Source organism: Camelus dromedarius, chromosome 14, assembly GCF_036321535.1.
Source record: "Camelus dromedarius isolate mCamDro1 chromosome 14, mCamDro1.pat, whole genome shotgun sequence".
Classification (NCBI taxonomy): Eukaryota; Metazoa; Chordata; class Mammalia; order Artiodactyla; family Camelidae; genus Camelus; species Camelus dromedarius.
In genome coordinates, this window is record NC_087449.1 from 54512695 (window position 1) to 54583569 (window position 70875).

Consider the following 70875-nt stretch of genomic DNA (forward strand, 5'->3'; position numbering starts at 1 on the left):
CCGGAAGCCTGAGAAACTAGGACAGTGAAGAAAGTCTGGCTTCCCCTCCTCTCCTGCCTGTGCCATGCCCCCACACACGTGACCGTGGCTGGGCGAGGGCTGGTGGGCAACTGCTGGTGGGGGGGGTTGTAGAAATGAGAAGAAACCTACTTCCATTTTAGCCAGTGACAACTTCTAAGCACTAAAGACTCTTATTTTTAAGTCGCACCCCTTCCATGTCTTCATGACGTCTGGGTGCCCAGCCTAACTGTTTTCATTTTCAGAAGAGTCAGATCAGAGATACTGAGTGTCTTCCCCAAGGCACCTGTCAGTTGGGGGAAGAATTCAGATCAGAATTCCCAGCAGCTGAGAAAACCACCCCTAATCTGTTTTCCATACAAGCAGGCCTGAGCTGTGACCTTCTTTCCACTTTAACGAGGGGCTCGAGCTGGGCAGAAGGGACAGGGCTGAGGGGAGGAGCTGTCTGGGGAGGTGGGGTCGGGGTGGGGACAGCTCCACCTGCTGCTGCCGCCTCAGCTATGCTGGACCCAGGGACCGGCCCCTCCTATCCTCCACCCCCCTCCCCATAGTTCTCATCCATTGTCATCACACTGTCTCAGCGCTGCTATATTTAAGGCCCGTGCAGGCTCCAAGATCACATTCTTCTCCCAGTCTCTGCTGAGCCCAGGGCAAGAAGAAAACTAGGACCCTCTTATCCTCCGGAATCTTCTCCCCAGAGACACCTCAGTGGGCACGGCTGCTTCTGTGAGTCACTTCCAGGGATCAGGGTTGGGGAGGGAGACCTCCGGACAGTGAGACCCTCGGCTTTCCATTGGGAAATAGTGTGTTTGTGTGTCTGTGTGTGTGTGTGTGGGTGTGCGCATGCCCACATATTGGGAAAGGATCCTAAAAAATTTGGAAAGAAGTAGACGTGCTTCGGCATCACCCCAAGTGGAAATGGGAGAGGGTTCTAGGAAAAAATCCCTGCCCCATCTCACTGTTCTCTGTGGCCCAGCGTCTTCTGAGCTGAGCCTTCTGAGATATGAAAGCTACAAAAAACCCAAACCATTTAGGGATGTCCTAGGAAGTAGAGGCTTTCCTGCAGTCGAGCAGGAATCAGCAGGGAACAGAGGGGCTGGCAGGTCCAGCAAACCTAGAGCAGTGCTGGCAGAGCCCCGCTTGGCTGGCCCAGCAGGCAGGGGACAAGAGCAAACCTACAGGGTCCGCATCACAGGACAGGGAGGGCACTTATCCAGGCTGAGCTCACCGGCACGAAACCGAGGCCCAGGAGGGAAGGAGCTGCCTCACCTCCTCAGTGGTGGGTTCAGAACTCCGGCCTCAGAATCTGGTGGGGCACTTAGAGCCTGTCCTGGCCTACTCGGACCCACACACACGGCGTTCTGGAAAGAGGACAGGGGAAGCTGCGATCTCCTCACTGCTTAATCCCAAGCTTCAGTCAGTGCTTTAAAAAGAATCGATGGCTCATCCACTAAAGACAGGGTTCTGGTTGCGGGAGGCCCAGGAGGTCAGGGATGAGCGCCAGGCCCATCGCTGTGCTAATCAGGAACAGAGCATCCACAGAAGGGAGCCAGCAGCTGACGCCAGAGAACGTTAACCCTCAGCTGCTGGGGCCAGGGCCATGGCGTCCCGGGACAGCTGGAGGGCCTCCCCACCTAGGGTGGTACCCAGCAGCTCTCTTCTCGGGCTGCGAGGAGGAAGGAGCAGAATGAGCCGGCCAGTCATTCCCTGGGTGCAGGCAGACCCTCTTCCTCAGGAGGGACCAGATGGGAAGCCCAAGTAGTGACAGTCCCGTTACATTCTGCCCAGGTCATCTCTCAGGAAGTCAAGGGAGCCTCAGGGGCAGCCCTGGGTCCTGGCTAGTACTCTGCGGTAACCCTTGGGTATCCTTTGTGGACACTCAAAGAGGGCAAACTTTTTGGAACCTGAAGGAACAAATTCCCACTAAGATTGACCCTTGAGATCCTGAGCCCCCAACACCCCAAAACAGGCCCTTCTGGGCCACGGATCTCCAACGAGGCCAGCGGGCCTACCTCCCACGTCATGGACTTAGAGAAATGGTCCCCCATGTGCATGTTCACACCCAGGTCAGAACACAGTCCACACACACACACACTTTGCCCAGCCAGCAGGCGCCTGGGCAGAGCTGGACCTCACAGAAGCAGACAGGACAGTGCTCAGGCGGTGGTCTCCTCTTCTGCCTCCTTCTTCATGCCCAGGGTCTACGTCAGGGCCAAGTCCGGCAAGGACCCTCCCAGGTCAGGGCCATTCCAGGGGTTCCACCCAGCATCCCAGAGCTTCAGCATCAGGGGGCCTCAGAGGCCTGGTGGTGACACCAAGCCCCAGATCTGGGAAAGGACTTAGTGAAGAACACAAAGCCGGCTGGCTTGAGGGCCCCTACTCTCCTCACCTCCCTCCCCACGTCCACGGTTTCGCTCCTGCTCCAGACCCATTTGATCCAACCTTACTGGGCACCACCTGGGGGGCCCAGACCTGAGCTTCAGGAATATGAGGGAGGGTCCCATCGCTGTGAAGAAAGTGTTGTGCACTGTGTCCCCGGCCTCAGCCATGGCCTGGCCAGGAGTGGATGCGAAACAGAGGTCAAGAGACCTGGGTGCCAGTCATAACCCCACCGCCAGCCAGCTTTGGTGACCTTGGGCCAGCACTCCTCCTCCTCATGAGTAAAATGGGATAATAATGACACTGTGTCAGATGGGTCATTGTAGGAACCAGGGTCAATGCATTTGAAAACTCCTAACACGGGACCTGGCCCACAGCAAACACTCACTGTTGGGACTTTTAATTCACTCATGCTTTTATTCAAGAGTCAAGATACACAGATACGACATAATTAAATAATAAAAGGAGGCATTTTCTGAATCAGAGCTAAATTGTGGGGTGCAGGTAGAAAATATAGAAGGAATTAAAAAAAGGGAGAATTTTAGGTGACCTGTAGTTTCTCAGCAGAGCTTAGAAAAATAACGTTAATGTCTAATGCTTATATAATACTTACTAAATGCCAGGCACTCATCTACTCTTTATGACCACCCTAGGGGTCTGCAGGCCCATTTTATAGATGAGGAAACCAAGGCCTAGAGTCTTGCCCAAGATCATACACTTGTAAACTGGAATGAGAAGTTGGGCTCACCCCCACGGATGGGACCCAGAGTCTCCAGTCTCAACCGTGGCACTAACTTAGGCATCTCAGCTCGGGCTTTGAAGCATGAAGAGCATTAAGCAGGCCAGGAGGAGGAGACGGGGTCTCCAGATGAGGAAAGCAGCCCAGGCACAGGCTCAGAGGTAGGACTGAGTGTGGCATGTGCAGGCAGAGTGAGGACGCGGGCCCGTCTGGAGCCACAGAATATCCCTGGACATCACAATGTTCAATCACCCACAGTCTGGGAAGCTGAGGCACATAAAAGGGAAGGCCTCACCTGGGTCACGCGGAGGGACACGGGTAGGGTGAGCCCGCAGCCAGGGGCTGCTCCCCACTGCAGAAATCTGCACACTCAGGGGCAGCGCGTGGGGTGGTGGACAAGCCAGGCTGAGAGTGTGAAGCCCGCCCCGTCACCTGGGGCAGGTCCCTCTCTCCCTTGAGCCTGAGTGACCCTGTCTGCCCACTGGAGAGAGAACCCCCGACCGGCAAACCTCCCAGAGATGCTGGAGGACCACACAGGGAAGGGATAGGCAGACGCCTGGTGGAGTGACCGTGCACCTTGGCTTGGCAGGTTGTTGCTCTCGCAGCCATGACTCTGCCTCGCAGCCCGGGAAGCGTAGGGGAGCCCCAGCCGGCGCAGGCCATGGAGGTGCACAGGCTGGAGCGCCGCCAGGAGGAAGAGCAGAAGGAGGAGCGGCAGCACAGCCTGCACATGGGCTCCTCCACGCGGAAACGGACCTTCCGCAGCAGGTGGGGCGTCAGGGCCCCACCCCGGCCACTGCCCTACCCCCAGGGCCCCCAGACTGAAGGGGGAGGCCTGGCCCTGCTTTCTGAGACCCCAGTGTGAGGAGGGAGGCACGGCCATGCGGGCTAGTACCCCAAGGTGGGTTGATGCAGCCCTGATCTCTGGGAGCCCCCAGCCAGATCCCCCAGCCAAACCTGCAGGAGCCGTTCTCTCTCTTTCTCTGGGGCCAGTGAGGAAGAGTATCAGTTCAGCGACGCAGACTACGCGCTGGCTGCAGCCCTGGCTCTGACGGCCTCCTCAGAGACATCGTGGTAAGTCAGCTGACCTTTCCAGAGAACCCTGGGTCATTCTGTCCAGTCCCCTGCCTCCCTGTTGGGCTCCCACACTCAGCTGAAAGAACCTGCCCAAAGTTACACACCTGGAGTGAGGGGCTCCTTGGAGGTTCAAGCCTGGGGCTGTCTGACCACAAAGCCCACTCACTGCACCACCCTCTGGATGGGCCCACAGGCAGCAGTGAGGCCCTGGCCCCAAGGGAGAGGGTGGGGGTCTGCACATCACCACCCGGCTTCACATGGTCTGGGAGGAGGCAGGGGGTGGGGAAAGGAAGAACAAGTAAACCAGCCCAAGTTTTGGACGTGAGTCCCGAGGTGGGAAGGCCTCTGAGCTCGAGAGCATCCGGAAGCCGCGTAGGGGGCTAGGAGCCGGGGTTCTGGTCCTGGCTGGCCTGGAGCCAGTCACGCAACCTCAAGTCCCTACCCAGTAAAATGGGGGAGACTAAGGCCTGTCCACTTGGTTATAGTGAAAATAAGAGGAACAAGGGTTTGTGAGAGAGCCTTATGAGCTATATCGATAATATTTACTACGCATCCTCTAAAAGCCAGACCCATTCAGGGTGTTTTGGACGCAAGAGAGGGTTAAGGTTGCTCTTGTCCTCAAGAAGCTTAAGGTGCAGCTGGCATTGCTGGGTGCAGGGAAGGCACGGCTGGGATGTCCCCCATGACACCACCCCCATGCTCTCCACCTGTGATGGCCTCTGTTACCGCAGGGAGGCCCAGCTGAGGCGCCAGACCCACACCGTGGAGCTGGAGGAGCGAGGGCAGAAGCGGGTGGGCTTCGGTAACGAGTGGGAGAGGACAGAGATCGCCTTCCTACGGACCCAGTGGCTGCTGCGCCAGAGACGAGATCGGAAGGCGCTAAGACGGCGGGTGAGGGGGGTGGAATGGGGCTCCCTGGGCCCTGGAGCCAGGGACCCTTCACATGCCGCCCACCTCACCCTACCCTTGGCTCAAAAAGAGCTGGGCATCCCAGGGCCCCCACCCTCTAGTTGTGTGACCTTGGGCAAGCAACTGATTCTGAGCCTCAGTCTTCTCATCCGTAAAATGGGTAGATGTGGCATCGATTCTCATGATTGAGGTGGGAAGTAAATGAGACTGGGCTTGTCAAGTCACTTTCCCAGTGCTTAGAACACAGATGCCCTTTAGGAAATGCTATTCCTGACAAATGTCAGGGATCTAAGCCACTTCCATAACCCCTCCCTGGGCAGGACAGCAATAGCTACAATATTTACCTGGGCTTTATCAGCACCCACGTTTTCACATGTAACTCATTTAGTCCTCACTGCAACCCCACAGGAGGGGGAAATGTTATTACCATCCCCATTTTACAGAGAAGGAAGTGGAGGACTCGCCTTTGGTCTCACAGCTCGTAAGTGACAGAATTTGGCTTTGACCCCAGGCCAGCCAGTTCCAAAGCCCACACCCTGCCCTCTGGGCCACGTCACACTGCCTCTCAGCCACCAGTGAGGGGGCCCCAACCCACATGGGTCCAACTCCAGAGCCTGGGTGTCAGGGGAAAGGCTACAGCAAAGATGGGGAAGATGTGGTGCCCTGGCCCAAGGGAGTCATAGACCCCCTCCCGCTTCCAGACAGAGGAGAAGGTCCGGGAGGCCAAGGAGCTGAGGGAGCTGTGCGCCGGCCGGGGGCCCTGGTTCTGGATCCCGCTGCGCTCCCACGCTGTCTGGGAACATACCACGGTCCTGCTGACCTGCACTGTCAAGGCCTCGCCTCCACCCCAGGTCACCTGGTAAGCCACTGCGGCAGGAGAGGAGGGCCTCCAGGATTCCGTGAGTGCCCAACAGCTCCCTTCCGGGGGCCCAGTCCCTCCCCTAGAAGTTTCTCTGACTTAGAAGAGCTGCAGACCCACAGACCCTGAGCTCTGCCCACCCCCAAACAGAGCAGCAGCTGCTGGGAAGCTCAGGAGGGGCTATTCTCAGCTGCCTCCCAGCCAGCCTGGGGCTGGAGGACTGGGCCCCGGGGAGCCAGCACTTGTGAAAATATGATTCTGATGTCATGAGAAGGCAGCTGCTCTGAGCTGGGCACCCCCGGGGTTGCGGGATGGTAGTGGGAGAAAGGTCAGGGCAGGTGTGCAGGAGAGGAGACAGAGAGGCAGGGGCCCTACAGCGCGAAGGAGCTCAGGCCTGCAGTGGGAGCCCCGCACCCCAGGCCTAGCTCGCACGCTCTCTACTAACTCAGTGTATGGTGTCAACTACATCTCTTAACCTCTCTGATCCTGCCTCAGTTTCCTGTTCTGTAAAATGAGTTGAAGATCTCCTGTCCAACTTGCATGCGTTGAGGATTTAATACCTCAAAAATACAGAAGCCCTCAGAGCTTGAAAGGCGCTGGAACAGTAGGAGGTGCTTTTCCTGGGAGTTTGCCCATAACAGAGCCACGGAGTTGAGGCCTTGCTGGCTGAGGGGCGGGGAGGCAGGTGTCTCCTGAGCTGGTGTGGAGGAAATAGGGGTGGGCACCGCCAAGTCTGGGTCTCAGTTCTACCACAGACGGACGGCTGTCATTCACACAGCTGAGTCCACTGTTCACTGAGTTCCCTGAGGTCTAAGGCCCATTGCCAGGCACGTGGGGAGATGAGGAAGAGATTTCAACAAATATTTACCAGGAGTGTAATCTGTCCCAGGCCTCGACTCAGGCACTGAGGCATAGAAATGACCCAGACACAACCTGGCCTCAAGGAACCCTCAGCCCAGAAGAGAAACGTTAACATACAGAGAAGTACCTTCACTGGGCGGTATTTGAGATTAAAGAGTGAAAGTGAAGAGGAAGCAGTACCTGCCTCTTCCTGGAGGATCCAGGAAGGCTTCTTGGAGGAGGTGACATGTACGCCTGCTCTTGAGAGTGAACAGACCATGGTCTGGTAGCAGAGAGAAGATAAGCACACAAATAACTGAGGCCACACAGAAAAGCAACATCTTATACTTGAACCCCCTTTACACTGACCCAGCACTTTCCTCTTATTTGAGCCTCAGGGCCATTCATGAGGTTGGGACTATATCCCATTTCACAGGTGAGGCTATCAAGGCTCAGAGAGGTGATGTGACTTGTCTAAGGTCACACAGCCAGCGTGAGCCAGGATTCAAACTCATGCTTCTTGCCTCCCAGCCCAGAGCTCCTTTTACTGGCCGAGAGAGTAGGAAGATAATCATTAGCTGTTCTTTTCCTTAAAGCATATGTAATGACTAAAAAGGCAGAGAAAGAGAAAGAGTTCAGGTGAGGAGCACTCAGGAAAAGTGTCCTGGGGGAGGTGGCTTTGGGGCTGGTCATTGCCAGATGGCATTCATTCAAATTCCATGGGGACCAGGGCAGTTCTTTCCTGCAAATTGCTGGTCTGGTAAGAGGGCCGCTCCCACCAGCCAGCCTGGGTGAAGTGGGGGTCACCGCCTCAGCTGTCCCGGCCTGGTAGCCAAGCCCTGCCCTGCACTGGCGCTGAGGCCCACATCTCAGGCATTCCATGGAAGCCTCCGGGGAAGGAGGCTTGTTTCCACCCCTGCCAGCAAGGTTTCCACAACAAGGAGCTGAGCATTCCTTGTAAGTGGCAGAAGCCAAGGCCAGGCCCGCCTCCAGCCGGAGGGACTCAGGTAGCCCCTGGGGATCGGGTTTTCCATCATTAATCACCACACGGAGGGCCACATATCATCCTAGGATTGGCCTCCAGAGCTCTGCCCAGGCCCTGGTAGACACCCAGCCCCCAGGTCAGGAGGAAGATCCTGGCTCACTTGGCTGAGGAGTCGATTCATTCAGCAGTTATTGAGCACTTGCTGAATGCAGGGGCAACAACAGGGCAAGTTCAGCAAGGCCCAGTCTGGCTAAGTTCACACTGCAGAGTGGGCCCTGGCCATGATTCATCGATGTCAGAATCAATCTCCCAGGCCAAGCAGCCTTAAAAAGTAAAATCTAACACCACAATATGTAAGGGGAAAATTAATTTAGGTAAATAACAATAATCTCACTCTTTAATATGGGTGTCTCTGAGCCAGGCTCTGGGCTGGGCATTTCGCCTCAGCTGTCTCATTTAATGCTGCTTTCTGATTGGCTGCCTCTTAGCTGCATCCACACCGCCCATGCCTTCAAAGGTCCGGTACAGGCAGGAGACTGAAACCCAGAGGGGACAAGATGAGAGGCTGCCCAGGTTGTGCCCAGAGCTGCAGCTGCTGCTTTTTCTGGGAAAGGCAGAGGCCGGCCAGGCTGAGGTGTCTGGAATGTTCCTGACAGCTGGGAGGTGGGGGTGGGTTTTGACCTTGGCCCCCAGGCCTGGGAGAGGTGGAAAGATTGGGCGCCCAGATTAGGTACCACCCTCCCCACAGGAGACTTTCAGAAGAGGGCTCAGCACTGTTTGGTTGCCATGGAGACAAACCGGGCATGAGGGGTGGGTCCAAGGAAGGTGATGAACTGAAGCTGGGGTGCCCTTTCTTGGCTAAGGCCTCCTCTTCAATCTCAGCCACCGCTGAGGCTGACTGTCCATGCAAAGGCCTCATGGACACGGAGGCTCAGAGAGGGGCACTGACTTGCTCAATGTCACACAGCAGGCTGTGTCAAGAACTCAGACCTAGCTTTCACAGACATTCAGTTGCCAGCCCTGACTCCTTAAGCCTCCAGAACATCCCTCAGTGGGCAAGGCCACCTCACTGCCCAGTGCCTGTGGCAGAGAGATCAAGAACCCAGGGTTCACAGAGAACAGAAGGAAATCTCCAGGGTGCAGTGGGGCAGGGAAAACTGATGGGCCATCCCTGGGAAGTTTTAACAACACTGATACCCAGGTCCCACACCCGGAAACTCTGATTTCATTGATCTGGGCTGCAGCCTGGGCATGGAGATTTTGTCTAATGGCTTAACTAAAATAGAAGGTTTTTTTCTTTCATGTAAATGTCTGATGTAGACAGCTGCTAAGGCAACTCCACCCCGCAGGTTCCTCAGGCCTCTTCCCACTTCCAGATGGCAGCCGTTGTGGTCATATTCTTGCCATAGGATGGAGGGAAAGAGGATGTAAACAAGGGCAAAAGGTGTTATCAGAAGCAGCCACATGATGCTTGTACTTACTTTCTGCTGACGAGACTTAGATCAGTCACATGGCCACACCTCGCAGAGAGAGCGGCTAGGAAGCATGCTCTATGTCAGGTGGCTTAGTGACAAATTCTATTACCTTAGCATCAGAGGGAGAATGGTTATTAGAGAACAATTAGCAGTTTCCGATGCAAATTCCCAAAGGCTTATGTTCAAAATCTGGACATAGAGATTTTTAATGCTTCCCCACTAGTGATTTTAACAGGAGCCAAGATAAAGAACTTCTGTCCCGGGGGTTGACAAAGGAGGTAGGGATGGGGAATCCTCCTCGGCAATCGCCCTCAGAGAGGAGGAAAAATTTGGGACCTGGTGGTTGGAGGAGGGGCAGCTACTGCAAATTCCGGGCTCCCTCTGCTCTGTTCCTCAGAAGGGAATGAACCCTTGAGCATCTACAGCATTCAGGCTTTACATACCTTCTCCCATTTGATTATCACAGCAACCCTTAGAGAACAGTGCAATTATTACTCCCATTTCACAGATGAGGAAAACTGAGGTTCAGAGCAGTGAAAGTGCCGCCCTGGGTCACCTAAGTGAGGGTCCAGATCCTTCCTACTCGGAACCACACTGCCTGCCACAGACTACTTGTCTCCTCAGGTACAAAAATGACATGCGAATTGATCCCCGCCTCTTTCCCGCCGGGAAGTACAAAATCACCAACAACTACGGGCTGCTGACGCTGGAGATTAGGAGGTAAGACCATGAGCCTCAGAGGGACCCACGGCCTCCAGGCCCCAGCACGACTGAGGCCAGAGCAGGATTCCAAACCCTTCCTCAGAGCTGTTAACCCAGGCAGCTCATCTTCAGAAGTCTCTAGGGTGCTTGTGAAAATACTGATTCGTGGACTGGACCCTCCTCTCACCCCTAGAGAGGCTGATTAAATAGGTCTGAAGTGGGGCCCAGGAACGGCTATTTAACAGACACTCCCATGTGGTTCCAATGCCTTGGAACACACAGTGAGGAACTGGGACTCAGAGGCTAGAAGCCAAGACTGAATGCACGCTGAGCTAGGCATATTGGGAGAACTCCTTGCTGGGGGAGAGAAAACACACTTACACACACACATGTACACACACACACAAACACACAAACACACATGCCAGGAGAAGCCGTTGGAAGAGAGAGAGTGAGAAAGGCCTTTCAGGAGGTGGTGAGTCTTAAGCATGGGGGCTGTGCAGTCAGGGAAGGCAGCCTGGAGGGGCAGGTGCGGTAGGCCTTTGAAACAAGAGGGATTCCTGCCCCAGCATCCAGGGGAGGAGAGGGGGCACCAAGGGGCCTCTCTGCTTGCTGATGGGACCAAATGTGCCACGTGCTACCATCTACCCTCTTTGCTACCACACTGTCCCTGGATGGAGCTGGCCCAGGCCTCTACTGGGAACAAGACAGGGTTGGCCAGGCTGGTGGTGAGACCTGGGCCTGAGGTTGAGATGACCTGGGCATCTGGCCGAGCGCTGGCACAGACTGGCCGCGTGCCTTGGGCAACTCCTGCTTCAGGATTCTGCCCTGGAGGTGCTGACAGGGTGGGAGGCCATGCCTGGGAGAGGGCTTGTCACCTTGAAGCTGGGTAGAATTCCAGCTGCTCTGTGACTCTGGTCAAGTCACCTAAGCTCTCTGATCCTGCAGGGGCAGTAACAACAATACTTGCAAAGGCCTTTCCCTTGAGGTGGGTTAGGCTCGTTATATCCTGAGCTTTTCAGAGGAGGACATGGAGGCATGGAGAGGGACAGTGGCAGTCCAAAGGCACCCAGCTTTGTGGAGGCAGGCCCTGGCCTAGAACCTAAAGTCTTCCCCCAGGCTTTCCTCTGTGTCTACACAGAGACTTGCGTTTCCCTGGAGCCCAGCAGTCTCTGGGGGAACGTCTCCCTCTCTCCTTTTCAGATGCACCATTGAGGATGCAGCCACCTACACCGTGGTGGTCAAGAACGCCTTCGGCCAGGCCTCCGCCTTCGCCAAAGTCCTTGTCCGCAGTGAGTCCCCCTGCCCCCAGCAGGCCAGGCTGCCCACAGCAAACCCAGGATGAGCAGATGAGGACATGGGTCTGCCATCAGACTTGGGGAGGGGCTCCCAGACCGGGGGTATTTGGCCTGGGATCCAGTGACCAGGGCAGCCTTGGGGACTCCCTCCTCCCTGGGACCTTCCGCTCTCAGACTGTACAACCCACACTCCTGTTCAAGGGGACCCCACCTCCCTATCCCCAAAGAGAATGCTCATCCCATCGTGTTGGGCTTGGGTCCAAATCCAGCTCAGGGCCTCTGGGAGGGCAACCTGGCCACCACGGGTCCCCAGGGGCAAAGGCTGAGTCCCACCAACTCCCCTCCTGACCCCACAGCCCCATTTGGCTTCTGGTGAGTGTTTCCCAGCTGGTTCAGGCGCCTCCTGGAGGTTCCCCGGGGGCATCTGAAATCACAGCCTAGTGCACAGAAGATGTGCAGGAGTCAGCCAGACCAAGTCTGCACACTGGCTCTGCTACCCACTGGCTGTATGAGCTTGGGGGCCACCCACTTCCCAGAGCCTCCCACCTGCAAAGCGGGAATCCCACTCCTGCCCTCTGACACTCCTGCTGATTTAATGAGATGATTTAGCTAAAGCTTGGCTGGAGCAGGCTCTTGGGGAAGGATAACTTTCCCTCCCCCACCCCATGACCAGGGCAGATCCCAGCCCAGGAGGCCTCACTTCTGAGCCCTGGAGAATGAGGGTCTTGCCCTCAGGGCCCTGAGAGAGACGCTGTGTGTGTGAGGGTTCATGCACACACACACACACACACACGTGTGTGCACACACTGGGCTGCTAACAGGCTGGAGTCCAACCCTCTTCCCACCTCTCATCAGACCTTGTTAAAATGTCTTTCACAGCCTCTCCACCCCTCTGCCCTCTTCCCCAAATAGCTCTTGAGAGGCAGCTGTCCTGCTGCCAGGCCAGGCTCTCTGCAGAATTTGAGCTGTCCCTATAGGCGGTGCCCAGAGTCAGAAGCAAGGTCAGGCATGGGGGCCTGCCTCCCTCTGTCCATCGTCCTTCCCATCCTTTCATCCACGTCCCCATGCCTCCTTCCATCAAGGTCTTTCCAGGGACCGGTGTCATGTCATGGCTTCAGGCTACTAGGGTGCATGCTAGGTGATCAGGCCTCAGTTTCCTCATCTGTTCATGAGAGGATAATAATGGCAGCAACAGACAGGGCTGCTGTGAGGTTTAAATGTGTTAATAAGCAGCACACGGTGTGCGCTTTGTGAACGAAAGCAATTCTCTTTCTTCCCTGGTGGTCTGTGTCCACGCCACCTTGGATCTCACACTGAAGCCTCCAGGAGGCCCTCTTGCACTGCCCTGGCCCTGCCAGCTCTCCCCGACCCCACCAGAAATCCCAGTCTAACTAGGCTCGACCTCTAGGACTGTGGGATCTGGCGATGGGTTTGGGTAAAGGAAGGAAACCACTCTTTATTGAGCACTGACTGTCAGGCTCCAGCTGAGGACTTTGTTCACGTGAACTTACTTATTGAAACCCTGCCACCACCATCAGGTAGGAATCACTGTCCTCATTTTACCCATGAAGAAACCAAGGCACAGAGAGGTGAGGGAACTTTCTCCAAGCCAAAGGGAGAGCCACTAATAGACCAGGACTCAAACCCACATCCAAAGGTCATGCCTCCCAAATTTAATAGGAATGTAGGGGCTGAACCTTTTCAAACTCCATTTGCTCTGTGTTTTTCAGCTTACCTGGGGAAGGATGCTGGCTTTGATTCGGAGATGTTTAAAAGTAAGGAGGCTGGAGGAGGGACGGGCCTTTGGGGAGGAGAGTGTCTGGGACTCCTCGTCGGGCACCCACATAGCCCCCTTTGTAATACAGCCACCCATTGTGCACAAAGGGATGTCCACATGGGGTTTGCCTGTAAGCTGGTAATACTTGTAGGCTGGCTCCTGGGGGTCTGTAGGAACCCCAGAGCTGCCACCAGATACTGAGCTGTCCAGTGGCCGGAACAATAAGAAAGGCAAAGCCAAAAAGACAAACAGACATGGCCCTTTGGATATTTGCCATTTTGGCTCATCTGGTCCCACCTAGATAAATCTCCCCAGCCCCAGCCCCAGGATCAGGCCCTCTTCCCCTTGTTAAGATCACCTCAGGCACTGTGAATCCTGACCCAGAGGAGTGGGGCTGCCCCATAAGGGTCCTCGCTCCCATCCAAACCCCAGGCTAGGCTGGAGGCCTCAGAATACTTCTGCCCTAAATTTCTGTTCCCACCTAGGATTGATGTTTGGCCGCAGCGTGGAATTCACATCAGTGCTGAAGCCAGTCTTTGCCCGTGAGAAGGAACCCTTCTCCCTGTCCTGCCTATTTTCGGAAGATGTGTTAGACGCCGAGCAGAACATCCAGTGGTTCCGAGACGGTGAGGACCCCTAGTCCTGGCCCCCAGCCTTCAGAGGCAGAGGTGGAAGCCAGAGAGGGGCTAGAACCCTGGCTCCACCCCAACCCCGGGACCTCCACTGGAGAGAGGAACTCAGATATGCCTCTCCCCCAACCACTGCGAGCTGAGTCCCAGGTGCTGAGGAGACAGAAGGAAGCTACACAGCCAGGTGGGGTCAGATCAAGTCACCTGCAAAGGGTCACTGAGCACCCACAGTGCCAGGCCCTGTGCCAGGGCGGGGTGGGCACAGACACGCAGGAGCTCATGGGGTTCTCCGTCTGGAACTGCAGCCACTGCCCCCTGAGAGCCTGCAGTTGGTCAGGCGTTGTCCCAGCCCTTTATATCTGTGGATCCCCTCAGCACCCTAGGGTAAGAGATGACATTTGAAGCAATGAGAACAGAGGCCGGGAGGCAGGTCAGCCCAGGAGTGTCAGGGCAGGTGGTGACAGTCGCCTAAAGGCTTTTCAGAGTCAGGGTTGTGGGTGCAAATAAATAATTGCTCCTCATGAGCCGGAAGACCGCTGGGGGATCACAGGCCTGGGCCGGGGCAGCTAACACAGGAAGAGGTGGCCCAGGCAGGGCAGAGAAGGACGGCCGGACCCCCTGCCCCATTCATGACCAGGCCTGCAGCCAAAGGACAAGAAGTACAGCCCCCCCCCCCCCGGGGACCCTCCTGCCTGAGCCTGGGGAGGCTGCTCGGGCCGGGCCTGGGGACGGAGGAGGGGGAAGCCATGAGCCCTGAGGAACAGCTGCAATTACAGACCGAGATGTTTGCCCAAACCTGTAGATCTTCCAGAACAGAGGTGCTGACAGGAGGGAGGGGCCTTTGCTTGGGGCAAAGAGCAGGATGGTCCCACAGCATGGCCTCGGGGGGAGGCCTAGAGCCCCAGAGCCCCTTCACTGAGCCCCATCCCTCCCACTAAGGTCCCACCTACTGAGTCCCCACTGTCCTCACCGACCTCGACCCCTCAACAAGCCCTCTACCCTCCCTGACACCCCATTTCAATGAGCCCCCCTGGCCCTTTCCTGCATCCCCACCCTCCTCAACAACTACCCCCCACTCATTTAGTTCACAGTCCCCACCCACTGAGCCCTACCCCCTTCCTAGAGCCTCCAACCTCCCAAAGAGCCCCTGACCCTCACACCAGACCCCATCTCTATCATTCCTACTTCCACACAGAACCTCCCACTCCTCACGGAGCTGCCGACCATTTCCCTAAATACTCGTTCCCTCACTGAGCCCCAAGCCCCTTCCCTGGGCCCTGCCCCACCCCTACCCCAAGCCTTCTGCAGAGGAGAGTCCTAGAGGTCACCACCCCTTCCCCAACTCCCCAGCAGAGCCTCAGGCTATAACCATGCTGGCCCTACCTCCACCTAGATCCTCAGAGCATCCACAGTGAGGCCCGGATCCCCCAGGAGCTAACACCAGACCCTCTCTTTGCAGGGAGGCTATTGAGGTCCTCCAGCCGCCGGCAGATGCTCTACGCAGACCGCCAGGCATCCCTGAAGGTGTCCTGTGCCTACAAGGAGGACGAAGGGCTGTACACGGTCCAGGTGCCTTCGCCTTCTGGGCTCCGGGAGCAGAGCGCCTATGTGTTTGTGAGAGGTGAGAGGGTGGGGTGGGGGCAGGGGGTGCAGCTGGAGCCCAGAGACCAGGGCTCTGCCCTTGACTGATTGGCTAAAGGACACTTGGCAAGTCCCCTGCTCCTTGGGGCCTTGGTGGCATCCTATGACCCTCCAAAAGGACACAGCCTGAGAGCCTGTGGGCTGGGATCATTCTAGTCCCTGATTGATTTCTGTCTCCTGGCTATGTCATTTCACTAGCTGGGCGACCTTGAGCAATTTACTTTTCCTCTATGAGACTCAGTTTTCCCATCTGCCAAATGAGGGGGTTGCTCTGGGACTCATATTAATTGTGCTGATTGTTCAGGTGTGTGGTACAGAATAGGTCCCTAAAAACAACAGGGCCCCATGACCTCCCTAGATTCTCTCGTTTAAAAGAAAGAGGTCCTGGTCCTGGTCCTGGTCCTCAAGACCAAAGCCAAGCTCCTGGAGGGTTAATGAGAAGATGTTGGGTGGGAGTAAGAGGGAGTTTGTTGCCAAGTGGACATTGACTAGAAGGGTCCTCCCCACACCTCTCTTCCCTCCCTCTGCCCCATCCTGGGTTTCAGATGCTGCAGCTGAGAAGCCAGGGGCTCCAGGCTCCCCCTTGAATGTTCGATGCCTGGACGTGAAGAGAGACTGCCTCATCCTGACATGGACTCCACCCAGCGACACCCGGGGCAATCCCATCACTGGCTACTCCATCGAGCTGTGAGTCGGTCTCTTGAGTGCAGAGCCCATGGGTGCAGATGGCTCTGTGAGGACAAGAGTGGGACCATAAGATAAAGGGGGCCCCATGTTTCTCCTCAGAACAGGGCAGGAGGTAGACTGTGTTATATTATTTAGGGGCCATAGAAGTGTGTCCACTGATACCTGGAACCCCACCGCGGGAGTCAGCTGCTGCCCTCTGGACCCTTTACAGCACAAGCTGACCATGGGAGGGACAAACATTAATACTTCAAATCTGAGCACGTGTGGATTTGTCGGCTGCTTTCCTCCCTGAGTGACAGAGACAGAGCAGCACTGACTCAGGACGGAGGGGGCACATGAGGAAGGGGGGAGCCTGGGACATCCCGCCTCCTTCACCTGCTGCCAGCTCCGAGGTCCTAGCTGGAGGTAACACCTCATCCAGCCACCTGCATACTTGCAACAACCCCTAGCTAAGGGGGAGGGGGAATCCTTCATGCCCCATTCTACAGATGAGGAAACTGAGGTACATGCCCCCAGTGGCAGAGTTAGGATTTGGACCCATACGTGACCACTGCCCCATCCAGCCAGTACTGTGTGCTGGGGCACTGCCGGAGGACAGTGGTGCCCAGAGAGCGCAAAGAGACTCTGAGGGTCACTCAGGAATGCATACCAACAGGAAGTGGACAGCCCTCGGGTGAAATTCCAACTCTCCCACTCACAAGCCGAGCGACCTTGGGCAATCCATCTCACTCTGTAAACGCAGATCACAGATCCATTTGTAGAGTGAAGACAGTGATCATGCCTAAGGACGAGGACTGCCTCAGTTAAACAAGATGATGGAGGTGAAGGGCCCAGCACAGTTCTGGGCACACAGGAGAGCTCCAGGAAAGGCACTAGCTATTCTGATCAGCATGATGGTTGGTGGAGGATGGTGAAAAGGCCTCCTGGGGGCCTGAGGTTGGAGCTGGGCTTTTAAATGGAAAGCAGGACTTTAATTGAGATGAGCTGGGCTAGCAGCCCAGGGCTGGGGACTAGCCCAGGTAGAGGCTCAGACTGGGAAGATGTGAGTCGTGGGCAGGGGCTGAAGCCAGGGCCTCTCCCACAGGTGCCAGGGTGAGTCTGAGCAATGGGTGCCCTGCCACCAGGCCCCCGGCGGGACCTGTCGGTGCCCAATCCAAGGCCTCCTCGAAGGCCAGACCTATCGGTTCCGGGTGAGAGCCATAAGCAGAGCAGGCAGCAGCCTCCCCTCCAAGGCTTCAGAACCAGTTGTCATGAGCGACCATGATGAAGCCCAGAGGAAGACAGGTGGGTACAGAGGCCCTGAAGGGACACTCCAGAGCATCAGTCGGGGCACACTCAGGACTGCCTCACACAGGAGACAGGCAGAACAGGCCCCATTCCAAGCCCTGTTCCAAGGGGTAGACACAGCCCAGCCCTCGGGAACCCCTAGTCTGATGGAGGAGACAGTGCTGTCTTTAGCTACCCCTAGCCTGAGGGGCAAGGTACAGCTCATCTGATGGAAGAAACACAAACCTGTCCACACAAGAACCACAGCAGTTTCTTCAGATGCCCTTAATCTGAAGGAATAAAACGGCCCTGCCTCAGGAGCCCCCAGCCTGGGAGGCAGTGGAGGACACAGCCCTCTCAGCCCCGAGGAGTCAGCCTGACTTGGGTTCACTGTGCCCCAGAGATCTGACCCCATCCCTTCTCCTCTCTGTCCGCATTTGTCCCATCTCTGGGGTCTGAGAGTGGCCCTGCAGCACTTTGAACCGCTGAGAATGCTGGGGCCCAGAGTGGACCTGCCTGGGGACACAAAGCGAGGGGCCAGAAGGCCAGGACCAGGAGCGGGGAGAAACCAGCACCCAGAGCCGGGCAGGCCCGCCCGTCCCCTCCTGACCCAGCCCTCCACACACACCCCTCACCCCTACTTCTCCCTCAACGGGCTCCATTCTCCACCCTAGAGATCCCCTTTGATCTGGGAAGAACGATCACCGTCAGCACAGACGATTTTGAAGGTACGTGTGAACCTCCTGCCTCCAGACACCAGCCCTCTTTGTGGTGCTAGAAACTCTGGGACACAAACTGGCCAAGAGACAGGAGCTGTCCGTGTGCAGGGTGTGGGGAGGCAAGTGTGGGTGGGATCCATCCTGAGGAGGCCAGGTTCTTGGGTGAGTGACTACGCCCCTCGTGGAGAAGGCAGATATTGGGGAAGCTCCCCAGCAGGACATCAGGAGACCCGGTTTCTGGCCCCAGCTCTGCCTGGCCTTGCTGGGTGACTGGAGCAAGTTCCTGCCCCTCTCTGGGCCCCAGTTCCCTCCTCTATGAAGTGAGGGGCTGAGATTCGGGGTCTCTGAGGGCCCACTCATCTCTGCCCCGGATGGCTTTGATTCCAGACTTTGTGACCATCCCCTCACCCCCAACCAATGTCCATGCCAGTGAGATCAAAGAGGCCTACGTCGTTCTGGACTGGGAGGAGCCGAGACCCCGGGGCAAAGCCCCGCTGACGTACTTCCTGGAGAAGGTACGGAGACCCCAGGGGCCCCAGGCCCAGGCCCACCTGAGAAATAGACACGCTGTGGGACAAGGATGTGGGGGAGTTCAGGGAGGTGAGGGGAGAGCCCAGCAGTGTCCACTTGGGAGGCCTTCAGAGAAGAGAAGAGAATTTTCTGCCTGGAAGGGCCTGAGCAGAGCCCTCCACAGTGGCAGAGGATGGATTAAATGACCTTTGAGACTACCCCAAGAGGCCAGTCACTGATGGCAATTTCTGAAGCTGTTCACGGAAATACACAAAATTAAGAGACAGACAATAACAACAGTAAGATCCCCATTTCCTGGGTACCTCCCCACTCCAAGTCTGGCTGGCATCTGGTCACACATTGGGTCAAACACCTCTTCCTGGCCCGGGTCACAGTGGGAGGCAAGCTAGGCTGGTGCCTACGCCCCAGGGTCACTGAGAAGCAGCATTTATAGGGCCTGGGGGCAGCAGTTAGCACCAGGAAGGGGTACTCACTGGGAAACTGGGGGCAGGAGTTTGGTGGGGGGGCAGCTCCCGTGGAATGGATTTCACAGTCGACAGGAGGCAGTGTGGCAGAGTCAAAACCAACATGGTGTTAAAATCCATTCCAATCCTGCTTCTGCTGTGTGAGCTGGTTTGCTAAGTTCTCTGAGCCCCGGTTTCCTCCAGCATAAAATGGAGACCCTACCCTGTGAGGATGAGATAAGTTGCCTCACACAGCCAGGGCCAGCAGCCCTGGACTGTAAACCCTTCCCAAGGAGATGTTCTTCACTCTGATCTCCCTAAAGGAAGAGACCAGGTTTATCTTCTCATTACGCACTGTGCCCAGCACGGAGCCTGGCACATAGTAGGTGGACAGTACAGGCTTAGTGAATCAACAAATGAAGAAGTTCCAGGGAGGAGTTTCTGGCTCTGGTTGTCCCAATGGGCCTCTCTGCACATTCACAGGTGATCGTATTTCTCCGAAATGGGAAAGCTGTTGAAGATTTGTTTGGGGAGGCTGCAGAGTACAATGGTTAAGACCTTGGAGTCAGACTGCCTGGGTTCTGACCTTGTCTCTGCTACTTACTAGCTGTGTGACCCTGGCCAAGATATAATCTCTCTGAGCCTCCATTTCTTCTTCCATAAAATAGAAATAATTGTATACCCTATAGGGCTAATGTGAGGATCGGATTACCCAAAGCACATTGGGACTTAGAACATAACCTGCTCCCGGTGGGTGCTCAGCAGTGTTCACTGGATTTTATAGCGGTTTCTTAGCCTAGCTGGGTTCTAGGCTACTGACAGCCAGGTGGGCCTTGGGAGGGGAAAGCACAAGGTCAGGGTCCGTGGGTCCCCCGGTGCTTCGAGGTTTTAACTGTCACTCCCAGACTCAGCAGAAGTGGCCTCACTCACCTCACCACCCTCAGCTCTTTGCCCTCGACCTACCCAGAGACCCAGGACTCATGGCTGCCTTTGGGGCCCCTGATGTGGTGCAGAGTAAGCAGGCCAAGTTACCAAAACTCCCTGGACCCATGTTCCCTCATCAGTGGGGAAATTAACACCCACCTTGCAGGGTTATTGTGAGATTTCAGCCATGAACTTGTGCATTCGTCCCACAAACAGACTGAGCACCTCCCACGTGCCAGTACTCTTCTCAGACGTGGGAAAAATAGACAAACCCCTGCCTCCAGAGCTGAGATGTCAGTAGAGGGTGGGGGACGCATGTCAAAAAAGATGAATCAGTGAAGTATTTGGCACATTCACAAATGGTAGGTGCTTATGAGAAACACAAAAAGGCTGGAGGTGATTTGAAGTGTCGAGGTGAGGGGTTGCTGACATTTTAGATGGGGGCTGGCTGGCGAGACCTCCCTGAGAAGGTACATTTTGAATAAAGGCCTAAAGGAAATGAGGAGCCAGCCAGAGATTTCTGGGGGAAGAATATTCCAGGATAAGGGACCAGCAAGTACAAAGGCCCAGAGGCAGAGGTTGGGCCTGGCACCATCAAGGGGCAGCAGCGGGTCATGAGCCTGGTGCGTGAACAAAGAGGGCATGGATAGTGGCCAGACAGGTGGCAGGAGTCAGGCCAGGGAGAAGCTTAGGCTCTGAGGAGATGTGGGGCTTGGGAGGGTTCTGGGCAGACAGGGATATGATCTGACATGTTGTAAAAGGTTCCCTCTGCTTGTCATTTGGAGAAAGACTAAGCTAAAGGCAGAAACAAGCAGTGAAGAGGCTATTGAAATAACTCAGGTGAGAGACGATGGTGGCTTGGACCAAGGTCGTGGAGGGGAGCATGAGGGTGGTAAGCCTTGCTTGGATTCTGGGTAGATTTTGAAGGTAAAGCCAACTGGATTTGTTGATGGCACATATTGTGAGGGGGCAGGGGTGAGAAAGAGTCCAGGATGGCTCCAGGGATTTTGGCCTGAGCAACTGGAAGATCTGGAGCCACGTGCTGGATGTGGGCAGCGCTGGTGAGGGGGCGAGCTCCAGGGCTGAGTTCTGGGCATGCTGGATGTGGGGTGCCCAGCAGGCACCCAGGTAGAGTTCTGGGCATGCTGGATGTGGGGTGCCCAGCAGGCACCCAGGTAGAGTTCTGGGCATGCTGGATGTGGGGTGCCCAGCAGGCACCCAGGTAGAGTTCTGGGCATGCTGGATGTGGGCTGCTCAGCAGGCACCCAGGTAGAGACATGGTGAAGGCAAGTGGGTCTAGAGCTCCGGTGGTGAGGGGCAGCCTGGGCCAGAGAGAAAAGATAATGAAAACGTGTGGGAAGAGCCCAGCCCAGAGCCCGGCCCAGGCAACACTTAACCAATGCAGGTTTCTCTCTTTGTCACAGTCGGTCATAGGTAGTGGCACCTGGGAAGCCATCAACTCTGAAACACCTGTGAAATCCCCGAGATTTGCCCTTTTGGATCTGGAGAAAGGGAAGTCATATGTCTTCAGAGTGCGAACGATAAACCAGTATGGCATGAGCGATCCCTCGGAGCCCAGCGAGCCCATCGCCTTGAGGGGGAAGCCAGGTACCTGTGTGATGCCGGAGATGGGGGCAGGCCAGGCCAGGCTGTCAGCACCCAGGCTCAGGACCCCATGGCTGCAGGGACAGAGCCACGCCCATTTCTCTGTCCTCGACCACGTCTATCTACCATGAAGCTGAAAAGGAACATGATTGCCGGCCTGTAAAGTTTTAGGACATCAGGAATCACATTTCTCTGGGCAGGAAGCTCTAGACATTTTTTTTTCTAGATCAGCAATTCACAAGTTGCAGAATCCAGCTGGGTCCAGCACAGGAGCCGAGGGTGATCAAGCAGTCCCTCAGTTCTAAAGGTCTCCAGCCAGAGCCTGATCCTGCCTGGTGCGGCCAGGAGGGAACCCCTGAGCAGGCCTCCCACCCTCTCCCTCCCTCTCGGGGTGGAGGCTAAGCAGTCCCTAGCCTGGCTCACCAGGTAGGTGGGACACCTCTCATCCACACAGCGTGGGCCTGGGCAGGTCATTTCTGTGCTGCAAACCTTGGTGTCCTCCTCGCCCCACCTCTGGCTCCTTCCTGAGTCTCTCAGCAGCAGGTCCATCCTGGTCCTGACTTCCCAGGGTTCCCTCTCTCCTCTGAGGCCTCTGAGGTCTGGAGTTCTTCCCTTTTTGATCAGATCAGATCAGAGGGTTCCCTGAAGCTGCCATCACCAACTAGTCCTTTAAGGGGCCCAGCTGTAGCAGTACCCATCCGAGAAGAGCCTGATACACTGCAGGGCCCATTTGGAGAAGATTTCAAAGTCCTAGATTTGCACTGCTTCAATAATGTAGAAAAGATAGATACATACATACATACATACATAGACAGACAGACAGACAGATAGATAGATAGATATCTCAAGTATAAATAGGTTGGTGGGCAAATGGTGTTTTTCTTTAATTCTGACTTGGTTAACGTTTAGGCTTGATTCAGGGGCCAGTGAGTGGTTTGTGATTGGATGTGGCAATCTCTGGACCACAAGGCAGCCTTGGGGCAAGGTTCTGGTACAGTTCAGAAAAGGAAAGGAGAGAAAAAGAAGAAAGAAGAGGTGAGGAAAAAAGAAAAGGCATTTACTTGTATTATAAAAGTGAAATGATTGTACAAAAATGGGAAAATATAAAAGAAGCGAGAGAGTGAGACAGAAAAGAAGGAAGGAAGGGAGGGAGGAAGGGAAGGGAAGTAAAAAGAGAAGTAGGAAGCTCCTGTACTTGCCATTCATCCAACCATCCACCCATCATCTAGCCATGGCAGCCCCTATCTCAAGGAGCATAGTCTCAGGGAGCCAAAGTTGAAGCTTCAAGGAAAAAAATGAAGTTTCCCAGAGACTGAAGATAAAGACAGGAAAACTGTCAGACTTGGTGACTTCTAAAGGGGGGGGGGTGGATTGTAAAGATTAATGAATGGGGATTTTAGTGAGGAAGGGAAGATGTTTAGAGGTAAAAGGGGAGAGGACTTCTAGAATCCGGGAGTCTGGGGCACACCTCTGGGACTAGGAAAGACCTGCCCAAAGCCTGAGGGCATGTCTGGAATGCATGCCCCGCCCTGGATTGCTGTGGGGGGTCCCTCCCCGCCTCTCACACACTCCACCCTCTCCCCAGCCCCGTAACTCATCATCTTCACTCAGCCCACATTTCTGTTTTTTAGCCACTCTCCCTCCTCCAACTCAAGTTCAAGCTTTCCGAGACACACAGACCTCTGTCTCCCTGACCTGGGAGCCTGTGAAGGACAGCCCAGAGCTCCTGGGTTATTACATCTACTCCCGGGAAGCAGGATCATCCGAGTGGCAAACGGTTAACAACAAACCCATCCAGGGCAACAGGTGAGTGTGCCCCATCCCTTCCTGCAGCAGGCCACCCCAAAGGAGGGGCCGCAATCTTGATGAAGCCTCCCGTTCACAATCTGGTTGGGCACTGGGCACTGTTTGAAGCTCTTTTCAAATATTAGGTCATTTAGTTTTAGCTGCAATCCTATGAGCTTAGGACTACTACTTTCATTATTGTTGTACAGATGAAGAAACTGAGGCACAGAGCAGGTAAGTGGCTTGCCTAGACTCCTTTTGCTAGTAAGTGGAGGAGCCGAGACTTAACCCAGGTGACCTCTTTGTCAGCAAGCGCTTGCTAAGGGCATGCTGTTTGCAGATAGCAGTGACTGGCTAGGTCTTATCCCTCCAGGAGCTTAGAGACAGAGATAGGCAGGAAGTGCGGCCAGGGAGGCCGTGATTCAGGCTCCACACCCACCTCTCACTCACCCAGTGCCCCTGCACAGAGACATGCCCTCTCTGAGCCCCTCCTGCCTTTCCAGCTCCCACTCCCCTCGGAGTCTCTCTCCTCACTCGGTGGCCCTGGTCCTTGCAGGCAGAAGCCTCAAGGCTTCTGGGCTCAGGACGTCTCTCAGTGTTGAGGCTCCATGGGGTCAGGGGCTCGGGTAGTGACACTCCTCCCCTCCCTTTACATCAGACAACGAGCCAAGCTCTGAGCACATCTGTGAGCTCCCCTCACCCTGCGCCCCGAGCCCCAAGATCATCTTACCCAGAAAAAGGGACAGGACCTTGTGCCTCATGGTCACTCATAGTTTGTCACTGTTAAAGTTCTCAAGTGGGAAAATGATCGAGTTTTGGACAAGTTAGTTCAGAGTCCAGGTTCTCCCTGGAACGACATCTCTCCCCTGACTTGCATTCAGAGGTTCTTCCCTGAGTGGGGGCCAGGGGTTGAGGAGAGCCACGTGAAGAGAGTGGCACGTCTGAAGAACGTGTCACATGTGGGGCATGGCACGCTCCTCTGGTATGTCCAAAGAACTTGTCTCATGTGTGCATGCCATCAGTTACATGTGTCCGAGCTGAAAGGAGGCTAAACACTGCTGCCCAGGAGCGCTGCCTGGGCTGATGGCGCAAAGGGAGCTTGGCTGGGCAGTGCGGTCCCGTTCACCCCTGGACCACGAGCTCCACAGAACCTGGCTTACAAGAGATGCTCCAAAAAGATCTGAAAGAACGAATGAATAACCCGTGGGCAGGCACTGTGCTGGGATTCGGGGCTGCGGTCCAGGTTGTGCTCCTAATTGGCCCTGTGCTGTGGGCTCAGCTCATTCCTTCTGGGGGAGCCCTTCCCTACCTCTATAATGAAGAAACTGGGCGGTTTGATCCATGAAGGCCCCTCCAACATTCTAGCATTTGGTTCAACTCATCTCTGTCAACAGGGGCTGGTCTGGGAAGTCACCCTCAGCCTCATTCTGCCCGGTGCTTCGTCCCTCCCAGAAAGGCCTGGCCCGTTACGTGTGCATGTCCCTGACACTGTGTCAGCCATCAACACTTGATTTAAGTCCTCGGGACCCCTCAGGGTCAACTGGCCCAGAGAAGCTCCCTGTAGAACAAAATTTGCTACAGGAAAATGTTGATAAGTGAAAAGGGAAAAAGAAACCCACAGTTCGGGTCTTACGAAGAAGGCGTCGGATGGGAAGGACATTTTTCTCTAAGCCAGAGTGTCCTTATTTGTCTCTGGCTGACAGTTCTCTTTGGGGGGATCTTTAAAAGGATTCTGTGTTTTAGAGTCACAGCACCTGTGCAGATAGGAAGAGCCAGGTGTCGTGTTTCAAGGACAAGGTCCAAAGTCCTGGAGATGTACCAGGCTGCACAGTTCAGGAGCTGGCCACCTGGGCCTTCAGTTGGTACCTTTCCCAGTGTATGCATTTTAATGATGGGTTCCAGAAGCCACATCCTTTATAACCTTAAGGACCTCATCCTCCAGGGTGCAGGCATCACTTTGGGGCCAAGGACAAGGTCTTTAGGTAAGAACTGCCCCAGAGGCTTCAAATCCTACCATACTGGTGGCCACTTACCCTACAAGGTTCTAGAAAGTTCAGAAATATCTCTGAGCTCTTTGGTCATCCCTGAAGGCTGCACATTTCTCTCCCAGGTTTACGGTTCCTGGGCTGAGGACGGGGAAGGAGTATGAGTTTTGTATCAGGTCAGTCAGCGAGGCTGGAGTGGGCGAGAGCTCGGCCATCACTGAACCCATCAGGGTCAAGCAGGCTCTGGGTAAGTCTCCGGGATGGGTGTAGCCTGCAAGCTTCTGGGGGCAGTCCTGGGCTGGGCAGAGAGCCAGGGCCTTACAGACCACTTCTTGGAGAGTCTAATTCCAGAAGCCACAGGGGCAGAAGCCTCCTCAGGGAATCTGTAGTTAACCTGACCACCTCTTCCTTTGGGGAGGAAGTAACCATGGCCTGAAGCCATGGGGTGAAGCCTGACCAGCTCGGAGGCCAGGGTGGTGCCCTCCACATGGCAGAGTCAGGGTTACCAGTGGATGCCACCGGCTGTTAGACCCCCAGAGCAGGGTGGGCACCCACCGGGGGAGGCTCATTGCCACCCTCAGGCCACACTGCCCAGTCTGGCCACCACTAGGGAGCAGTGGCCCTCACCTCCTTGCCTCCCCATAGCTACACCATCTGCCCCATATGATTTCATCCTCCTGAGCTGTGGGAAAGATGATATGGTCATTGGGTGGAAACCCCCCAAGCGTCGTGGAGGCGGCAAGATCCTGGGCTACTTCCTGGACCAGCACGACTCGGAGGAGCTGGACTGGCATGCAGTCAACCAGCAGCCTGTCCCCACCAAGTTTTGCAAGGTAAGGCTAGCATGTGGCCACCAGCCTGGTGTCCTGACTTGCATGGCAGGGAGACCAGAGATCGGGGTTGGAGGTCCTGAGGCTCAGAGAACTTCAGTTTCCTTGCCTCTGATAATCCAGCTAATTGTCACGTGAGGACCAATTTTGTTCACAGCCCCCATAGACTGGGCACTGCTGGGCACCTCGCCCCCTGCCCCCCCCAGCCTCAGCCTTCACAGTCTGTTTCTGCTCTTCAAGGTCAGTAACCTTCATGAGGGCCACTTCTATGAGTTCCGTGCCCGGGCGGTAAACTGGGCAGGTGTTGGCGAGCTGTCGGCGCCCAGCGGCCTGTTTGAGTGTGAAGAGTGGACGATGCCCCAGCCAGGTGAGAGGCCGGGAGCCGCCAAATTCCAGCACCTGCCCTGGCCTTCCCTCCCTCCCCAGATCTAACCTATGAGATGAACACAGCCAAGCTCTCTGTGCGTTCAGGCTTGCTTTGTTGGTCCCGAACCCCAGACCCCTGGCCCCGTCCACCGACTGACCCTGTAATCCCTGACACAGACAGTCTTAACCTGGCCAAATCAAGAGCCCCGATCTTGATCACTGACCGGCCCTGAACCCCCATCCAAATTACCCTCTAGCTCAACACGCCATCTGAGCTTTGATTCTCACCACAGACTTCATCCCAAACCCCAAAGGCATACAAACTTGTCCCAGTTGGCCCAGGACTTTCCCGGTATTACCACTGAAAGTCCCATGTCCCAGTCCTGAACACACAGGGTGGACTGGTTGCCCACACACCACTCCCACAGATGGCCCCATTAGCTTTCTCCCCACGAGGCCCTCACCTCCCCCTTGGGAAGGAGGGGCCACAGACTTCCATCATTCCGTTCCACTCAGTTCTGTTTTCTGCACAAAACCTTTACCTGAATGGCAGATCATTACTGTGTGTGATGCTTTAGGCAAAACCACTTACAAACAACTGATATCTATTGGGTACTTACTGTGTATTGACACCTTCTATAAATTATGTCATTAATGCTCACAACAGCACTCTTTTATAAACTCTATTATTATCCCCATTTTACACGTAGGCTAAGTAACTTGCCCAGAGTCTCCATAGCCTGAAAGGGCGGAGCAGGGACATGAACCCTGGTGACCCAACTCTGGAGGTCACACCCTTAGCCTCGACATTAAACACTGAAATGGCAAAGAGATTAGAAGGATTAATGCTGCCTGGGATGGGGTGGGGAGGATTAAGAATGTTTCCGAGAGGAACTGACACTGAGCACACTCTGAAGAGTTAACTGTTTCAGACCTAGCTTTGTCATGAGGCCAAGGCCGGCCAGGTCCCCACCAGAGCAGGCACTTCCAGGCCTGGCTGGGACTGAAAGATTGACAAGCTTGCTGACCTCGCACCCAGCTCACTGCCTGACCGTCTGGCTGGCCATCTGGCTGTCCGGCTGCTTGCCCAGCTGCCCATCTTCCCACAGGCCCCCCATATGACGTGCAGGTGTTTGAGGTCCGGGCCACCTCCCTGATGCTGAAGTGGGAGCCCCCACTCTACAAAGGAGCTGGACCCATCACCGGCTATCGCATCAGTTTCCAGGAGGAAGGCTCTGAGCAGTGGAAGCCAGTCACTCCAGACCCCATCTCTGGCACCCACCTGAGGGTGAGTCCCTGCCCCTTCATCCTCTAACCCTAAGCCTTTCCTGCCACAGGAGATGGCAAGACTATAGAACATCAAAACTGGGAATGACCCTCAGGGATCACTGTCCTCACTGAATGGCAGGAGAGGACCAGAGAGGGAGAGTGGCTTAGCCAGGGTCACACAGCAACTGGGTAGTAGGTACATGGAGCAGATTAAGACCACTAACCAGCCAGACCTACTATCAAAGGAAAGGCGCACTGGAAACTGGAACCCAGGAGAGCAACGTGCTCCAAGCCTGTCCCCCCTCAGGGCAGTTTAGCCCTTCTAGGGGTCCACAGTGTGCAGTTCCCTGGACTCCTCGGCTAGGGTTGCAGAAAGGGTGGGTCTTTGCCGTCCTCAATGTTCACCCTTGCCCTGCCTTTCCCCCAGATTTCTGACTTGCAGCCGGGGAAGACTTACATATTCCAGGTACAGGCTGTGAATTCAGCTGGTTCAGGGCAGCCGTCCATGCCCACTGACCCTGTACTCCTGGAGGACAAGCCAGGTAGGGGCGGGCAGAGGATGCCAGGCACCCCTGTGGGCCGTGCCATCGAGGGCAAAGGTGGGTGGGCTAGGAAGGGGATACGGAGAAGCATGTGGATCTGCAGCAGAAGGACAGGACCTGCGGCCTCCTCTCCGCCCCCACCCCACACTCCTTCCCTCCCGCCTGTTTCTCGCCCACCTCCCACTCTCGTCGACTTCTGTGGGATCCCGAGATATGAACATATCATTTCCATCTACTTGAGGGATCTCCTATCTTTTATATGCCACAGGCACAAACTCATACAGCTCTTCATGGATATTTAAAATAATATCCAGCTTCGTTTCAGACACCTCACATGGCTTTGCCTGTCTTGCAGTCACCACTCCCAGGGTCACCTCCTACCACACATGCCTGATGCTGGGCTAGGTCCTTACACTGCCTGGCCCTCCCAACCAGCCCCCGAGGTCGCCGTCATTGTCCCCACTTTAGAACTGACTTCACTGTAGCTCAGAGAAGTTAAGTGACCAGGTCACACAACTAGTATATGACAGAATCACTCAGCCCTCCTCTCTATAAAGCCTGTTCTTCTTTCCATTCTTCTAACTGTTCATTCATTCAGCAAGTATTTGGTGACGCCCACACTGCACTGGGGACACGGCAGTGAGGAGAAAGCTAGGTCCCTGCTCTAGTCTGGGGGTGGGGGGGCAGGACGAATGAACAGTAAACAAGTAAATGGTGAAGAAGACAGTGGCAAGTGCTGTAAACAAAATCAAACAGGGTGATGGGCTGGGGTGGGCATTCCTTTAGCCAGAGCGGTTAAGGAGGGCCTCTCTGAGGAGGTGACTTTTGAGCTAAGAAGGACCCAGATCATGCCAGGCCTTTGGAGGCCACAGCAAAGAGTGTGGGGTTTATTATTTCACTCAGGTGCAATGGGCAGCCACTGCAGGGTTAGAGCAGGGGAGGGGCCTGACTTGGTTTATTATTTCTAAATGTCCGGTGCCCTGTGTTGGATCCCACCCACAGATGCCCGGGAGATCAAGGTCGGTGTGGATGATGAGGGCTTTATCTACATGGCTTTCGAAGCCCCTGAGGCCCCCGACTCCGCAGAGTTTCAGTGGTCCAAGGACTACAAGGGCCCACTGGACCCACAGAGGGTCAAGGTCGAGGATGAACCTAACAAGTAAGTGGGGATGGCGGGGCAGCCCCACTAGCCCACGGGTCCCAGATGTTGTCGGATGAGTCTGCAGAAGCTCGTGGGTGAGACCCCCCAGCAGGACCCCCAGATAATGAGCTTGTGAGGGCTGCTTGGTCTCTCACAAGGGATGCTGACTGCCACGTCGGGGGGAAGTGAGGGAGAGCGTATTTGAGCAGCTGAAATGCTGGCATTCTTTTGGAGAAGGAACGCGTGTGACCCAATATGGGTGCCTCTGAAGGGACACTTGGGACATGGTTTCCAGCCTGCATGCCAGCGACTTGCTCTTGCAAGTTCTCTGGGCTCAGCTTCCCCATCAGTGAAAGAGGGGTTAGGGTGTCAAGGACCCCCAGGTCCCACTCCTCGGCCCCAGCAGCTCTGGCCTCAGCCCTGTCCAGCAGGAGACACAACTGATCACCTGAACCCTGGAGGGAGAGGCAGGCCTGGGGGATGTGGCAGTATGAAGATTGTTCCAGAAAGCCCAGATAACGGGGGCCATTGACGGTGGCAGGCCAAGCTCGCCCTGGGTGGGGGACTCCAGGAGGCAGCCACCTCTGCTTGGCCGGGGCCTGGGGCAGGGGTGTAGGGCCTCTGAAAATGATGGAGACTCCCCAGCTCCCAGGCCTCCAGGCACAAGGACCCTCTGCTTCCCTGTCTCTGCCAGGTCCAAGATCATCCTGAACGATCCTGGCCTCGAGGATCTGGGCACCTACTCGGTGGTGGTCACCGATGCTGATGAAGACATCTCAGCCAGCCACACACTGACCGAGGAAGGTGATGCCCCCATTCCACTGCCGCCTCCCCAGAGAGACAGACCCAGACCAAGAGTCCCAAACACAAATACCCCAGAGGCCAGCAGAAGCAACAAAAATAAGTAAAGCAGAGATTTCCAGGGAAGTAGGTCCTTATCCACCCATTCAGTCAATGAATACATCTGCCATATGCCAGAGACTGTCCTAGGCACTGGGGCCTGATTACACCTGTGAGCTCAACAGGCAGACATCCTCACACAGGCAGAATGGAGTTCACACTCTTTTCATCTCTCTCTCTCCTTCTTTTTATCTACTTCTGAGAAAAGCAAAGGTACCAGTGAATTATTTCACTTCCTTCCGTAGTTTAAGAAGAACAACAGTGTAAGTGTAAATTGCCAATGGCAGTTGGTCTGAGGAATGAGGGTGGCAATAGGGAGCAGTGGGGACTGTGGCAAACCAGACAAGGGATGCAGGTCTAAATGGTCATCCGTGTTTGATGATTTAAACTGAAGTGGAATCGGTGCTGACGACCAGCCCTCTGCCATCCCCCTAGCAGCTGAGGGACAGCACATTGTCCTCCCTGCTGATTGCACATGAAGCCCTTTGATTTCATTAAGAAGCAGTAGCCAGATAGGTCCAGATTCCAATTTTAGTTCCACAGTTTCAAGTCATGACACCTCTCTGGGCCTCAGCCTCCTCATCTGTAAAGGGGGGATTATAATCCCTGCTGCCCCAAGTGTAAGGGTGTTGTTATGCGGACACACTGAGATGCGTCTATGCAAACTAAAGCCATTCACAAAAGTAATGGGCTTTGTTTTTTGTTTTTGGACTGGATGTTTGCCCTGAGTCCAGATTTATCCTATTAAGCACTCTGGAGCTTACCAGGGAAAATGAGATACGGGCCCTGCCCTGCCAGTTCATCCACACAGCACACATTTATTGGGCACTTGCTGTGTGCCAGACACTCAGGTCTGCTCAGCTGAGCAGGAGAGACCAACCTAACACATGGAAGCAGTTAGCCATGAGACAGCACCTGCAGGCCTGCCCTAGACACGCAAAGACTGAAGTGCTCAGTGTAGGAACCAGACCCTCAGATCCTAGGACAGCACGTTACAGCGGGATAACGAGGAGGCTTAGGAACAAGGGGCCCAACATGCTCAGGAGGTGGACAGCAATGCTCACCCCATAGCATCGTGTGAGGACTGCTGAGAGGGTGCAGAGCCTGCACACAGTAGGTGCTTCTCTGGGGAGGGGACTCAATCTAGGCCTGGAAGGACAGGGAGAATAAGCAATCTCAGGGTGGCCTGTGGTAGCCCCCTCACCCCCCACCCAGTGCCCCAGAGCCAAGGCCCCCAGTGCTCGTCATCCACCCTTCAGCAGCCAAGTGGCCCCAAGCTGAGGGGGAGCCTCTCGGGACTTTCCCCAGCATGGACGCTGGGGTGGCTCCCACAGACCCCGCTGGCCCGGGTATCTCAGTCTCTCTGCTTTCTTCCTTGCTCTTCCCTGTTCCAGAGCTGAACAAGCTGAAGAAGTTGAGTCATGAGATCAGAAACCCAGGTAAGCATTCCAAGCTGCCAGCTGTAGGCAATTCAGCTGGGCCCACTGGGGTGTCCTGAGCAGAGCTGAGTTGGCCAAGAGCCAGGAACTAGCCTAGGGGCAGAGGATGGGGGTGTCGGGGAGGGTCAGAGATCCAGGGAGTCCACCATCCGTGCAGGGAAACAAGCAGCCAGCAGGGAGCACCTGGGGTGCGAGGGAGGACAGAGTGGATGGTTCCTTCTTGGAGTTTGGATCCTCAAAACCCCTGCTTCCCTCCATTGACGAGGAGTAGCGTGCTGTCCCCAGGGCAGAGGCACAAACTGGGGTGCATATTGGAATCACCCCAGGAGCTTTTCAAAATCCCCATGCCCAGGCGACACCCCAGATAAACCAGAACCACTGGGACTGGAGCCAGACACGGGTGTTTTGTTTTGTTTGTTTTGTTTGTTTATTTTACTGGAGGCACTGGGGACTGAACCCAGGACCACGTGCATGCTGAGCACGTGCTCTACCCTTAGCTGTCCCCTCCCCCAAGACACTGGTGTTTAAAAGGCCTCAGGGAGCCAGTGCTCAGTGCCCCACCAGGGGCGAGAAGTATAGCCTCAAAGCCATGGGACGAGGAAACGCTTCCCTGAGATGAATTCAACTTGGGGTGACTGAATGCGGAAAGCCATCCCCAGGCCTTCACCCCAGCACCCCAGCAGTGTCCCCTTAGACTCTGGAGCACTGCACGTCAAATGTCCACGGTGTGGTCAAGGCGAGGCTGATCGGGAAGGGAGGAGGGTGCCCTGCCCACCCATTCCTTTCCTCTGTCTCCCAGTGATCAAGCTGATCTCCGGCTGGAACGTTGACATCCTCGAGCGAGGAGAAGTGCGGCTTTGGCTGGAAGTAGAAAAGTTGTCTCCGGCTGCTGAGCTGCATCTCATCTTCAACGAGAAGGAAATCTTCAGCTCACCGGTAACTGGGGGCTCAGAATTCCTAAGTGAGGTTCCCAGCCCAGGAGGTGGCCTCATGGACAGTGGTCTCCACTGGCCAGCACCTCCCCCTAGTGGACGTTTCAGTAATTGCCACCTGCTTTGGCTGTCACGGTGATGGGTTGGGGGTGGGGACACCTGGATTCTAGTACCTGGGGGGCAGGTGGTAGGGCCATTAGACACTCATCAATGCAAGGGACACTCCCACAGAGAATTTCCCATGCCCCCACAATTTTTGAATGTTCTTCCAGACATTCTTAAGATGAAAAAACTTACATTCATGCTTATAATTATGCAATCCTAGACCGTAACTGAGATGTAAACACAAGGAATTTTTTTGTATTTTTTGCAGTTTTAATATACACTGAATAGAGTTTTTATTCTACTAGCCACATTACCTATGAACTTTCATTCATTTTCCTGTTCTTGTACAGAATAGTCTTGATATTTTTGCGTTTCTTACTTCTCTTAAATTCAAACCAATTCATTATAAATCAGTGCGGCATGCATGGGGTTGTGTCAGAGCATCTGCATATTGAAAATCACTACTTTCATTTCCTCTTCCTATTACAGTTGGGGTATTACACTGCTTTTTTAAAAATCATGTGTACAGATAAATTATATTAGTCGAACCATAGGAGTTGCCCACATTCAACTATTTTTACTTACAAACATGGCAATTTAAATCTCATGAAAGCTTCAGTCTTCTTTTTCTGTTATTTGTGAGTCTAATCTCCAGAGGGCCGAGTGGCCATCACTAAATGTGTGTTATAAAGAGGAGAGCTGTTCAGACAGAGGACAAACTGCTCAGAGCTAGATGTCAGAAGGCTCATGTCCATCCTCTGTGGGTTGTGTGCCATTGGGCAGGTCTCTTCATCTCTTCATGACTCAGTTTCTGCATCTGTACAATGGGGTTGGAGAAGCAATTGAGGATCAGGAGAAGCAATTGAGAAAATAGACTTGAAATCTCTGCATAGAGCTTACGTGTGACCTTGGCTTATGGTAGAAGAAGTGTTACACAGCCTGGGCTCTTAGTATACATTGGGACTATCAGATGCCCCTATAGAAAAAGAAAAACAAAACTAGGCAATTCTCTCAAATCATACATACAAATGAATCCAGAAGGCGTAAGGGCCTAAATGTGGAAAATAAAATGTTTGAAAACTGCTAGAATATGACAAAATGTTAATGAGTGTTAATTCTGAGTAGTAGGTACTTAGGCTTTTTTATATTATCTTTTATAGTTTTATGGGATATTTTTCCCTATTAAATTGCAAAAGAGATAGAAAATAACCTAAAAATGTGGTGCAGGAAGAGTTGCGGGCTTATTAGTAATTGCAGTTGATTCAAGCACGGAAGACTTCTTCTCGTGCCTGCGTGGACCCAGGGTGTTCTTAGGGGCTGGGTTTGGGGAGAGTCCAGTCTATACACAGGACAGGGCTACCCGGGGCCCCCCTCCCCAGTCTCTGAAGGCTTCTAACTCAGCATGTATCACCCCCAAGTCTGACAACACCCCTATTTGCGCCCCACAACACAAATTCCCTGGGATTGGAAAAGGTCAGGAAAGAGTCTCTGTGTTTGTTCTCCCCAGAACCGCAAAATCAATTTTGTCCCAGAGAAGGGCCTGGTAGAAGTTATCATCGAGAACTTGTCTGAAGATGACAAAGGGTCATACACTGCTCAGCTCCGAGATGGAAAAGCCAAGAACCAGATCACCCTGGCCTTGGTGGATGACGGTCAGCCGTGCCCCCGCCCCATGCACCGGGCCTCAGCTCTCAGCCCAGGGGTGTTTGCCCATCCTGAAGCCCCCCTCTGGACCTGCACCCCTCTTGGCTCACACCAGTTCCCCACTTTGTGTTCACAGAGTTCGACAAACTTCTGAGGAAGGCAGATGCTAAGAGAAGAGACTGGAAGAGAAAACAGGGTAAGAGCTGCTGGGATGAAGTTCAGAAGCCTCGGCCACCAGGCCAGCGTGCAGTGCTGGGCAACTTCTGGGCTGTGGGTTAATAGATTCCTCCACCCAGCTGGGCCCCTGAGGGAGGGCCACTGCCATTCGATCCAAGGCTTTCCCCGTGCCAGAACGAAACAGCATTTGCCCAACCCCGAGAGTGAGCGTCAGCTTAAATTTTACACCCTAGGTGCTTCCCTTGCCTCACCCCAGTATCCTCCCTGATGGGGACAGAATCTGAAAAGTCCTTGGTCTTTAGGTGCCCCTCCCCAGCTGCCTTCCTTCGTCTTGCCACCAGATGGCGCCCCAGCCGAACCTGGCGCTCTGACCGGTGGGCGTGTTTATTTTGCACTCCCAGGTCCGTATTTCGAGGAGCCTTTGCAGTGGAAGGTCACGGAGGACTGCCAAGTGCTGCTGACATGCAAGGCAAATCCCTCCCCCCGCCTCCAGCCCTGCCCCCAGGCCCAGTGGAGCCAGATCTGTGGATGTCCCCAAACCTGGTGGCTGTCCTTGCCCCACTCCTCCAAATCCCATACCCTACGCTTGGCTGATCCCACAGCGGGGTGGGTGGGGAGGAGTTTAACCAGGGATTCTGCTTATAATTGGAAAACAAAGCCTTCCCTTGCGGGGCTCAGGGAGCGGAGTTGGTGTGAGCTGGGTCAGCCCTGAGCTGGATCTCCCAGCTGCTCTGGGAGGGGCTCTAGGGGCCAGGGGTCTCTGTGATATTGGGGTCTCTATATGTCGAGGGGGATTCCCTGTTTCTGTTAGTAGCCCTGCCAGACACTGTGCTCAGCACTTCAGAGCATTCTACTCATCTGCCTCACAGCACTTGTGAGATGGGCATTATGGTCCCCACTTTACAAATGAGAAAGCAAGTGGGGACCAGTAGCTCAAGACCACATGGTAAAAGGTAGAGCCAAGAACCTGGGTTTTAACCAAAGCTGGTGCTCCTTCTCAGCACCCTGCAGCCTTTTAGATAGCTGGAGGACGATGTAGGGGAGGGTGCATTCCTAGACGCATGTCTGTAGCAAACTCAAAGCACCTACTCTGCACTAGACACTGCCAGCACTGGGCACACAAGGATGAAAAAGTGGTCTCCTTAGGCCTCTAGGACCCCACAGTCCAAAGCAAGATCATGAGAGAACATCGTGCCTCCCACTGTGGTGGAGATGTGCAGGAAATTGATTACTCCTGATAAGGAGGCACTCTGGGGTGCATGGAGGAAGACTTCCTAGAGGAGGTGACACACGCGTCTACAAGGGAAAATAGGATAGGAAAGGGATCAAGAAGCAGAGGGAATACCATTAGCAAAAGTCCAGAGTCCGGAAGCCATCAGGGGAGACATATGGTGAGGAAGGAGTTGGCTGAGATTTAGCACGAGAGTGTGTGTGCGGGGAAAGAAGTCATGTTTGTAAAAAAAAGTTCTGATGAACTGACTCTTCACTTAAAAGAGAAAGCCTGATGGAGACTCCTCACTCCCCACCTTCCTCAGGCGACCAATACCAAGAAAGAAACCCGCTTCCAGTGGTTCTTCCAGAAGAAAGAGATCCCAAATGGTCAGTATGACCCGCAGACGGGAACAGGGCTTCTCCTCATCGAAGAGGTAAGTGCAGCTCTGACTTCAGGGCAGCGCCAGGGGCACTGGGCAGGGAGTCAGGACCAGGGTGAGGCAAGTGAGGCACGCATCTCGTGCACAAGATTTAAAGGGGGCACTAAATAGCTCAATAATTAAGATAAATAATATTTTATGCAGTATTTTTAAAAATCCAAGTTAATGTCAAAAAAGACCATGGGGAAAACAACATCAAATTTTTAAATAAATTTGGTATTGTTTTGGTGTTGTCTCAGACTGGGGACAGGACGGTTGTCTCCAGGAGAGGCAGGTCTGGGCAGAGCAAAGTGGGCCTGGAGCTCACTTCTCCCACCCACGTCCTTCCCGTGGCCCTCGGAGGAGTGGGACCTGGTTAAGATAGAAACGCAAGGCTTATTCTTAAATAGGCAGTGTTTTTCTGCCCTGTTGCTGATTTCTGTAGCTTCACTGTGTGACAGAGACAAAAGCAGTTTGCTGACTAGGAAGGAAATAATGATTTCAGGATCTTCTCCCAAATCCCAGCCAAGACGATGCCAAGTTGGCCTTTGTCATCACAGTACAAACTCCTCGCACAGGGTTTGGCATCAAGTAGGTGCTTAGTAGCTACTGAGTCTTGCCATAATCATCCCGCCTGCTGGTGTGGAACTTCCTGGCTTCCCAAGAGTTATCTCCCTTGATCCTCACAGCAATTGTAGCACGTAGCCAGGGCAAGGATTATGCCACCATTTTACAGATGAGTAAACTGAGGCTCAAAGGGTTTAAACACCAAAATACTAGTTTAAAGAGTGGGGCCACAGTCTCTCCAATCACCCTCCCCGGAGTCTGGCTGGGACTTTGGAGCCTTCACTGAGGGAGCGGGGAGTGGATGTAGGAGAGGACTGTTGGGGTTCAGCTCTTTGATCCCCGTGTTCAGAGATGCTTCTACCTTGACTCTTGCCTCAAAGCAGGTTATGTAGAGATGGTCAGGGTGAGAGGAGCCCTTTGAGGGAACAGGGAAGCAGATATCTCTCCCCAGGCCCTGAAGGAGACACCGTGTAACAAGAGGGCACTGCTGACCTCTGACCTTGCTTTCAAAGTATAATCCAAGTACTTGCTTTGTTGACTCAGGCTTCATGTGGGGTTGACAAGCATGTGCCGGTAAGGACTTTGTCCTGAGCAAAAGAGAGCACACTTCCTTCTGAGAGATGCAGAGGGGTCCCTCCATCCAGGGCACTGGGGAGCAGGGCAGCTCTGCTGGAGGGTGCATCCTGCTCAGCCCAGCTCTGCAAGGGGGGCTCACTCTGCTCTGCTCAGAGCAGCTACCTGAGAATCCACGTGCTGAGTGTCTATTTCTGCCCTCAGTTCCCCACCCCCACGCACCCCCAGGCCCAGACAAGCCCTGAGCTTAGGGCTGTGGAGCTGGAAGGAGCCTTAGCAATCACCCATTGCAGGTGGGTAAACTGAGGCCCAAGGAGGAGAAGCGGGTTGCCTGAGGTCACACACAGAGTCAGGGGCAGGCCTGGCACCCAGGCCTCGTGGTTTGCTGACCAGCGCTCCTTCTAGAATCCATGCCAACACCACCGTCTCTCATCCTCCTTTCCAGCTGTCCAAAGAGGACAGGGGAATTTACAGAGCAGAGGTTTCCGACAACCGAGGGGAGGACGACACCATCCTGGACCTCACGGGCGAAGGTAGGAGCCGGAGACGTTAGATATGGGCCAGCAGGGCCTCAGGGGGTTCCCACTGCACCGGGAGATGTGCCATGACCTGTGCGGGAAATTTTATGGGATCCCCATGTCACTTGGGGCAACGGAGGCACAAGGGGGTTAAGTGACCTGCTCATGGCTGCACAGCTGGTCAGTGGCCAGGAACTGGTCTGTGTGACACTGACACCCGTGTTCACTGCAATATCCCACAGTGACTCCAGGCTTCACAACCTGGAGCCTGAGTTCTCTGCTCTGCCCCACAGTGGACCCCAGGCTCCTCACCAGGCTTGTTGGCTTAGCCTGCAAGAAAACTGTCAAGTCGGCCCACTTGTCCCCCATCCATGTTGCCCATTGTTCCCCTCACCAAGCCCTGTCAGTCACGGAGTGCCCCGGATCCCCTTTGCCCCCAAGCCTGTGCCCCGAGTGCTGCTCAGAAGCTCCACCAGCCTTTTCCAAGGCCATCCCCACCCTGATGCCTCCCCAGGGGAGCCCTCCATCAACTGACCATTCTCTGTCTCCCTCCAGCCCTGGACGACATCTTCACTGAGCTGGGCAAGATTGGCGGTAAGCAAGCCCCCTCTTTGCCCAGCCCTGTCCTGACGCCACAGAGACCCCAGGGGACCTCCAGCCAGCCTTGGCTGCCAGGGGTGGGTTTACTTTCCACCTCAAAGACTGGGGGAGACGTTCATGCTCCTCACCACACTGCATCCCCCCACCATGCCCCAGAGCAGGGGCGAGCTGACTGCCCCTCACATGTGCTGTCCCAAGGGCCTCAGGGAAGATTCACCCTTCTCCTCTGCCTCCCCAGCCCTCTCTGCGACCCCACTGAAAATCCAGGGGACTGAGGAGGGGATCCGGATCTTCAGCAGGGTCAAGTACTACAACGGGAAGTACATGAAGACCACCTGGTTCCACAAGTAGGTTGGCCTGGCCCTGGAGCCCTAGCCAGGCTGGAGGGGCCCAGCGTCCAGTCCCAAGGGCTTGGCAGAGAACAGACCTGCTGTCCACAGACGGAGTCAGGGACAGGGAACAGCTGTCAGAGGCACAGCAAGGAGGCTCCCAGGGAAGGTGGGAACCCTGTGCTGAGATCACTTTTCCAGAATATCCATGGCCACAGAAGGAACACTGTCTCACAGCAGCATCTGGGAACTAGGGGAGGGAAGGATGCAGGGACCAGGGAAAACCAGGTCATGTGGGTCATGGTGCCCTTGGGGTCTTTGCAGCCTTAGGAAACTCAGGCAGCCAGGCTGAGGGGAGAGGTTCGGGCAGAGGAACCTGTGGGGCCAGGGCTTGAAGGCAGGATCGGGTGTCAGAGACTCAGCCAGGAGCTAAATGACCCCAGAGAGTTTGAGAGCAAAATTTCCTAGTGCTTCTTTTGTTTGTTTGTTTGTGGGGTTTTTTTTGGGGGGGGGTAATTAGTTTTATTTATTTATTTGTTTGTTTTCTAATGGAGGCACTGGGAATTGAACCCAAGACCTCGTGCATGCTAAGCACCTGCTCTACCACTGAGCTATACCCTCACCACCTCCCAAAGCTTCTTATTTGCACACCTCAGCCTTGTGAAGCAGACATTACTGTACTCACTCTGTGGAGAAGGCCAGAGTGACTTAGTCAGATTTGTCATATGGGTGAGACCAAGGCCAATCCGAATTTCAGAACAACGAGGCTCCTTCTCTAGAATTTCTGAGCCCCATGACTAAGCCCAGTTGTCACTTCTGCAACACAACGCTGAGGACATGGTCCAGGTGTCTCCAGGAATGAAATTTAAGTAAAGAAGGAAAGGAATTTTTGTAGTTTCTAAGAGCTAAGGGAGAGTGATTGTGGGAATAAATCCTGAGAGGTTTGTTTTTTTTTTAATTAAGTTATAGTCAGTTTACAAGGTGTCAATTTCTAGTACTGGGAGGTTTTAAGATGAGGAAAAGGATGAAGTCAGGCAGTGACTCCCATGGGTGGGGGGTGAGGAGGTGGTCACTGACCCTGAAGCACCATTTCCTCAGAGTCCCAGCCTGCAGAACATGTCACAAATACAGGCTCCGCACTGGCACAAGGCTTGATGAATGAATGCATGATAAATGGATGAGTACATAGACGTTTCTCAAACATCTCATGGAAGGTCACTTGCTTTCAGCCCACATATCTGGAAATAAAACCCCAGAAGAAGAGTTTGGGGCAGTGGTGCCTGCAAGATGGGCAGACAGCCAACCTGTCCTGGGCTGAGCCACGTTAACCATTTCTTTGCCCTCACATGTAGAGAGAAACGCCTGGAGAGTGGTGATCGGGTGAGGGCTGGCACCACCCTGGATGAGATCTGGCTTCACATCCTGGACCCCAAAGACTCAGACAAGGGCAAATACACCCTAGAGATAGCAGCTGGGAAGGAAGTCCGGCAGCTCTCAACTGATCTCTCAGGGCAAGGTGAGCTTTCTGCCCGTCTGCCCTCAGTGAAACCTATATAGAAAACCCCATGGTCTTTTACAGGGACTCCCATCTCCCCACCCAGTCCTGGCACTGCCCCAGGAGAATGCTAGAATGGAGAGAGTGGAGGAACAGTCAGCGCTGAGTCCCCGTACCTGCAGGGGTGGGGGTGGGGGGTGCAGATGCCCTGACGCTCCTTTTCCCCTTTTCCTTCTCACAGCTTTTGAGGACGCCATGGCCGAGCACCAGAGACTGAAGTAAGTTCCCTCTGCATTTCTCAGTGTGAAGCAAGCCCCTTGGGTACACGAGCACAGGACCCCTTCCTGGGAGGCCAGCCAGCCCCACCATTTCCCTGTCACCCCCTCACCTTCGCCTGGGCAGGACTGTCCTTTAACAGATGGAACCCCAAGCCTTTTTCCCATTTCTGTTTTTCAGAGCCCTGGCCATCATCGAGAAGAGTAAGTCCAGCCATATTTCTGTTGTTTCCATTTCTGAGTTTGGGGCAGCTTCCAAGGAATTCATGCCTCCTGGCAGGTGGCTGGAGTCCTGGTTCCCGGTGGGGTCTGTGTGGCTCTGGGCTATCACAGAGATGCCTGGAGCCCTGGGTGGTGGCAGCACGAAGATTAGGAGTCCCGGGATACCTGAGACCATGGGTGTGGATGCGCCCAGCGTGGGCCTGGTGCTGGGTAGGCACGTGGGCGACGTCAGTAAGACCCCAAAGGCAGGGGACAGACAGAACCCAGGCTGGGCTGGACTTTCTGAGTGTCTCTGGGAGGGGACAACTTTAAGCTAAAGCTAGTTCTGGCTGTCAGGGCACTGGAACCTCATCTAACGCAGGGCACAGCTTCTGAGCTGCCTGGGGGTACTGCCAAGTCCACGCGCTGGATTTCACCGGGTCTCCCCCAGCCCGTTCTAAACCACGCAGTTCTAGGAGGCTGGCTTTCTGGTCTCACGGACCCAGCGGCTCAGTGTAGGACTTTCCATGTGGGAAGGACTCCTGGCAGCAGAGCAAGCAGCCCAGGACAACCTGACAACGGGGAAGGAAACTGACACACTGTGAGAAACAGACCTGGAACCCCGCTAGCTTAGGGCCTTTTGTGGGAGAGGAAATTCGCCCTATATGGCGTCCTGTCCCTGAATGTCCTTCCTTGGCAGGAAGTGCAGGCCTCGGCGTCTGTAACTGAGATCTAGAAGGGGGCTTTCAGGATCTAAGTGCATTAGGACCCCTCGCAGGGGGCGTGGCCACCATGGGGGGAGCTCAGCCCAGAGACCGCCCTTGTCATTACACCACCAGCTAAACACTTGCCACTCGCCCCTCATCCTGGAATGCCCTGGACAGAATGCCCCCTCCAGGACCCTAACAGAGCAGGTCTGAACTCACCGTATCTGGTTGGTGGGACTTGTGGAATTGAAAGTCAAGGGAAACGGATCGTAGCACTCCACTGTGAAGGGCCTTGTATACATTTCTGCCCACAACAGCATCCATCTCTGGGTCTTCCCCACCTTGAGCCCCATTTCAGGGTCCTGTTCCCCTACATCTGTTGCACAACCAACACCCCCTCCCAGCTTTTTGCGTGTCCCTGATCCATGGTCTAGAGTCCTTTCCCAAACCTTGATTGTGGCATACAGAAAGTATATAGACTTCCTACTTAGTGACTTGCAACCACATTCTCTTGCTGCCCAACCGCCATGGCCACCAGGTCCCCCTTGGCCAGAGTCAGGTCCCAAAAGCTTGCTCCCTTAGCTGGTTTGTCACACCTATTATGAGCCTTTTGCAAGTTTAAGGCTCAGAGGATCATATTTACCTTCTTTCCCAGTTCCCAAGGGGAGGGCACCTCACTGTCACCTCTAGTTATCACCAATCATGACAATAAACTCAAGTCAATGACAGAAACACGTTATGTTCCCTATCCTGTGTTTATGAAGGCAAGGAAATACGTAATACAAGTTTAAAGATTTCCACGCAAAATGACAAAAATAGGAAAAAGAAGCATTGCTTAAAAATAAACCTCAACTCTGTGGAACCGGCTTGTGGGAAGCAGCTGGTGGGAAAAACCTTCATCACTAAGGGTCTCATTTTTCCCTTCCAGATCGTGCCAAAGTGGTGAGGGGCCTGCCAGATGTGGCCACGATCATGGAAGATAAGGTACTGACAGTCCTCAGCCTACAGCCAGCAGTCCCACGTGGGTTCCCTCCTTTGTCCCTCAAAGAGCACCAAACAATGAAGCACTGTGGATTCCGGAGCCAAAGGGGCTGGATCCACCCGAGTCTGGCCAAGTGACCACACCTCATTGGTCACGTGCAGTATGAAAGAAGGACACTGAGCCTGGGGTCAGGCCCCCGGGGGTGCTCGCCCAGCTCTACTCCATCTCTCTGGGCGGTTCTGGGTCATGGACTTCTGTTTGTGAACTTCAGTTTCCACAGGAGTTTGACTATATGATCCCTAGAAGCCCCTTCAGTACTGCAATTATGCAAGTCTAATATTCCAGAAAATGATAGCTCACATTTCTATGTTGTTTACTTTGTGCTAGGCACTATTCCATTCTTTAAGCGTCAAGGCAACCACATGAAATTGTGTTATCACAAGAGGCCCTTTAAGCTGAGGAAACTGAGGCCCAGAGAGGTTAAGGGACTTCCCTAAGGTCACACAGCTTAAAGGAGCAGAGCTGAGATTCACACCCAGGCAGCCCAGCTCCAGGCTCTGAGTATTTGATCACTACACTAGAGTGCTCTGCGTTGAGCTTGTTCCAGAATTTTCAAACTCAATTCATAAATCTTTATGTTAAAGCAATATAGCCTTATTTGCATGGTAAAATTATAATGAAATGTACAACTGAAAGCAATAAATGACAAAGTTCAGGCTGTTCTGGGGCAGGTGATTGCTAGAGTAATAATGGTCTGAAATTCTAATTAGTGAGTAGTCAGAAAAGTTGAGGATGGAGGATGTGGGGATAAAGAAAAACATCTCCCTTTAGTGTTATTACTTTATGGGTTACAATAAAACACACATGATGAATTTATCACAAGGCGCAACTAATCCTGGGGGCTCCCTGGGAGAGTGAAGGTGAGTGCCAATGGGGATTACAAGGAGGTAAGACTGAACGTTCCCTTCCTGTCCCTTCAAACAGACCCTGTGCCTGACCTGCGTCATCTCAGGAGATCCTATACCCGAAGTCTCTTGGCTGAAGAATGACCAGCCTGTCACCTTCCTTGACCGCTACCACATGGAGGTGAAGGGGACAGAGGTCACCATCACCATCGAGAGGGTCACCAGTGAGGACAGTGGGCGCTACGGGGTCTTTGTCAAGAACAAATATGGCTCCGAGACGGGCCAGGTCACCATCAGCGTGTTCAAGCACGGGGAGGAGGTCAAGGTGCTGGAGATGTGACGGACGGGTTCAGGCACAGCCCGAGGTCTGGTCTGCATGGACCAGTAGGGCCAACCAGTGGGTCATAGACTGGCACAGGCCCTGGGTTGAGTCAGGGGGAAGGGAACAGGGTGGAACCTGGGACATGGGAGTGGGGTGGAGTCGACACACTGAAGTGGAGAAGTAAAGACCTTGCTGGGGTCCTGAGAGGCCTCCGGAAGAGCGGGGTCAGCCCTGGACTTGGAATGGGCGTCCTACGTGCAAAACTGTTTCAACTCTAAACTCTGTGAGCCTTGTCTTTCTCATCCATCAAATGGGAATTCTTACTCCTAGGGAGTGTTCATGAAAACCCTTTAAAGCCATGCACCAGTGGTTCTCGACAAGAGGAAATTTTTATCTCCCAGGGAACATTTGGCAAAGTCCAAATTTTTGGTTGTTAGGGCTAGGGGTGTCCACTGGCGTCTAGTGGGTAGAGGCTAAGGATGCTGCTAAACACCACAGCCCCCTCATCGACAGGATCATCCAACCCCAAATGGCCGCAGCACCAAGGTTGATGAGCCCTGCCAGAAACTGACGCATCACAACATCCCTCCTTAGGATACTATATTTTCCATCTGCTGAAGTTCAACAAACATGCATGTGAAATCCAGCATGTGCAAGTGGAGGATGGCCTTGGGAGCACAGAGATACATAACAGGCAGGCTCCGCCCTCAAGGAGGCCTCAGTGCAGTAGGAGAGTCGGACCTGGGTGCAAATGATTCCAGGCCAAGTCAGATGACAAGGATCATAAAACAGGTCCAAATAAACTTCCACTAGTGGTCAGAGGCAGGAGACAGGTGTTCTTCCCAACTAGGGACGTTGGGCCTTAAAACACCTTCATGGAACTAGTAGAATCGGTGTTGGACCCTGAAAAATGAGTCCGATTTGGTGATGGTCACAGGAGGAGGAGATTTCAAGGGCAGGGAATGTGAGAGCAAATATGAGGAGGCTGGGTAACGTGCCTAGGCAGCCTTGGGTACCAGGCTGGAGAGTTGGATGAGTTCAGGTCCGCTTCCAGCTCAGGGCCTCTGCCAGCATGACAGACACTGGTTGGCATTACTTGATGGACCTCAATACAGAGCTGGGTGTTTCGCCACCCTCCAGTTTCCTTTTTTTTTTTAAATAATATTTGGAGGGGGTGGGGTTTATAAAGTGATAGATGTTTGTGGTACAATTTTGGAAAACCCTGAAAATTATGAAGGAGAAAATAAAAATCATCTCTACGCCCAACACCAGAACATAACACCCACCTCTGGTTTCTGAAATGGTTTCCGAATTTAAAGATAAAATGAATCACTGCTCCATCCACCACCTACACATGCATCAAGGCGTGATGGGTAATTTATATCCCCAGTAGCTCCTGTTCCAGGCTGCAGGTGCAGTCAGGCCACATGTTCAATGAGGGGGACTTGGGGTTGCTGGGAGGCTAGGGGACCTGACCATGCCCTGGCTGACAAGAAGTATGGGGAATTGGGCAGGTCTTGAAAGCAAATACACCCAGACTTGAAGCCATGCACTCACTATGTGATCTTGGACATTTTTTCTTCTTTCTCTGGGCCTTGATTTCCCATCTATAAAACAAGAAAGCTGAAAGATCTTTTTTTTCTTTTACTATATTTTTTACTAAAGTATAGTCAAATGTACAATATTATATAAGTTTAAGGTTTATAATATAGTGATTCACAATTTTTGAAGTTTATGCTCCATTTATAGTCATAAACTATTGGCTATATTCCCTGTGTTGTACAATATATTGTTGCAGAAAAGTGTGTTACAGCTCAGTGTTACAGCTCAGTTGTGACAGCAACCTAGATCTGGGCGAGAGACCAAGCAGCACTCGGAGAGTTGGAGAACTCAGGTTTATTACACCAGCACCAGCGGGCCCAGAAGAGTTAACACTCCAAGCTCTGGACCCGGTCTGTAGGTTTACACAGGCTTTTATAGGCTGCCAGTTTACAATACGCAACATCTTATGCAAATAAGGTATAATAAAAGTTGACTAATTAGGAACAAGCTTTGTAGAAATGGCCCAATCAGGAGTGATAGAAATAACCAATCAGGAGGGAGAGAAGTAACCAATCAGGAGTGAGCTCCATGCAAATGAAGCACTACAAATGGACCAATCAGGAGTTATCTCAGTGAACCAATAGAATTTTAGGGGTAAGTTCCACTTTCCTAGAAGTAAGCCGTTTCAGAAGCACAAAGTGAGGTAGAGCCTCTGGGCCAGGGAACCGGATGGCGCTGGCAGGAGAGTAGTGGCCCTGCCTGGGGGTCCTGCCGGTCTTCTTCATGAGGCTTCCCACCTCAATATCCTTGTAACTTATTATATACATAGTAGTTTTTACCTACCCATACATTGCCCCACCCCTTTTCCTTCTCCCCACTGGTAACCACTAATTTGTTCTCTGTATCTGTGAGTCTGCTTCTTTTTTGTTAAATTCACTAGTTTGTTGTGGTTTTTTTTTTTTTTTTTTTTTTTTTTTTGATTCCACATATAAGTGATATCATACAGTATTTGTCTGAAAGGTCATTTATGAGGGCCTTTTCAGTTGACAGTAAGATTTTTACTTCCCAGAACTTGATTCTCCTTTGCTTTTCTCTTCTTATGATGATGTGATGAAGAAAAAGATTCCACTCTAGCTGTCCCTTCTATTCTCATACTTGGAATCTCAGAGGAGAGACTTGGCTTCTCCTACATGTCAGTGAAAAATGTCATGAATTTCAAAGAAAGCGAGAAGCACAGTCTCCATGCACTCTACCCTTAAAACCATAGCAGCCTTACATATGGACTTCATCCCCACACACACAGCACCCCCCTTCTCTTTCATGTGATCTTCACTCCAATACAGGGAGGGAGGCAGAGATTGTGATGATGACAGTAAGTCACATAGGCGCAGCACTTAAAAGGTTACGAAGCATTCTCTTAGCTCAGTGCTCATCAGAGCAAATAGGGCAGCATCATTGGCCCCATTTTTACAGATGTGACAGTTGAGAACCCAAGCAGTGCATGGCAGAGTCAGGACAAGTCCCTGGGTCCTGATTCAGAGGACATTCTGTTCTGCCACACTGCCCATGATCAATGCAGACCGTATGCGGAGCCTAGATGTGAACTATGTCTAAGTTCTCAATAAACCCCTGAGAATCACTGAAGTAATGAGTGAGCAAATCAGTGAGCAGGCAGGTAAATGGAGGTGGCTTCTTGGCCCCAGTGTCCAGAAGGGTAAAATTTTCTCCAAGGGGAATGGGCGGGGAGGCGTTGGAAGGGGAGAAAGGTACACAGCAACTTGTCATGAGTTCTTCCCTGAGAAGCAGCTATCCTGCCCATTGGCCCTGATGGAATATGGTGTGAGCGCCCCCTGTTGATGGGGTGTTGGTTTTACAGCCTAAGAAGACGCTCAGAAGCAGTGCATCAGGGGGTTGGAGATGCTGAGAGCTTCTTGATTCGGTGACAAGCCAATTTGGGAGTTGGTCCCTGCTGTGCTGCATATAGACAGTGTCTCTTTGTCCAGTCCTCCTGGACAGAGGGCCCTGCATCATGGAGCAGTCTTGCTGAAGACGAGCATCCCCGTTGGCCCTCATTTACTCTGCTCTCTTTTCCCTGCTCCCATCTCACAGAGCCCCGGGCTCAGCTGGTTTTTCCACTAGGGTCTTACCTAGGAGGACTGTGGACAGGGCAGGTCAAGGGTTGGGCAGTAGGGGGTGGAGGTCCCGAAGACCTTTCATTGTTCTCTCTCTCAGCTCCTCCCACTTAATCCCAATGAAACCTCAAGTACCACTCAGGTGGGAGAAAGTGGGGCTAACCTTGCTAAAGGATATTGTGATATAATTTTTAAAAAATTATTATTTGGTCTTTGTTCCTGGTTCCTGACCCACAGCTCCTTGGAATCTCCAGGGTGATAAGAGCATCTTTTGTATGCTAATGAGATCACTGGTAGGGGAGGGGTGCTTAGATAGATTCAGGATGTGAGCTGGTCACCAGAAAGACCTAGGCACAATTGCCCCCACCCACCCCACCTCTGGAGACAGGAGAGGGGCTAGAGATTGAGCTAATCATGAACGGCCAATGATTCGATCAATCGTGCCTAAGTAGTGAGGCCACCATTAAAATTCCTGAGTGATAGGATTTGGAGGCCTTCTGGGTTTGCAGACACATCAAGGCGCTAGGAGGGTGGTCTGCTCAGAGAGGGCGTGGAAGCTCCCCACTCCCCACAGTCCTTGCCCTGTGTATCTCTTCATTTGGCTGTTCATTTGTATCCTTTATAATAAACCAGTAGCTGTAAGTAAAATGTTTCCCTGAGTTTTGTGAGCCCAACCAGCAAATTACTGAATCTGAGGAGAGAGTCATATGAACCCTCAATTTACAGCCAATGGGTCAGAAGCACAGGTGGCAACTGCGGACTTGTGACCGGGGTCTGAAGTGAAGGCCATTTTGTGGAACTGAGCCCTGAAATCTGTGGAATCTGACTACCTCTGGGTGGTCAGTGTCAGAACTGAATTGAATCAGAAGACCCCCGGTTGGCATCTGGAGGTTTGGAGAGCTGGTTGTTGGTGTTGAAAAAACCCACACATTTGGTGTCAGAAGTGTTGTAAGCCAAAGCAGCTCAGAGTTGTAAACCAACCACCTCCCCATGGGGTCTTTTCCATCTTCATCTCAGTATTTCCTGAGCCCAGAGTAGGTGTGGATGGCGCACCACCATCCAACAAAGTCAGGCTCCCCAGCTCCACCTCATTCACACTCTGCAGCCTGAACACTCTGGCCTTGACCTTATTCTCCGCTCCTTGACCTGTTCCCAGTGGCCTCCACTCCTGCCCCAGCCTGGGCTACTTCCGGCAAACCACTTGCTGAATCCCTCTGGTTCTTCTGTAGCTACAGTTCCCACTTGCTCCTTGGGTTCTTCTTTTCCAGGCTTATCCTGGGAAGCATCTCAGCTGGTCCAGCCTGATCCCTGGTACTCTGCACGGGACTCAAAAGTCAGGCACTTTGTTATCTGGCGAAGCCAATCAGCAAACACATGGTCCCAGCAGTCTCCAGGAACCCTCCGTGGGGCTCCCGGCATGCTGGACTCCCGGGGAGCCAGGCAGGGTGTGCAGGTTGAAGGAAGGACAGCCAGCCAGTTGTTGCCCCTTTAGCACACCCCCAGCCACCCTTCCAGACACCTGTGCTGACACCTTCCACATACCAATCCCAGGTGCAATCCTTGGCCTGAAGCATTGAGAGCCGTAAACAGAAAGAGCACAAGGAGCAAGAACCCTGCTATGGGAAATGCCCGGCCTGTGTGATAATTAACCTCTACCCACTCAGCCTCCCCCACCCCCCGTCAGATGCTTTCAATACCTTAAAACTTCCAGCCCACTTCAAGCAACTTGGGTGACATTTTCATGCCAAAAATAGTTTCAGAAACAACACTCCCCAGATGTCTCTAGCTAGAGGAAGCCAGAGATTTTATTTTCAGCATTTGAGAAAGTTTCAATTCTGAAGCAGGAGGAGTTTCAGTCAAGAGTGCCCTGGGTTGAGAACAAAACAAGTGGCAGAGCCTGCGAGAAAGGGGCCCCCCCTCCCCTGGACCCCCCAGAAACCCACCTGTCCCTGGGCTGGTTTTTTATCACCACTTCCTGTGTAGCAGATCTAAAGAAAGAGAAACACGGGGCCACACAAAAGCCTTCTCATTCCAATTATAGAAATGTTCATGGTGAAATGAGTATTTGGGTTTGCTTTAAAATACTCCAGTTTGGGGGGGGGGGGGGGGAAGAGGAAGAGAAATAAATGAAAAAGTTAGCAAAATATTGATGATTCTTAAAGCTGGGTGATGGGTCCATAGGGGTTCACACTATCATTTTCTCTATTTTCGTATATGTTGGGAATTTTTTCATAATAAAAAACATTTAAAGACTCCATGGAAACAAACCCTTGGCTGTCTTTTCTTCTGGAGTCATATTAGTTATTTATCCAGCAATTACTCCAGGACGTTAGATACAGGCAAGCAAGCACAGCATTCATCTCTTGCAGCCAGTTTATACAAGCCTGCTATTTTTCAATCACACTAATTAAAATGAATGGTAGTGTAGATGTCCTGTAGGAAATAATTATCAAGTAATGGTTGTAGTTTTTTTTTTTTAATTACACATCCAAATGATTCATTGACTCTGCATTCATTCAGTGCAAGCTTTGCTGAGCTGACTATGTGGCAGGAACATACAAAGTTCAAGCTGGGTGCTATAATCTGAGATCCAGCTGTGCTTGACTTGATGGGTGTGATTTAGTTAAGCGATTTAAAGTTTCTGCATCTCATCTGTAAAGGACAGCGGCTGTGAGAATTAGATGAGAGGACGCTTGTCAAGTAATCAACGTTGGTGCCTGAGAGGATGGAAATAAATGACAGATTTTCCCACCCACCCATTCCCTGTGGTCACAGTCACTGGGGAAGATAGTTCCAGTCCCCACAGAATTCAACAGTTCTTTCGGCAATTTTTTGACTGACAACAGTACGGACACTTCCAGAGATAGGAGCCCACCACCTCACAAGGGATTTTTAAAGTAGCATCTGTTGTATTTTTTTCCAACAATAGGAATTATAAATGATTGTTGCAGAAAAATTGGACAAGACAGAAAAGAACCAAAAAGAAAAGTAAAAATATCCATCCATAAGCCTGCCAACCAGAAATAAGTAGAATGGAAGATAATTAACTTACCTAACAGATATTCCCAGCCCTTTCCCGTTGCCATCTTTGTTCTAGAGACTGGGAATTGAAATGTTCACTTTCCCAGGCTCCCTTGTAGCTGGGGGCAACCACAGTACATGGTTCTGGTCAAAGAGAACTAAAGAGGAATCTGCTGGGACCCTTTGGTAGGCTCCTCATGTTCTTGATAGAAGGGACAGATACTGCAGGCACCAGGATACTCCCCTTCCTCAAATGTGGATGTGATGCCTGGAGCTGGGGCAGCCATCTTGTGACCATAAAAGAGAACTGCAGAGATGCCAGCCCTGACATCACCCAGCAGCTGATGCCAGGCCCTCAGATCCTCAGACCCTCAGACAACTTACGAGAGAAAAATTAACCCCTCTATGCTTAAGGCACCGTAAGTCAGGTTTTCAAATCCTTGTATCTAAAAGCTTTCCCAATTCACATATCACTTGTTAACTTTTTTTTTTTTTTTTTTTGGTGTATTTCCTACTTGTCTTAACAGAGTTGGGAAATCTTACAAATAATTTTACATTCTCAGTGGGGTTTTTTTTTCCTATGCTATAAAATCATGAAAGCTTTCTCATATCACAAAAAAGCATTCTAAAACCTCATATTAGCATTTGTCTATAATGTAATTACTTACCTTTCCCATGTTGCCAGAAATAGTTTCCAATTTTTCCCTATCGTAAGTAAGACTGGAATGAACATCCTCATATATAAATCTTTGCTTGCATCTCTGCGAAGTTCTCTAGGATAGATTCTAGAAGAAGAATTGCTGAGTCAAAGGACATGAATTACTAGGTTGGAAGCAGACTAGCTACATGGCAGGAGTGGAAGCCAGCAACCAGTGATGGTATCCTGGACCTGCCCCTCAGGGACAGAACTTAGTCAGTCAGTCAACACATGTATATTGAGTAGCTATTTTACTCCAGGCACTGTGCTAGACACTGGCAATATAGTGATGACCAAAACAGACATGAGTCTTGCCCACATAGGAAACACCATGTATCCATTGGCCACCCAGAGAGATGGTAACTGGTTTTTACCAGACCATGGTCAACTGATGAAAGAAGAGGCTCACCATAAAGCTAAAAAGCAAAAACCAACTGAGAAAAATATTTGTGACCTATGGAAAAATATAAGGCTAATATATTTAATATACAATTACAATCCAGTTGTATCACGACTGGTATGTCATCATCAAAAATGTTGCAAAAAAATATTTAGAGGCATGGAAAGATGTTCAGGATAGGTTTTTAAAATCAAAAGGCAGATTTCAAGCAGTTAATAGAGTGTGATCTTATTTACTGAAAATTAAAATTATATATATTTTAGAAGACTAAAAGAATAAACATCAAAAGGTTGACAGTGAATTCTCTAGGAGTGGGGTTATAATTGATGTTTATTTTCTTATCTGCATTTGTAAACTCTCTATAATAAACTTCCATTATATTTAAAACAGAAAGGAGAAACAAGACTTTTGAATGTTTAAAAGCTATCACAAATATCTGCCCCATCTCTACCAAACTAGCCTCTCCTTATTCTCTGTGTTCCTGGCTCCAAGACTCTGTTTATTTTGCTTTTGTACTTCATTCATCAATGTTACCTAGCACCCTTACTTCATAATCCTTTGAGACATAAGCCTATCCAATAACTTTAAATTTCAGATACTGAATTTCACAGTTTTGGAATTTCCATTTGGTTCTTTTTTATAGTTTCTCTATCTCTATCAAGATTTTCCTTTTTTTTTTTTTTTTTCATTGTGAACATACTTTCCTTTACAGCAAAAAGCATAGCTATAATAGCTGCTTTGAAATCATCATCTGGTCATCTCAGGGTCAGTCTCTGTTGATTATCTTTTCCCTTGAAAATGGATCACATTTTCCTTTTCTTTGTATGTCTAATAACTTTGGATTTCATTGTGAATACTACGTTGTGATGACCCTGGATTGTGTTATATTCCCCAACAGAGTGCTGATTTTTGTGGTTGTTGTTTTGTCAGAAAATTAACTTAGTTGGATTCAAAACACAAACACTGTCTTTGGGTAAGCAGCTCAAATGTCAGTTCGTTTCTTTTATCTTTAGCTGATCTGCTTGTAGTCTGTCCTATACACATGTGACTTAAGAAGCTTCCCGGAGATTCATAACAAGTTTATAAAGAACTTTTCTCTCTGACTTACACCTTTCCAGGATTTCCCCCTCACTTTCCAGTGGCTATGATTGCCCTCAACTCTGTCCCCTGGGTTTTCAGGCCAGAAATACTGCAGGTTTTCTATTGAAATTTTAGACACCCTCAAATCATGCTGACTGCAGTATGATGAAAGCCATTTTAAAAAAGAGAGAGAGAGAGAAACTCATCGTATGCCATTTCTCTCTTCCAGGTGTTGACTCCTCTCCAGAATCTGTCTGTTTTTGTTTATTCTCCAGTGCTTCAGATATTTTATTTTATTTTATTTTATTTTATTTTATTTTATTTTATTTTATTTTATTTTTTGTCCAGAGGTTAATAACTGCCTGCAGGAGGATCAGTCTAGTTGGAGCTTACTTGGGCATACTATGGGTGGAAATTCTCATTGTGAATTACTTTCCTGGCTTCAATCTTCAGTAACCCCTTCTAGACAAGGAGTCCCCATGGCCAAGAGGATGTGCCACTCAGAACATCCCCTCCTCCTGGGAAATGCATCTTTGATTTCTGGCATCTGCCTCTGATCAGATTTTGGATAGGCTTGGGCACCCTTTGCCTTGGCATTCCAGGGACTGCCCAGCAGTTTTCACCCTTAAGTGCCTACCCACAACGGGACTGTCAGAATTCAAGGGACATTTTTTTCTAATCATCTTAGTGGTAGCAAATCACTAAGCTTTGAGGATGAGTTTATTTCCAAAACCTGTTTAAAAAAAAAAAAACACTTGGAGAAAACAGTATTGACCTTCGACTCAAGGCAGAGGGTCTTTTTCTGTGAACCCCATGCTTTGGTGGGCACTCAGATCCTCTGCTGGCTGCACCCTTCTCCATGGGTCAAGGGGTCCTTGGAGGCAAAGGAACATGACCACAGAGAGTCTGTAGCATCTCCCCTTTCCAAACTATGAACACAGTACCCAGAACCCAGAATTCTCTGACCAAATGATCCCAACTCACTTCCAGGACCTGCATGGACCTCCTCCCCAGATATGAAGGCAAAGTAATGGACCCCCCAAAATGTCCATTTAAAATAAATTGTAATAGTTGGACAAGAAATATGTGGACCAAATGTAAAGAAACAGATCTAAATTAGAACAGAGAAGCAATACACAGAGTGAGCAGGGAGCTAGAATGGATTAGGCATGTGGTGAAGATGGCACGTGTCCCTGTGTCCCTTTTGAGAAGAGTACAGCAGGTAAGTGCGGGGACATGGGCGCCCGGCAGAGTCTGCATTAAATCCCAGCTCCACCACTTAACCTCTCTGGGGTTCAATTTTCTTGTCCATAAAATGGGGACACTACTGCACTTTCCTCTTTGGGTAGCTGTGAGGACTAAATTAATTATTATGTGTAAGGCACTTTGCAATAGCCCAGCATGCAGTATTTGCTCAAAAAAGATTAGCAATTTTTATTAGCTACTCCAGACAAGAAAATAGAGGCTCAGAAGTGCCCGGAGGGGCAGAAATGGTATGGGAAAGACATAATCCAAAAAAATAAAGTATGTCATGATTTTAAACAATTGGTGATGTGTATGAAAGAAGAATTCATTTGAAATTGGCTCTGGGGACATTCTCCTAGGAAGGCATTGAATTAGTAGAGAAGGAAATGCCATCCTAGCACATGACTTGTCTCTACCTATATAATGATAATATATAACCTCTGTTTAACGGAGGTAAAAAAAAACTGCTGAAAGTTGATGGAAAAAGAAAGGCGTTTATGAAGCTCAAATGCATGTAACATATCAAAATGAGAACAGGAAGAAAGGAAATGGAGGTTGTATAACGCACAACAAGAAGCCAGAAGAAATGTCTAAAAATCAATGCATTGAGAAGTAACCACACAAACCTATCTTTGGAGGTGCAGGGCGATCATTAGAAAAACTAAAAGCAGAACCATTTGACGTGGTCAATTCCAGATTACTTTCCAAAGATGGGAGAGCAATTAATAGCATTTAGTCTATTTAGTATTTCCCTAATAACGATCTCTGGTCCCTAAAGCAGCCTCAGGGTCAGGCTACATGGGTTCAAATCTCAGCTCACTTATCTTGGCCCAATCATTTAACCTCTCCAGAACTCAGTATTTTCATCTGCCAAGTGGTGACAACGAGCGTGCCTCCCTAGCCAAGTGACTGTTTTCCTCTCCATTCTCAGAAGATTGGGTGGAGCCCGGTTTGGAGGCAATTCAGCTTCCAGCAGAGCTTTTTCCCTATTTAAGTCTGACTCAGAAATTGAAGGGAATACATGGCAGATTACAAAAGCCTGCGGCTCGCTGGCCGACAAGCTCAGATCTCCCCGGCAGTTGTACCTCACACGGGCTGTCAGCTGGGGCCGGGCCCAGTGGACAGACGGACTGGTGGCTCAGCAAGATTTGCTCCTCCTGACTTGGACCAGACGAGCTGGCTTTCCCAGCTCTAACATCCTGTGCCATCTTTAGTTATATCCCACTTGCTTTTGTACTGATTTCAAAGGATACTAAACATGCTTATTAAAGTGGTCTCATCCATCTGGTGCTCACCATGTGACAATATTTCCAAACTGTTCGTATTCCCAGGAAATAAGAATAAGGCTTTGAGTACCAGATGCTACACGAGGAGGTCATTTTCATACATACACACATATACATCCATACATATTTCTGTACATATACAGAAATATATTTCATATATGCTGCTCAACTGATCTTTACAGTTGCCCTTCGGCAGATGTAAGCCAAAGGACGATCAAGGAGGCTGTTGATTGATTCACCTGAGACCACACAGCTAGTAAATGGTTGAACTAAGGCCCAAAACCCAGGCTGTCAACTCTAAGACTCTCCTGACTGTATACCATGAAGTCTATGTGACACCTTTCACACTCTTCAATATTTCCCCTGAAAATCTGGCACATAAATCATTAAATTCAAATAGCTCGCTGGCCCTGGCCAGTGCAGCAGCCACTAGCCACACACTGACTATTGAACACTTGAATGTGGTTGGTCCAAATTGAAATGTGCAGAAGTTTAAAATATACACCAGTATCTAGGACTTAGTACAATGAGAAAAATACAGAATAGCTCATTAGTAATTTTCATATTGCTTACATGATGAAATAATATTCCAGATACATTGGGTCAAATAATAATGATATGAAAATTAATTTCTTTTTGGTTTTTTCAATGTGGCTATCAAAATTTTTAAATTCTGTATGTGGCTCATGTAATAGAATTTTATCTGTCTATTGGGCAAACTAGATTGTTCAATTAACAGAGACATCTGTGGGTCAACAGTAAAAACACTGGAGTTCAAGTCCTAGCTTTGGGATCATCTAGTTGTATGGTCTTAAGCAAACCTCTCACCCTCTCTGAGCCTTGGTTTCCCCTCTCTAACATAAGGGACTAGATCAGATTATTTCAATGAGCCCTTCCACCCTGACAGCCTGCGTTTGTACCAGCAACTCTCTTGGCTCTCAGCACTTACTGACAGCCTTGTCTTGTGGGAATTTCTCAGCTGGGAGTTCGGCCTGCCCCATCTTGATCATAAACTCCTTGAGGATAGAGCAACAGTCAGTTACTGCCCCTCTGTCCCCCAACCCCAGCCTCACTGCACTGTAGCAAGCACATAGTGGGCCCTTTGCAATAACTTGCTGGTGGTTTGAGACTTGTTTAAAGTCTGTTATTAATAGTCCCTGCTTCCTTTTCCTTCATCTCTCCATTCTCTGCCCCCAGGATTTCCCCAAAGATTCACACAGTACAGTTCCAAGGAGCATGAAATAACAGTGTGGTTTCGCAAAAGCTTAGGCAACCTCTTGTTACCCGATACACAACAGGCGAAGTGAAAGCTGAAGGGTGAGTGTCATCTTCTAGCCCAGGACTTCAGGTCGCACTGGGATCATCAGAGGTCACAGGAGGACACAAATGAGTGGACGACTTGTTGTTCTGAATCTGTTTTGACCTTTTTTGAATAGGCCTCCCAAGTCACGGTGTCAATTATGAAACCAATCTGATTAAAATTAAAACACAAGTGAATTTGCTTCAAGAACTGTTTCTCTAGTTTCTGCTTTTAAGACTATGTTCTGAATTTAATTAAGTTAGAAATTGCCTAAGAACAGGAGCAGGGCCTTGATCATCTTGAGATTTGGTGCCTGCATGATATCGGGCAAATTATAGAATGTCAAAAAAAGCTTTGCTGGCAACAGAGAGTTAAATAGAAGCCAAAAAAAAAAAAAGCAGTCATCAACTTCAGGAACTGGGGCTGAGTGAAGTCTTCATTTAGAGCTAACAAACTGAACTGTGGCCAGATGCTAGGGCCCTGCGCTAAGACATGTGGCATTTAATCCTTGTAACCACTCTGTGATGTAGGTCACTATTATCATGCCCCGTTCAGTTCACCTGAGAAACGTGTTCATTTCAAAAATGTGTTTTGAGCAGAAACAGACTCGCAGACACAGTGAACAATCTTATAGCTACCAGGGAAAAGGGGTGGGAAGGGATAAATTTGGGGTTTGAGATTTACAAATGTTAGCTACTATATATAAAAATAGATTTTAAAAACAGTTTCTTCTGCATAGCACTGGGAACTATGTTCAATATGTTGTAATAACCTTTAATGAAAAAGAATATGAAAATGAACATATGTACACATATGCGTGACTGGGACATTGTGCTGTACACCAGAAATTGTCACATTGTAACTGACTGTACTTCAATTTTAAAACAAAGTAAACAGAAAAAAATGTGTTTTGAGCTCCTACGGTGATTCAAACACTGTTCTAGGCATTGGGGTCTATAGTCTAATGAAAGGGAGATAATAAACAAATGAACAAATAAATAAGAATATTGATTCCACTCCCGAAACATATATATATATATAAATGTATACCCAAAACAACAGAAAACAAAGACTCCAGCAGAAACTTCTACACTTCGTAGCAGCAATATTCACAATAGCCAAAAGGTAGAAACAACCAAAGTGTCCATCAACAGATGACTAGATAAGCTAAATGTAGTACGTATATATGATGGAATATTATTTAGCCTTTAAGAGGAATGAAATTCTAACACAGGCTGCAGTATAAATGAATCTTGAAAGCTATACGCAAAAGGGCAAAGGTATGATTTCATTTCTATGAGGACAACTAAAACCAGGCAAATTGATAAATACAAAAAGTGGTATCAAGGTTACAAAGGGTTGAGAGGAGGAAGGAAACAGGAGTTACTATTTAATGGGTATAGAGTTTCTGTTTGGGAATGATGACAATTTCCAGAAATAGATACTGGAGATGGTTACACAACATTGTGAAAGTACAATGCCACTGAATTGTACACTGAAAAGTGGTTAAAATGATCAATTTTATGTTCTGTATATTTTACCAGAATAAAAAATCAATTTAAAAAACCCAGCAATCTCAGATAGCAGCCTGTGGATGGGGTGAGGCGATAGAGGCTAAGGGCGAGGATGGAGCTATTTCAGGACACATTATCAAGGCGAGTCTCTTTGAGAAGGTGACATTTGAACTGAGACTTCAAATGTGAGAGAGGCCAACCATGCAGGGAATGTCCCAGGGGGAGGATACTGCAGGCAGAGACAACAGCCAGGGAGGGGCTCTCTGGGAGTTGAAGGAGCCCAGTGCAGCAGACTTGTTCTAAAATATTCATATTTATATGGTTCATAATAGCTAAAAACTATGAACAACTCTGTTGTCCATCACCAGTAAAATGGACACATTATATGTTTGTTATATAATCACACAATGAAATACTATACAGCAACGAGTTAGGACTATACACAATGACATGGATGAATCTCACAAACATCAGTTATAAAAGAACACATCCAGGAAGGCTGTATTCATATAAAATTTTAAAAGAACATAATTACATTGTTTGAGGATGTATACTGTTGGCAGTAAGAGGAAATGAAAAATGCCCACTGAACTGAGAAGGCATCTTGAGGCTGAAACACAAGGCAGGCAGATCCCCATACTCAGTGGATCAGTTTATTACCGGGTAACTTACAGAGTAGGACTGGGCAGATGACAATCTGGAAGCATTCGCAGCTGCACTCCGCAGCACCTAGGGACCACAGGGACAATTTTATAGTTAACCTAGGGTATGGGGGTATGTGCTCGGAAACACAGGATGCATTCCTAAATCAAGATTTTTGAATGAGTAACTAGTCTCGCAGGCGCCAGGAATCCATCAGTGAAGGACTTCATCATTGAGCAGAGCGTAGAGGGCACCTGGACCTAACGACCATTAAATGGTGTCTATAACTACAGAACCCCCGATGACAGAGAAGAGACTTACAACACAGTACAGCCCTATGTAGGGTCAGCGGACGGACTGGAGGAACTGAACGGGCCCAAGATGGTGTCAGTTATGCTAACAACCAGATGCATACATACGTACTAAAACTATAAGTGAAGCCAGGAGAGTGGTTATCTGGAGGAGGAGAAGGGGAGCTGCCAGGAATGAGATGCCCACAAAGAAATCTGCCCTAGAGAGTGTCCTGCCAGAAGTCAGATGACATCAACAGAAAGGCTGGATTTCAGATGATCAAACACAGAAGCGAGATGGGGTGGCCGGCCAGAGGAGGCATCCTCCACCGCGTGGAACTGCAGGTGGGCTCCCCAGAGAGGGGACCTCAAAAGAATCCACAAAATCACCTCACAGGACAGGTATCCTTAGACTTCCACCACCCCTGGAGGCACCAACCCCAGATTACTACTGAAGCCACCAAGAAAGACCTTTCCTCCCCCTTCCCCAGCCCTAGAGGGACCCAAAACAGCTGCCAGGGGTTGGGGAGGAAGAGGAAGGAGAACAAGAGAAGATGCCTACCCTCCACCCTGCCCCCTCTGCAGGCTTCTGAGCCTGGGGAAAGGGAAACTTTAAATTGGTTGAGAGTCTGAAGTTTTTATATCAGACTGGACTGGGACTTTTTATTACCCTGTCTGCAAAACCCACCATGAGGCTAGCTCATAAAGATGGTGAATAATGAGACATGTGCCTCCTGGCCCTTTCCTGCATCTCCAAACAACATTCATTCAATTTTCCTAAGGCTGATTTCTATCAATCCTTTTTTCATCATTAAGTGAAGTGCTTTGCAGGGTTTTTTCTTGGAAGGATTAAAGCCTTCCTATGCACAAATATTGTTTCTGCCACTGTTGCTAAGAAACACTTTTGTGATATTAATCTCCACTGGAGACCTACCCTCTCCATGTCAAACAATAGAGTTGCTTTTTTCACATGAAAGATTGTTTTTAAAAATCTCAGAATTCTTCCTGATTCAACGTAGTTTATATTGTCTCTGTGATCCCCAGAGGTCAGAAGCATTTAAAAAATTTTTTCTAAAAGACAAATGTAGCTAAAATACGTGCCACCACAAACATTAAGTAGCCAAAAAGGCTCCCCTTTGGCTAATAAACATTGCAGGAATTCCTGCCCGGAATCTAATCTGAACTCGGACCGTCTTATCAGAGGAAGATATATTTTAAAAATCCTGATTCACCCATATTACTTAATAAGGAGAAGAATAAGAAAGATGAAAACAAGCCAAAAAGACCTTAAAAAGCACTTATAATTTTACATATCCCTCCCTGCTTCTGCCATCAATTTATACCCCAGATGGTGGACCCACTTTCAAGACCCATAAATGAAAACTTCTTTAGATTCATGCTAGAAAAGACCTTACCTTGTTCTCCTGAGCCCATAGACTGCTGAGAAGCACCCAGGACTTTATGGTGTGGGTACGCAAGTCAACCTCCAGGAAGATATCTACCACAAGCAAAGACTCAGAGGACCAGACTCTTTTCTTAAAGCATTTAGTAAACATAACAACACTAGTAATAGAAAGGAGTGCACCTAACACCTCTCTGTGCAACATCACTATCAGTTAAAACTTCACACATACGTACATTTAAAAAACGATCAAAATTACTCAATAATCTCATTTTCTTCATGGGAAGCCAAAACTTAAAGAAGGAACTCCATGACCCCTACTGCTGATCATTTATTTTCAGTCTAGATGGTCCCTGAAGACTGTGACAGTGTTTACAACTCTCTAAAAATGGACAATAAGATCTTAAAAATAATTTTTGGAGGTCCAAACCAAATATTTGGTGCTATCCAAATGGTGTTTGATAAACTAAAAACTTAGGTTTTATAAAAAGTGATTTTAATGAACATTGACTTTCTGAGTCACTGTTGTCTCCAGGATACCTTTGCAGGTGTCTTTTGGTTTGCTTTGTTTTGTTCTGGGCTTAAACAACAAACTTCCATTTCCCACAGATCTGGTGGCTGTGAAATCCAAGATCAAGATGCCTGCAGACGAGGTGTCTGGTGAGAACCCACTTCCTGGTTCCTAGAGGGCTGTCTTCTGCTGTGTCCTTGGAGAGGGTGAGGGAGCTCAAAAATATGGAACAATCCACGAATTTTCATCTCATCCTTGTGCAGGGGTCATGCTAATCCTCTCTGTATGGATCCAATTTTAGCAGTATGTGTACTCCAAGACATATTTGGATCCCAATCCTCACTTGTTCTCTGATCAAATGGAAAAACCACCACATTAATTCTGTTTGGACTAGTTGTCACTATGACCGCACATGCTCTTGTTGCTTCTTGCTAGAGAGATTGTTCCCTAGTCTTATCTCCACAACGCAGACGCTTCTACCAGTGATCTTGCCCTGACTGTAAAATACTAGTTTCTAAAACAGCGTGCAAGGTTATTCGTTGGTCCAGAGTGAGCTTGTCCCAAAGCCTGTTTTGTTAAATACATTGATTTCCTGAGCTGACCACTGACTAGAGTAATGTTCTGCTGTCACTGTCATTAGTAGCTTTACCCTGCTTTTCTATCTCCCAATCCAGGGCTGTCCCCAAAACGTCACGGGATGAACCTTAAGTCAAAACACCCAAGTTCTGGTGACTGTCTCTATCTCAAAAAAGAATATGACATTCTAATTTATTTTAATATTGTAATACACTAAACATCATTTCACAGTTAAGCTTGGCTCAGAACTAACAAAAACCTAAATAGAAAACTCAGTCAAATAAGTAATTCAAATAAATTCATAAACCTACAATCATCCACCCATGCCCCCACCCATTCATTCAGCCCACAAATATTACCCAACATTTACAAAGTCCCCAGGCACTATACTAATTGCTTGGAACAGCTCCATGATCAAAGCAGACAAAATCCCTGCCCTTATGAAGCCACCATAGTAGTGGAGATGGGGGAGGGGAGGGGAACAGGAGGTGGGTGCTGCTTGGCTGGTGCCGGTATCTCTGATGAGGGTGCGCTGAAGCTGCTTCTGCAAGTATTAAAAATACTGCAGAGTGGATTCGGTTGCTGCTACAGAAAGGAACTGCCACTGCTGGGGTGAAGATCTGTAGCTGGAGAGGTGCTCACGGGAAACCGGGAGGAGCAAGTCCCCTCTCCCTCCTCCATCCCTGAAATTTCCCCCCTCCATCACTGCAACCTCCCTCCTCCATCCCTGCAACATCCCTCCATCCCTGCAACCTCCTTCAGGCATTGTCTATGCAGAGTTTAACAGGGACCAGCTGGAAAAGCAGAAATATCATTTGCAGAATCCCAGCCCCAGCATCACAAAGAATATAGGAAGGTAAGTTGGAGCCAAAATAGCTTGTAACTGGCACAATAATAAACAGATAATTTAGGTTAGAAGATGATAAGGGCTACGAGGGGAAGAAAAGAACAAAGTAAAGAGAATCAGGAGCTGGGGTGGGTGTCACATTTTAATAGGGTGATCAGGGTGGGCCTCATTGAGAAGGTGATATTTGAGCTATAACTTAGAGGGATGAGATTTGCCACTGATCTAACAAGGATCCTCTCCAAGGTGCCCTCAAGGTAGCCACTGTCCAGGACCAGCAAAATTCACTCCTTCAGGTTTTTCTTACCCAGATTTATATTTAAGAGACAGAACTGCTCCAGTTTCTCACATTTCCCTTACTAATCCTATGTAAACAGGTGCTTTAAACTGACTCTCAGGGACATGGGCTTACAAAGTCCTCTCCTAATACTGAAAAGATACCTGATCTGAGGGACTTAACACAGGTAGAGTCACCTGGCATGACTCCATATTCCAAGAACGTCCTAGAGATAGCTTCTTCTCTGAAACAGAGACTTACTAGGTACAAACACATACACACGCACAAAGATATTCTTAAATCTATAAGAATACAGATGCCAAGGCTGGGTATAAACAAATTGGTAAAATCTGTCCAGTTACATCAGAAACCATTTTAAACATAGGCATATTCCACTACATGAAATATAAGGTCTTTTCTGATAAAAAGTAAAAGCCTGAGTGGAATGACCCACAGAGTCAAATAGCTTTAAAATACAAATCAGAACCACGAGGAGACACCACAACACTCCCATCAGAACAGCTGAATTGAAAGACTGTCAACAAGTGTTCACAAGGATCCGGAGCAACTGGAATGCTCGTATCTTGCTGGTGGGAATATAAAGTGGTGCAACCTCTTTGGAAACCCGTTGAACAGATTTTTCTAAAGTTAAATATATGGCTACCTTCTCATTCAGCAATCCAATCCTAAGTATATACCCAAGGGAAAGTCTGGACAAAAAGACATGCACAGAAATGTTCCTAGTAGCTTGATTTGTAATAGCCAATGACTGGGAACAATTCAAATTTATCGAATGATAAGCAGATAAGTAAATTGCAGCAGAGGCCTGCAATGGGCTGCTACTCAACACCACCAACAACAAAGCAGCTGTCTGCACACTTGGAACCCAGCAGGACCCTAGGGGGCCTTTCTGAACAGACCACCCCATGCCCTCCACCTGCCTCTTGTTTGTAGAAAAACTTTAGCCTCCTAGGCCTTCCCCGAGTTCCAAAGAATAAACCCAATCAGAGAAGTGAGAAAATGCAGAAGCAAAGGAGCACAATCAAGCTAGACAAAATAATAATAGTTTAGCCATTAAACAAAGTCCAGGAACTTTAGTTCCTCCTCAGGGGTATAGATAATATTCTGAGCCATATCTTTTGAGCTGTTTTGCAGATACTGAAATCCCCAGCAGGTGGAAGAACTTAATTGTATGCTGCCCACAAGCACATAGACCCTAGACTGGTTGGAACCAGAAGGTTGATGATGTTGACCCTCAATTACCTCACCCCCAGCCAATCAGAAGAATGTCCACGAGCTGATCACACACCCATCACCCTGTCTTTAAAAACCTTTCCCTGAAAGCCATTGGGGAGTTTAGGCTTTTTGAGCACTAGCTACCTGGACTAGTGCTTGGCACCTGCAGTAAACGCCGCACTTTACTTCGTTACAACGCGGTGTCAGTAGACTGGCTTTACTGTACACAAGCAAGCAGACTCAAGTTTGGTTCAGTAACACACTCGACAGCTTCACTGAATCTCAGAAAAAGAAATGTTGAGCAAAAGGAGCCCCACGCAAGAGTACACACCATGCATGCAAGAGCAGGCAAAACTGATGATCACAGAAGTCAGAACTGTGGTTACCTCCTCCAGCAGGGGCTGGTACAGACTGGGAAGGGCACGAGGAAGCTGGCTGGGTTGCTGAAAACATTCTCTGTCTTGAGCTGAGTGATGGTCACATGGATGTGTACATGTGTGAAAATCCATCAAGCATTTAAGATTGTCATGGGTCTGGATGTTGTAATATGTATGCTTATCCCTTAATAGAAAAAACGAAAAAGAGAGGAAGGGAGGGGACCAAGCATCCTTCCTTAGGAAGAACAGTAAGAAATCAAGTAGTGTATAATAACCTGCTGACTGCTCAAAGAGAACTCTGTGCTTAAATCTATCACATATGACGTGGCTTCATCAACCAAGAGAAACACATTAGAATGAACCAATTATAAACAAAATTCAAGCTGCCATAAAATCTTTAAAGGTTATTCTAGTCAGCTCCACAAACTGGACAAGTGCTCTGGATGGACACTAAGAAGGAAAACCCCTGAAATACTAAAAATTTGTCCTCTTAGTTTTATGCCTGTGTTTTGTCTTACATGACAAGTGGTGGGGCTGTACATCTCCCCATGGACAAACTAAAGCAGGTCCTAATCAAAAAGGCAGTTTACCAAATACACATAAATCAAAAAGAAAAAAGGAAACAAATGGTTTGGAGATAGTGCTTATCCAACTAGAAATGTGATCATTATTCTTTAGAATAATAAAGGAGGATGCGGAAGTTTGGCTGGCACTCAGTGTTTGAGAAAACAATTCAAAAATTATGCTTCTCTGTCTCCACAATAAAATATAAACATCTGAAACCACCTAACCAAGTTGATGACAAAAGCCAGTTCATTAACTGCAAGATATTTTTCAGACAGCTGGCCAGCCACACAAGTTCCTCCCACCCCAACTCCTGCCGAAGGACAGTTCAGGAATATAAAAAACGTTTGATTCGTAAAGGAGCAACACAATGTCCAACATCAGGGGCTACCTGGGTAAGTTGCAATATAGCCATATCTTGTAATATTGAGTGACCCTTAAAAATTATGAAGTAGAAATCTACTTGTTGACATGGCCAATAAACACATAAAAATATGCTCAGCTTCAATGAAAATCAAAGAAATGTACATTTAAACTCAAAGAAATGTATTTTATAAGATTATCTGTAGGAAAAAAACAAGTCTAGGAACAACCTAAATGTCCATCCATAGGGGAATGATTGAATAAGTTATGATGTACCCATACTATGGAATACTAAATGGAACAACAAAGTTGAAGTAGATCTATGTGCTTTGCAAAGAAAGATATCTATTATATATAATGAATTATTTTCAAAGCCACAGAAAAATACGTATAGAGAAGCTTTTCCACTTAAATTTCAATGTTTACAGACTCACAGAAGTAAAAACGCCAGAGAAAAGAATGTCAACCCTTCCTTCCACCAACAGATGGCGCCAGCTACAGTGAAAGGTTGTTTTCCATTGAACAATGAACAACACTGTTCATTACTGACTGTTGTCGTCCTTGTGCCCAAGGAACTTTTCACCGTTATCAACTCCATACTAACCAATTAACATAAAGCCAATGAGAATCTTGAAAGCACTCATAACAGGCAAACAATTACAAAAGAAGCAAAAGTAGAAATAACATTTACTTGAAAAGCAGTGAGAAAATGAGGAATAGAATTTTACATGAGCATCTGGAAGGAATTGTCACAGTGGGAATGATTTTAAAGCACCAAAAATAAAGGATGCAATAGAAGAAAAGAGCTGGGTCTATTCAGGCAAAACTAAGCAGGAAGCAAAAAAGGAAAAGTGAGACTGATGAAATGGGAAAAAGTTTCAATCTGTGGCTAAGGAATCAGAATCGAATCAGATATCAACCAACTAATTTGTCTGGAGGTAAGGTAGTGGGAAGGGTTAAAGTTTAACCCCAAATTTACATTAGCCCTTATGAATTTAAGGAGAAGAAAGGGGATGAGCCCCAGGGCCAGGAGCACCCCATCTCCAGGTAACCCTGGGTAACCAAGGATGGTTCCTGGTGACTGCTCACTCCACCAAGCAGCTCCACTGCTCAAGGTGTCCCTCAACCCCCTGGAGAGAAAAAACACTGAGAGGAGGCAGTCTTCCTAAATTGATTCCACAGCCCTGAGGCTTGGAGAAAGAGGGAATAGTAAATAATATTTCTGGCAGAAATAGACTCACAGACATAGAAAAACTGTGTTTACCGAGGGGGAAAAAGGGGCAGGGGGATAGATTAGGAGTTTGGGATTAACAGATACACATCATTATATATAAAACAAATAAACAACAAGGACTTACTGTATAGCACAGGGAACTATATTCAATTTCTTGAAATGAGCTGTAATGGAAAAGAATCTGAAAAAAATGTACATATGTATGTGTATGCATAACTGAATCTCTTTGCTGTACATGTGAAACTAACATTGTAAATCAACTACACTTCAATAAAAAATAAGAATAAAAAATGTTTCTGCTTGCATCCTAACCCTGGTGTAGGGCTTTTGTATGGCCAACATCACCTCCCAGGTACCTGCCTCAGAGGAAGGTGAAGATTTGTCCTAATATACCATGGAGGGTGCAGGCAGAAGCAAAGCAGACCCATAAACCAAACTTAACAAGTCCTGATGAAACAGTTATCCAAACACACATACAAATCAAAAAAAAAAAAAGGAAGCAAAATCATTTTCCTCCAGACCCACCCCCACCGCCACTGCAGGCTTCCTCCACCCAGGCTGCAGGTACCTACCTCCCAAATTCAAGTTCAAGACAGCCTCCATCTGGGGGAGGGGGTGGCAGTGCAAAGAGGACTCATGGTTAATTTGGTGGCCTTGTGGTTATTTTCCATTGGTTCTGGAATTCATGTTTCCCTCTGCCTTCCATAATTTCTCCAGGCTTGATTTTAAGGAAGGGAACTAGTAATCCAAGCTAGTTCACCATCTAAAATTATTATAAATTATTGTTGAAATATAATTTGCATGCAGAAAAAAACACATAGCTCTTAAGTGCATAGTTTGATGAGTTTTGACAAATGTATGAAACAAGAATACCAATATCTAAAACAAGATGTAGGACATTTTTATCAACCCAGAAGATTTCTTCATGAACCTTCATGAACGTTCATGAACCCTTGACAGTCAAGCCCCTTCAGAGGTGACCATGGTTCTGATTTTTACAACCATATATTAATTTCTACCTGTTCTTGAACTTTATATCAGTGGAATCATACAGAGTATTACCCTTTTGTATCATGCTTCTTTCGTGCAACCCTAAATGTATTTTGAAATCTTAAAAAAAAAAAAGTTTACTTTTGAAGATAGGTTGTAGGATGGCTAAACTCATCTACTTGAGTCAGGTAAGTACCATTTACTTTGGGGGTAACCCACTTCACTTAGTTTATGCCCCATTCCACTTATCTGGGAAAAAATATCTGGAATAATGATTCATCTTAACACAAAAATATAGAAGGAAACTTAATTAACAGCAAATTCTATAGCAAATATGAAGCCCACAAATAAAAATTGAACATCACTTGAAATTCACATTTGACATTACCGCCCTTGGTCACTAAAGGGGCAGGCAGGGAGCCTTCCGGTCCTGAGTTCTCTGCTTTGTGCCCTTTTTCCAGCCCTATTCCCTGATGGTGTTTCCTTAATTTTCCAAAAGTCTGACCTCATCCTGAGAGCCAATTCACCTCCTTATCAAGTACAAGAGGGGCCTTTCTTATCATTTTCCATTTACTAGAATTTTCTTTTCACTGTTTTCTCCCCTCAAAAGGAAATTTTCCCTCTTGATGGAAAAAAGAAAATAAAATTCCTTTCCAGCAAGAGGTCTGTGATCATGACCTCCAGAAATGGTCCTTAGTAAAGAGACTCGTGGGTGAACAGGAATCTCCAAGAATTACCACAATAATGCACAGTAAGAAGTGATTTGCTTCTGTGGTTTGTGTGCACAAATGTGGTCCCATCAACAGATAGAAAGATTGTGGTCCAACAGCTAACATGTGTGAAGGGGCAGGATGCCAGCTGCCTCCTTTCTAGGGTTCCTGGCCCCAACTTGTATCTCTCTGGGGGCTGCCAGAAGGTATCTCCCAGGTTCTCTGCCCACATCCAACCACTCCGAACTGCACATCTTGTTGTCCCTCTTGGACCAAAGCTCCCGTCTCCCCGTGTGACAGTCCCTAATGTGGCCTCAAATGCCGCCCAAACCACTGCTGCCTGAGGCACCAGTCTATCGATCATCATCACACTGACCTGGACACCAGCGCCCCGCTTCCCTTCTGCAGCTTTGACACCCCCCCCCCATTGCCAACTCCTTAGCAACTGACAAAGATAAACAAAGCCGGACCAGAGTTAAAAGAGCAAAAACAGATTTTATTCAGTAACTACCGACAGTAGAAATATTGCTGAGATCTGTCCACTTTGCACAGAGATGACTAGGACATTTTAAAGGGAGAGTGAGGGAGTAGGGAGGGGACAGACTGGGAAAGGAAGGCCCTCTCCTTCCCGATGATTACCTTTCAAAGAGATGACTCTCAAGTCCTTAGGAAAGACACTCTGGAGTTGTAGGAGATACATATACATCTCAAAGAAACTGAGGGAGAATAAACTCTTTTTAGTAAATGCACCAAGAAAGGGAGGTGTGGTGTTGGCTAAAACAAACAGTAAATTCTTTTGACAGCCCCGAACTTTTCCAGGCAGGAACTCAAAAGGAGGCTCAAAGGTCTCAGGGACATGCCTTACGCTGCCAGAAGCCACACTAGGACTGGTCATGTCTCTTGTGTAGGGGTTTAGACGCAGTCACCATGTGCCAAGAGCCCTTGCATTTCTCACTACCATCCCCCAGATGCCACCCTTGGGCTACTGACCTTGCTGTTGCCACTTACCTGCCTGCCACCCACCTCAATTCTTGTCCACAAGCTGCCAACAGCACCACCCCCAGTTGCCACTTATACATCTGACCCTGCTGCCTGCCTGTCTGCTGCTGGCAGGGGAAGGACCCAACTTTCGCTTGGGTTTCTGGTGCTACAACTCTCTCAGGTTTTACACCCAGAGCATTCTCCTTCTCCAGAATAACCAGGAGCCACCACCAAAGTGTTCCAGCTACAGCCTCACCCTACGCGGAGGACCACTGCACGCACCCATCCAAGTCCCCATATCTAAGCCTGGCGTGGCCAGATTCATTCTTCTGTGTTGTCAGCTCTCCCTGGAACACAATTCCACTGATACAGTGAATTTGGACAAGTCACTTTATTTGCTCAAAATACTTACTGGGAAAAATAAAAAACATAATCATTTCTATTCCATGAGTGTTATGTTTTTGAAGATGGGTATACCCATGTATGCTTTCTATATGCAGAGAAAATGTCTGGAAGATCACACAAGAGACTGAATAGTGTTTGGAGAGAGGAGCTGTGGAAGAAGGAAGCGTAACTTCCATATGTTTGAGAATTTACAAATGTGCATTACATTTATAATAAAAGAAAATTCATTGAGCACTTGGCTATGTACCAGGCACTCTGCTAGGCATTAGGATCAAAAAATGAGCTAGATACTGTCTCTACCCTCAGAAAGTTCCCAGCCTAACAGTGCCAGCCATGCAAACAGACCACTGAGAGCACTCTGAACAGAGAGCGGAAAGGCACAAAGAAGCAAGTGGACAATCCTACGAAGCAGGGCAGGGAATGAGCACACCAGGACAGACTGAAAAAGTTCACAGAGGGGGCTTTAAAATAAGTAAATCCTGGTTGAATAAGTGGGGGAGGACCTGAGAGTAGGGGTGGAGGGGGTGACACTTCCCCACTCTGGACTTCGGATCTTCATCTCTAAAATGAGGGAATTGGGCTAAGCTATCTTGGGCACCACTACCAGGTCTGAAGCCCTAGCCTTCCTTCACCTTCTCTCTCTCTCTGTTCAGGTAGCATATTCATCACACAGTGAAAATTACAAAACTGATATATCCAGGGAAGCTCAACATGTGGACAGAGCTGTAATCAGGACTCTTAAGCAGACTTCTGCAGACAAATATTGGTTTGTCTTCTGTGACTCAAATGCCACATATGTGAATTTCAGAGGTCAGGTGTAGGGAAGAAAAGTGTTTCCTCTAACTATCTTACTTAAGTTCCTCAGCTGGAGCTCTGTAACACAAGACAGATTAACAAGGGAAAGCAAACAGAACTTTGTTAACAAGTGTATTTCATATAAACACGGGAGAAACTCAGAGATGCATAACTCAAAGAGGTGGCTTAGAACTCAGGCTTACGTGGCATACATAGCACCTTCAACAAAGAATAATAAATCTGTAGAGCAATGGCAGTACAAAGGAAAAAATTTTAGACTTTAAAGGGCAGCAAACTGTGCGAAGGTAAATATATGGGGGGAAAATTAATGGAATAGGGTTTGTTTGCAGATTCCTCTGGTGCTGCCTCTGGGCTGATAAGAGTCTAGAGTCTTACAGTAAAGGAAAATATATATCCTGCCTTTAGGCAGAGAGGGGGAAGATATAGAGAGCTTTCCCTACATTTGTTATTTCTTAATTGCCTTCAGCTCAAAATTATTCTTACATTAAAAAGGTGTATTTTGACATATTCTGGTTTACTTCACAAGTTATGCGGACTATCCACCCATCTGTAGATGGAATCACTGAAAAAAAAATTAGATATTATAAAACAGGACAGTGTCTTATCCTGGCACCTGTTACGGAAATGACAGGCCAGCCAAGAAACAAGCACCACTCAGAGGGTAGGAGTACTCAGAGGTATTACGCCGGCGGGCTCAGAGGGGCTTCTGCTCCGAAG

The 70875-nt window shown here is 49.9% G+C and overlaps 1 protein-coding gene and 1 non-coding gene across 2 annotated transcripts; one reads left to right on the top strand and one right to left on the bottom strand.

Moving 5' to 3' along the window:
- Window positions 1-634: 634 nt before the first annotated feature.
- MYOM3 (myomesin 3) lies at window positions 635-44971 on the top strand. Its single transcript, XM_010989803.3, has 37 exons — window positions 635-744; window positions 3726-3904; window positions 4130-4210; window positions 4945-5104; window positions 5824-5981; window positions 9906-10001; window positions 11187-11275; window positions 13012-13056; window positions 13544-13684; window positions 15147-15308; window positions 15874-16015; window positions 17100-17299; window positions 17956-18009; window positions 18388-18515; window positions 21323-21506; window positions 23135-23309; window positions 25399-25520; window positions 25919-26106; window positions 26344-26470; window positions 27579-27757; window positions 28166-28280; window positions 29283-29439; window positions 30116-30225; window positions 31716-31760; window positions 32560-32696; window positions 34305-34449; window positions 34578-34637; window positions 35020-35087; window positions 36154-36264; window positions 37835-37922; window positions 38463-38501; window positions 38746-38854; window positions 40189-40352; window positions 40573-40609; window positions 40788-40810; window positions 42443-42498; window positions 43481-44971. Exons 2-37 carry the CDS (start codon window positions 3744-3746, stop codon window positions 43739-43741), a joined length of 4317 nt encoding a protein of 1438 aa, XP_010988105.3. The 5' UTR covers window positions 635-744; window positions 3726-3743; the 3' UTR covers window positions 43742-44971.
- A 16032-nt stretch (window positions 44972-61003) lies between these two features.
- LOC116157003 (U6 spliceosomal RNA) lies at window positions 61004-61107 on the bottom strand. Its single transcript, XR_004140968.2, has one exon. It is a non-coding gene; the product is annotated as a U6 spliceosomal RNA (small nuclear RNA).
- Between the last annotated feature and the right edge of the window lie 9768 nt (window positions 61108-70875).

What these genes read in the sequence shown, in the direction of transcription:
- MYOM3 (XM_010989803.3), top strand. Translation starts at nt 3,744, where the DNA reads ATGACTCTGCCTCGCAGCCCGGGAAGCGTAGGGGAGCCCCAGCCGGCG. An exon ending in CAGCACAGACGATTTTGAAG is followed by an intron (nt 18,010 to 18,387) that starts GTACGTGTGAAC and finishes CTTTGATTCCAG; the next exon opens with ACTTTGTGACCATCCCCTCA. An exon ending in GGCTTCTCCTCATCGAAGAG is followed by an intron (nt 36,265 to 37,834) that starts GTAAGTGCAGCT and finishes CCTCCTTTCCAG; the next exon opens with CTGTCCAAAGAGGACAGGGG.